Raw genomic sequence first — 71,270 nt, forward strand, 5'->3', positions numbered from 1 at the left:
TTTGTTTTTGACATATGGCCTCCCTAAGTTGCTGAGGATGGCCTCAGACTTGTGATCCTCCTGCCTCAGTCTCCCAAATTGCTGGGATGACAGGTGTATGCCACGGCCCTTGGCTATTAGGTTCCTTTTATGATTTCTATCTCTTTGCCAATGTTCTCCAGTTGGTGAGACATCTTGTCATCTTACCTTTCCTTAAATTTCATAAACATGATTTCCTTAAGATCTTTGAACATGTTTCTTTATTTTTAAAAATATTTTTAGTTGTCAATAGATATTTTATTTATTTATTTATTGATATGCTGTGCTGAGCCTCAAACCCAGGGCCTCACACAGAGCCAGGGAAGCGCTCTACCACTGAGGCATAACCCCAGCCCTTGAACATATTTATAATAGATACTTTGAAGTCTTTGTCGATTAAGTCTACTTTCTAGTCCTTCAAATGTAGTTTTCCTCCTGTTGGTGGGGGGTCATATTTTCCTATATTGAACAGTATTTTATTGAAAATGGGATTTGTGTGTGTGTGTATGTGTGTGTGCATGTGAGCACGCATGTGCATGTGGTGCTGGGGATTGAGCCCAGGGCTTCATGCATGCTAAGCAAGTGCTTTTCCACTGAGGTACATCCTCAGCCCCATTGAAAACTGGATATTTTCAACAATACACATGGAAACTCGGCAAATTATATTCCTCTCTGTGGCCCAGGTTTTGATGTTGTTTCTTGTTATTGGTTTATGCATTTAGGGAATTTTCTGGACTACTTCTGTAAAGTCTGTATTTTTGGTTGCATGCAACCACTGAAGTCTTTATTTGGTTATCACACAGTCAGTTAATAATTGGAGAGAGATTTCTTTAAATCCTTTGAACCGTTATGTCTCCCAGTTTTTGCTGGGGGCCTCTGTGTATGTCGGGGCATGCCTTCATCACTCCAGCAAGCAGTTTTCAACTCTGCCTTAGTCTTCACTTCCTGGTTTTACAGAGCCTCAACTTTAACCAAAGATGAGACTATAAGACCTTGAAGTATTCCTTGGGCACATGCATAGCCCAGGACATGCGTATGGCCCTCTAGATTCTCAGGAATCTGCCAGGGACTTTTCAAAGCCTTCTGTGGACATCTGACTCCTCAGCTATTCCTTTTAAGTTTCTGGTTTTTTATATATATATATATATCTCATTAGCCCAACTGGCACTGCTGCTTCAGGTGGCTATACTGTTAAATGGTCACTGATTGTTTTGGACAGATGTCTTGGGGACAGGGCTGTTTGCACAGATACCAGTAAACTCCTGGACAAGATAAAGACAACTCTGAGAATGGAGTTTTCCAGCAAATTACCAAACAAATCAAATGGTGACAGTTCTCTGGGGATAGAGCTTCTGGGGAACTCCAAGTCCCTTGTGCCTCTTCCAGACTGGGAGGATGCTCACTGTCACAGCTACCATGTTTGCAAACCAGCTGTTTTTTAAGACTACCACAGGTCTGGGAGAGAAGGGTGGCCTTAGAGCAAATCAACATGCTACAAAGCTCAGTATTTTTCCTGTGATTCATCCATTTTATTTGAATAAATTCTTCTCAGTCTTTTTGGAGTACTAAAAAAGGCTAAAATGAGACAGTTTGGTCAGTTTTCTCTTTGCTTTTATGGAAAAGTAGGTTTTCAGAGATTCTTGCTTCAGTTATTCTGAAGTGATACATCCCATTCTTATCCTGTTTTTTTTTTTTTTTTAGGGGCGGGGGATACCTGGAATTGAACCCAGGGGCATTTCACCATTGAGCCACATCCTCAGCCTTTCTTATTTTTTATTTTGATATAGGATCTTGCTAAGTTGCTTAGAGCCTCGCTAAATTGCTGAGGCTGGCTTTAAACTTGCAATCCTCCTGCCTCAGCCTCCAGGGCTGATGGGATTACAGGTGTGGGCTACCACATCCAGATTCATCTTATACAATCTTTTCTCTTTTTAAATTTTTTTCAAAAAAAAACACACATTTTTTGGTTGTAGATGGACACAATGCCTTTATTTTACTATTCATTTTTTATGTGATGCTAAGGATCAAACCCAGCCTCACACGTGCAAGACAAGTACTTCACTGCTGAGCTACAACCCAAGCCCGATCTTATCCAATATTTTTTTCTTTTTTTTGGTACTGGGGATTGAACTCAGGGGCACTTGACCACTGAGCCCCATCCCCAGCCCTATTTTGTATTTCATTTAGAGACAGGGTCTCACTGAGTTGCTCAGCACCTCCCTTTTGCCGAGGCTGCCTTTGAACTCACCATCCTCCTGCCTCAGCCTCCCAAGCCCCTGGGATTACAGGCACTCGCCACTGTGCCCAGTTTATCCAATCTTAGTGTTCTCAGAAAGCAGGATACTCTTGCTGAAGAAACATACTCATCAAGGTTACGTGACTTACAAAAGGACACCAAAATCCTGAGAGCTGGAGCCAGGATTTCTCCAAGTGACTAGACCAATGCCATCCCCAGGGAGATGAGTCCCTGAAGCCTGTCTGATTTCAGTTTCCTCACCTCGGGCGCCCTCTATTCTTGCCTTAGTTCCCTCCTCCACGCCAGCTGTTTATCCCACAAGTTTATTTAGGAACTTGCCTGTAGGAGGATTGCTCAGCTCTGAGGGTTGCACACAAGACTCCCCAGGGAAGGTTCCAGGCACTTCCAGATGATGGTTCTGCTGGGAGACTGAAAGCGGGAAGGGAGGCTCCTCTCCCTGGGGATGGCATTAGTGGAGTCACTTGGAGAAATTGTGAATTAATGTTAGAAGCTCCTGAGCATTCTTCCTGCTCTTCATGCCATCAGGAATGTCCTCTCGTGCTGTCCCCAGGTGAGCAGGAACACAGGGTGCACCACTGGCAGAAACCCAGCCTACTCTCCAACAACGCCTGTCCTGGGTCTCCCATAGCACCTAAATAATAAAGCAGCAAAACAAATACTGGGTGAGTGACGACTCTCAGCTCCAGCCTGTTCTGACCCCCAGGGAAGGAAGCCCAGACCCCAGTTCATTCTGGGAACACAGAATGACAAGGACAAAACCCTGCTTCTGTTTATTTGGGAGAGGACATTATGGGCATATTGGAAAATAATAAGTTCAATACAGAAACATAAAGCAAATGCTGGGCACGGGAGGCTGAGGCAGGAGGATCGTGAGTTCAAAGCTTCGTTGTTGCTGAGGTGCTAAGCAACTCAGTGAGACCTTCTCTCTAAACAAAATACAAAATAGGGCTGGGGATGGGGCTCAATGGTTGAGTGCCCTTGAGTTTAATCTCCAGTATGAAAGAAAGAATTTAGAAAGAGTGAGATGCCGCAGTCTGGCTGGGCACAATTCACAAGCCACTTATCAAGCAGAAATGAACTTTATTTTTAGAACACACACCAGACCACAGGAGCTCTTCAGGAATTCCCTCAGAGCCCAGCTGCCACCACCTGCTTCCCACAAGCCTCTCAACCCCCCCACTCCTCCTGCTCTTGAGGCCAATTGGCTGGGTCACATGGGAGGAGCCAAAAAAAGTCCCCCAATGAGCAGCTCCGTGGTCTGAAAGGGCGGGAAACAGCCCAATGAGCATCACCGCAGAGGAGCCAATCAGCTGGCAGCTGGAAGTTTGCTGGCAGCTGGAAGTTTGACGGGCCCCTTCGGCTGTGGCTCTCAACAGCGAGCAAAGAAAGGGACCAGGAACTGAAGCACATTACACCTAATAGCCCTCTTTGGGGATATTTGTTTCCACCCACACAACCCTGGGCTCACTGGATTCTGAGGTGCTAATCCCTGAGGGGCTCCCTATTACCGTGGGGAACCACGATCATGATTCTGGTAAATTGGACACTTAATCTACTTCTGAAAGATTTCAGGGTTTCATTCACTGAAGCAGTAGAGAGAGGAGTTGTTATCCCTACTGGAGCAACAGATTCTGGAGAACTGTGATTAGAAGGCAGGGATCGCTCAGCCACCTTTTAAGGTGCCTTTGGTCAATAATGGGACTGGTGAAGAATCACCAAAGACATGGTGCCTGCCCTAGGTCTTGACTTCAGTGGTGGTTACATGGACATGGACATGTCAATCCTTGATATCAAGACAAAGGGTGCAGCCAGGCATGGTGATGCATGTCTGTAGTTCCAGCTACTTGGGAGGCTGAGGCAGGAGGATCTCTTGAGCCCAGGAGTTCAAGGCTAGCCTGGGCAACATAGTGAGATATCAGCTCAGGAAAAAGGATATAGGACAACTCCAGCACTCCAGCTGAACTCCTGGTGCCCCTGGTGAACCAATCCCCCACCAGAGTCATATAATATATACTCTTATGTCTGGTTTCTTTCACTCAATATCAAACCTTGAACTCATCCACATTGTGGTCTGTGTATTTCTTTTATTTTTCTTTTTTGTATGGGGAATCGAATGCAGGAGTGCTTTACTACTGAGCCATATCCCCAGTCCTTTTTATTTTTTTTATTTATAGAGAGGGTTTTTTAGCTAAATTGCTTAGGGCCTCACTAAATTGCTGAAGCTGGCCTCAAACTTATGATCCTCCTGCCTCAGCCTCCTGAGTTGCTGGGATTACAGGTGTGCACCACCAAGTCCAGCTTGTCGTCCATTTCTGTTCAGTACAGTTTTGAATGAACATACCACAATTTATTTGTTTTTCCCATTGTAGATAGATGATTGGGTTACTTCCAGTTTGTGATTATTATGAATAAAAGAGTTATGAACATTTTCGTATAGGTCTTTTGGTTAAAAAAAAATGCACTTATTTCTTCAGAATACATGTCACTCCTCAATATCTGTGGGGGACTGGTTCCAGGAACTGCCCTCCCCTCCTGCCCAAGGTACCAAAATCCACAGAAGCTCAAGTCTCTTATATAAAATGGTGGGATATTTGCATATAATCTGAGCATCCTTCTATTTTGATCTTTTTCCGATTACTTATTATACCTAATACAATGTAAGCAGTTGTTGCACTGCATTATTTAGAGATAATGATAAGATACAGATGCAATTTCTCTCAAAATATTTTCAACCTGCAGTTGGTTGAATCTGAGGATTCAGAGAGCAGAATGTACCTAGACTCCATAAGGCTGAGTCACAGGGAATGAGTTCAGCAACTTCAGCAGATACTGCCAAATAGTTTTCCAAAGTAGTTGTAAATTCCTGCACCTTCATCCACAGCGTATGAGAGTTCCAACTGTTTTACAGTGTTGCCCACAAGTGGTGTTTGTTACAGTTTGGATGGGAGATGCCCCCAAAAGCTCACGTGTGAGACAATGCAAGGTTTGTAGGAAAAATGGTTAGGTTCTAGCCTTAACCCAATCAGTGAATTAATCCCTGATGGGATTCACTGAGTGTTGGGTGGGATGTGGCTGGAGGAAGTGATTCATTGGGGGTGTGGCCATAGGTTTTATATCTGGAGGGTGGAACTTCTCTCTGTCTCTGCTTCCTGTTCACCTTGTGAGCGCTTCCTTCTACCATACCCTTCCACCATGATATTCAGCTTCAGATTGATCCCCAAGGAATGGACCTGGTTGCCTGGAGTGAGCCCTCTGAAACCGTAAGTCTCCAACTAAACTTTTCCTCCTCTAGAGTTGTGCTGGAAAAAAAAAAAAAAAGCTGACTGAAACGGTATTGTCAGTTGTTTTAATATTAAAAATTTTGGAGGTGCTCAAGGGTGTCTTATTCACTCTTTTTTTTAATTTTTTTTTTTTTTTTGGAGGGAATACTGGGGATTGAACTCAGGAGCACTCGACCACTGAGCCACATCCCAGGTCTATTTTATTTAGAGATAGGGTCTCACTGAGTTGCTGAGGCCGACTTTGAACTCTCATCCTCCAGCTTCAGCCTCCTGAGCCACTGGGATTACAGGCATGCGCCCCCAGACTCGGCGTTTTATTCACTTTTAAATTGCATTCCCTTGATGAATATTAACAATGACCACATGTTTGGGTGCTCGTTTGCCCTTCTGAGGCCCTATTCGGGGAAGCGCATGTGTTGAAGTATTTTGCCCAGTTAAAAAGTACTTCAACTTTTTGAAGTATTTTGCCCAGTTAAAAAGAATTGCCACTGGTGGCGTACACCTATAATCTTAGCAGCTCCAAAGGCTGAGGCAGGAGGGTCTCAAGTTCAAAGTCAGCCTTAGCAACTTAGTGAGACCCTGACTCTAAATAAAATATTAAAAAAGGACTGGGGATGTGGCTAAGTGGAGGCACCTCAGGGTTTAATCGCTGTATCCAAAAAAAAAAAAAAGAATTGCCATCCCATTCATCCATTTGTCCTGCCAGTTAATAAGTACAAAACTGTGATAAAAGTCCAGTGGAATGTGTCATGTATTTCTCATCAAAGAAAATTCTGTGAACTGGGGTCAGCTCAAAAAAATATTCTTATTTTTCCATACCAGTGAGACACTGGTGTACCTACATTTGTTGTATGCTCTAGTTTAACCAATTTAAAGTTTCTTGATCCGCTCATGTGAGAAGATGTAGGAACCCCATCTAAGAAATACGTTTTAAAGCTTAAAATACCAAAATATAATCCAAAGGGCAAAGTAAAATGCCTCAGGATTATCTAATATCAATAACCTCTTATATTTCAAAAATCATTTTAATATATACTAAAGAAACATTTTGGTGTTCAAGGAGTAAACTCAGTAAAATCTTCTATTAAAAAAAAATAATTGGGCTGGGGTTGTGGTTCTGTGGTACAGCGCTTGCCTGGCATGTGTTTGATTGGGTTCGATTGTCAGCACCACATATAAATAAATGAATAAAATAAAGGTCCATCAACAACTAAATATATAAATATATATATATATATATATATATATGTGTGTGTGATTTTTTAAATTGCCTTTATTTTCCTTGTAGAACGTCTTTAACTATTCTGTATAAGTCCTCTGTCAAAAGTGTGTTTTGCAAATGTTTTTATTCTATCTTGAGGCTTCCTTTTCAACCTATGGATGCTTGCTTTCTTCTTTTTTTCTTTTCGTGGTACTGAGGATTGAATCCAGTGCAGTGGTGCTCCACTACTAAACTACATTCCCAATTCCTTAATTTATTTTAGAGACAGAGTCTTGCTAAGTTGCCCAGCCAGGCTTCCAACTTGCCACCCTTACGCCTCTCTGTCACCTGCAATTACAGACATGTTCTTAATTTTGATGAAGCTCTCTTACTTTGTGGTTGGTACTTTTTTTTTAAGTTCTTGTTTAGAAGACTTGATGTACCTCAAATCATGAAGGCATTCTTTTATGTTTGCTTCTAGAAACTTATTTGTTTTTACCTTTTAAATTTAAGTCGGTGATCCATCTAAAATAAATTTCTTGACCCTTTTGGGGGGTAGGGAAGGAGGTGCAGGGGATCCAGCAGAGGGCCTTGTGCAGGCTAACATGCTCAAATTCATTTGAGTGTGCTGTGAGGTGGGGACATTTATTTCTTTTTTCAACCATCTTCTTTTTCTCAGTAATTTGTTCCTGACCCTATGACTAAGATTAATTTTCTTAAGCACAAATTTGATCCTATTTCCTGCCTAACTATCGGTGGCAGCCCATTGCTCTTGGGAAAAAGATCAATTTCTTGTTTAGTGGATCTTAACAATACCCACCCTGATCTGGTCATCTTCTGTTCCTCCAGCCAAATCTTGTCTCCTGTCTATCTTCCCACCCAAACCTGAGCGTGGGGTTCCTTAAACAGGTCACACTCCCATCCAGGACCTTTGCTATTTAAGTGCGTCCCTCACCTCTGGCTGGTACTCAGACTTCAGCTTTTTCTCCTCTGGAAGCTTTCTATGATGGCACAGCCTCTGGCCCTTAAGAATGGTTTAGGTGAGCCAGGATGGGGGGTGTACACCTGTAATCCCAGTGACATGGGATGCCGAGACAGGAAGTTCAAGGTCAGCCTCAGCAATTTAGCAGGACCCTCTCAAAATAAAAAAGAGTGGGGATGTGGCTCAGTGGTAAAGCGCCCCTGGACTCAATCCCAAGCGTGTGCCCCCCCAAAAACAAAAACAACAAAAAACAGTACCCCAGTTTTGTTATTGTAACTTAAATATGTTCCCCCCTAGAACTTCTCAGGGAAAGGAGGAGCTTTTTAGTTCTCATGGAAGGCGCTTCCTAAACATTGCTTTTGTTTGTTTGTTGTTTTGCTTTTGTTTGGGGTTCTGGGGATTACTGAATTTAGGGGCACCTAATCACTGACAGATATGGACCATAGGCCCCAGGGACTGGTAAGGGATAAGGTTACAACTGTTCCCCTACAAGCCCTCCATGGGCCCACAAACAAAACTCCTCCCATGACCTGGCCCTGCTAAAACCCTGTAAAACCCAGATCCTTGTTGCAGCCCGCCCCCATCTTCCCTTCAAAAATGTGCCCCTCCACTGAATAATGAAAGATCACTGGTCCGTTGAGGTCTCTCATTTCTTTTTCTTTTTGTAATACCTTTCATTTGCTTTCCATCACTGAGTCAAATCCCCCTTTAAAATTTTTTTGAGACTGGATCTAAGTTGCTTAACGCCTTGTTGAATTGCTGAGGCTGGCTTTGAATTTGCGATCCTCCTGCCTCGGCCTCCCCAGTGGCTGGAATTACAGGTGTGTGCCACCACGCCGGGCTCTTCCTAAATACTGTTGAATGACTAGGTCGACTCCTGTCCCAGGAACCCAGAGTGGTTTCCCAAAGTCTGATCTAACACTTGGCAAATGATTTTGTAGATCTGAAATCTACAAAGTGAGGATATGACATTCTCTACGCCAGGCTGCAGCGAGCATCAAATACCACGGGATGCACGAGCCCTGTGTACCACCAGAGGCCTCCGGTGGCTCCCTCAGCATTAATAAGGTGACGGCAGCACGCACGAGAAAGCGTTCACCCTCTCCTCCCCAGGCGCATGCGCTCCCGCAGCACGCCACGGCGCGTCCCACGCGTGCGTGTTTGACCCGAACCCTGGCCCGGCCGGAGGTGAGGGGGCGTGGCCTCGGCCGTGCGCCTGCGCCGAGAGGACGTGCGTTGCGGGGGTGGAGCCGCGCAAGCGCGCAGGACGCCCCGGCTCCGGAGCATAAACAAGAGCGGGGCCGGGATGAGGCGGCGGTTGATCCCGCAGCAGCGAGTGGCGGCGAGCGGGGCCGGACGCCGACCCTGAGCGCAGCCAGACCCGCCCCCGCGCGCGCCCGCACGGGCCGCCCCGCCGCGCGCAGCCATGAACCTGGCGAGCCAGAGTGGCGAGGCCGGCGCTGGCCAGCTGCTTTTCGCCAACTTCAACCAGGACAATACGTAAGGCCGGATCGGGGTCTGGGTTGGGTCGGACCGAACCGGGCCGGGGTCGCGGCCGGCTCGGCTGGGTCGGGGTGAGGGCGGGACCGAGGCTGCCTTGCGGGGGGGCCTCCACGCGCACCCTCTGGCGGTGCACCTCGGGCGACTAGGGGATGGAGCAGGGCTGTTTCCACCTGCTGGCTGGAGGCTGACGTCGGACCTCGCTTCTCACAAAGTTGGGGCCGAACTTCTCGACTCGATTAGCCGTGGCGGCCGCCTGCGGAGTGGTGGGCATGAGTGGCCTCCGCGTCCCCGCCCCCTCCTCCTGGCTCAGCCCTCTTTGCCCACTCTCGCCTTCCGGCCTCTCTCCTGGTCTCCTCCTCCTCCGAGAGCCCCTTCTCTCGCTTTGATTTCTTTTCCTTCCTCTCCCGTTGTTCTTTTTTGGCAGGTGACTTTGACGTCTTCTCCAGGCAAGAGACAAGCTTAGCAATGATCCCAGCCTCCGACCTAGGGAAAAAGAGAGCCCAGAGAAGTGTTAGAAAGACGTACCCGGGGACTCCAGTGCTTCCAGGGGTGGTTCTTCCTTGGGGCAATTTGAAACCCGTGGATTCCGAATGCTTTTGTCCAGATCTGACATGGGTCGGAAACGGATTCTTCAGAGGCTGCCTGGGATGCCCTGTGAGCATAGTTAATAGATGAGGTTACTGGAGAAGGAAGGATGAGTTATGGGCCTGGAAGGGAGGCGAGCCATCTTGGGAAGTGAGTAAGAGGAAGTGATGTAAAAGAGGAGGCCAGTGGGTCACTTGGCCTCAGACTAAATAGTGGGTTGCTCCTGGCAGAATGAAATTAGCAAAGTAAAAAGAGATTTTTTCCCCCTAATTAAAAGTTAATTGTAGATTGGGAAACATCAGGTCGGAGGTGTGCCACAGGTGCCCAATAGCGTCTTCCCAAAGTTGTGAGATGTTGGAAGACAGTCACACATTGGGGCTGTGTTGGGAGTTGGAAAGGGGCAGATCACCTGCTTCAGCTACAGATCAGGGAACTGAAATGCAGAAAGGTTCAGAGCTTGCCTGAGTCTCACGATTGGTTAACAGTGATGAGGGCAGGAGTAGAATCCTGTCTCCTGAGCGCTCTTCCAGCATTCTTTCCACTCTGCTTTTCTCTACCTTCAGAGCAGAATTCTGAAGGTGTTGAATTTAGAAATAATGATGTAGTAATCTATAAAGATTAAAAGTAACAAATATGTAGTGTTGTGTGTATGACTGAAATCCAGTGCAGCAAAAACTGTGTAGACAACCTGTTGCAGTTTGTTATAATTGGGATAGACTGTGTAGTAATCTAGGTAAGGAAGAGGACCTTTCAGACCAATTCTGATCTTGGTTTCTAAGCCTTTATATTTTGAAACCAGTAAGAAGTAGTATCATGGAGTTTTATGCCTTGTCTAAATGAGAGAATTTCCAAAACATTTTCTACCACTTTATCAGCTTTTCACTAGTTACTTATAAGTACCTGAGGAAAGTCAAATATAAGAACGTGTTTTGTCTTGTGTTATTTTAAACGCGCTGCCAGATTCCCTACATAATAAGAGATGTCACTCTGGCCTGAAGTAGAACCTTTGCAGACTTGGAAATCATATGTTGCCCACTCCTCAGTCTCGAAGTTACTATTTCAAGTGAAGATTTTGGTGTCAGAATTTTGAGTTGCCAAAGAGTCCTTGATGTATTTTATATACATAAATTGGAGGGAATAGTAAGTTAGAATTATACTAAAAGTTTGTTAGGTTATCATGACTATAATTTTGTTTTAAAGCTACACTTGAAAGAAATAGAAAAAGAAATAGAAAAGTTCTTGTGGAAAGGCTTTGTGGTTCGTGCCTTTCCCTCCCTTCCTGACACCAGTGTTTATTTTAACTGAAGAATGCAGTTTTTAGCAAGGCAAAGGGTGCCTGTTGAGAATCCACATCTACTGTATTCAAAGACGACATTTGGAGGCCATTTCACTTAATAGCATATATGTATGTCATACAGTAATTTCACTTGGTCTTCTATCTTTTAAATGCTTACCACAATATTCATTCCACACAAACTATAACTTTTCCTTTCTTCTTATATTGGTCATATTTCAAATATTATGGGTTTTTTCCCCATGATTCTTATCCTAAAAGTGAATACGTTTTATTTGCTTTTTACCATCTGGTTTTTGTTTTTGTTTTTGTTTTTTAATTAGAGCAGTGAAAGAGACAGCAAGAGCAGCTGTTCGTGGTCGCCTCTCTTTTGCTTGGTAGGTTTTCATCTTGGTTTCTGAAAGTGACGCTACAGAGGGCTTATATTGAAGCACTTCTTGGCTTTTAGAATGGAGTGAACCAGTGAATAAGAGTCAGAGGGTCACTTGCCTCTTAAGTGGAAATATCAGGGACTAAATTTTTCCAGTGGATACAACAGCTTGTGGGAAGTTAGTGACGTGGCCAAATCAGTTTTAAACATTTCTGAAAGACATAGAATAAAGGGACTTGACTTCCCAAACCTGGTATTTGTAGACTGATGTTTTGAAGTGTCTGGAGGTAGTGATTGTTTCCTTCCACTGTGTTTCTTATGTTTCCAGTTGACAGTTAACTGTTCATTGAGGTACTGCTCTCCACTGTGTCCTCATCTGGAACTTGAAGATGGTTTGTAAGGCTCCTTCCACCCTAAAGTTGGAGGTCATTCTGCCTGCTGTGCAGAGGATATAGTTGAAAATGACACTGCCAACAGTGACCAGTGGGGAGGAGACAGATTAGACATCAGGACTTGTGTGACCCATGGGTCATGCTTGGTGCAGTCAAGGGAGAAGCTGGATGACTTCCAGTTTCTGGTGTGGATTCTGGGTGAACAGTGATAAGTTCATGGGAAGAAAATTTAGTGAAGGAAAGAATTTTGTGTGTCTCCCAATGAGTGTGAAAGACATTAGGGCTATCCAGGTGCACATCTGGGGTGAGACATGTGCATTGGGGAAGGGGTACTGTCTTTGCCATGAACTCTGAGCAGCCATGGTCCTAAGTGAGGGTGCCAAGACTACCAAGTCACTTGGCAGCAGGGACAAGCTGCTTTCTGTTTACAGTGTTGACCTGGTCCACATAATCTCATAATCAAGTATGGCCTTTTCTTGAAGATAATGAAAGGGAAAGGCCTTTATGGACTGATGAGTAAGAACAGGTTCGAGAAGAGATAAGGCAGTTAAAGAAAAAAACATTGATTTCCTTTTTTGTGTGTGTGTGTGTGTGTGTGTGTGTGGAAGTTGCTACCTTTTAGATGTTGAATGCTCAAGTTTAAATTTAGTGACAGAGACTTTTAGTTAAACGTGGTGGCTCAAACACAAGCATTTATTTTGGCTCCCTCCCAAAATCCTCATAAATGTCATAAAAGATATTTTAAAGGGCTCAACTCATAGGGTGGGAAGAATGAGAAAGGAGGTGCTAGCAACAAAATTGGGAAACTAGCAAGTGTTAAAGGAAACTATATCCTAAATGGCTATTAGAGAAAGCTAAGAATCACTGCAGAATCCCTGAAAGGCTCAGGAATGTCTGTCTAGGGCAGCTCCAGAAGTGAAGGAAGAAGGAGAGGGATGATGAAGGTAAAGAGGATTGGTTCAGAGTGTTCAAGATGCAGTCACTTGCTTCTCCTCTCTAACAAAGACAGGCCTAGTCTCTGCAAAGGACCAAGTCAGGGTCTCTGGATTTGGTTACCAGGCACAGTTGAAGGCATGCAGTGGGAGGGGGTGGGGAGCACTAAACAAACAGGTCTGTATGTGTGTTTGCTTTTATTTACCCATTGTCAATAAGATCCTAAAGATACCACTCTGTTAACTCTTAGAAAAACACAAACATTTATTGCTAATAAAATTATTCATTAGAGTAAATCTCATACTTTCCTATTCTACCTTTCTCATTATTATATCTGCCATTTTGTGGTCAGGCAAATGGAGAGAAATTATTAAAAGCAAAATCAGTGAGGGGTGTGTGAACCTGATTACTGGTGTTGGCAATATTTTGTTTTGTTTGTGCTGGGCAGTGAACCCAGGGTCTTGCTCATTCTCAGCTGGTGCTCTGCCTGTGAGCTAGACTCCCAGCCAACTTACAGTTAACATCATTTTTAGCTGCCTACCTTTACTGATAAAAGTTTATGTTCCAACAATACTATATCTACACCTCAGAAAAGTACTTGGGATTTTTTTACTTCAATTTCTTACTGATTGGAGTTCACAATAAATTTTATAGGCTTTGGGATTAAGATTCTAGCTGAGGCATTTAGTATTCAAAATCAGTTTCTGAATATCTGTAAGAACATCAAGCTTGATTGGCAAAGCCTGGTTTTAACTGTCTGTGGGGAGCACACTTGAGAGTCAGGGTAACTCACACTCAAGGATCAGATTCTAAGGCTCATTAATCTTGTTCATGGGAAAGGCCTTTTCTAAGCTTATTTTATACGTAATGCTAATAACTGATGATTTGGTTTCCAAATCAGCAAATTAGAAAAGGAAAGAGCTGCTAATGATGATATAGTCATGAGGAAAAGTGACAGCTGTCAGCAAAACTAAAGTTAGGAATTATGTGTGCGCGCGCGCGTGTGTGCGCGCCGCTGAGGAGTGAATCCAGGGCTTCATGCATGCTAAGCACATGTACCATAGAACTGCACCCTCAGCCATGGAAAATATTTTTATCAAAGCCCTACAGTCTGTCCATTTGATACTGGGTAGATGAAACCATCAGTTCAAAAGAATTTGCCTTTTCCTTGCTTTAAGAACACAGGAGAGAGAGCTGGAGTTGTGACTCAGTGGTAGAGCATTTGCCTAGCATGTGTGAGGCACTGGGTTCAATTCTCAACACCACATATAAATAAATGAACAAAATAAAGGCTCATCAACATCTAAAAAAATATTTAAAAAAAATGAACACAGGAAAGTATATAATTTGAGAATTAGTTATTTTTGGTACTGGTGATTGAACCCAGGGTGCTTAACATTAGCCAAATCCCTAGCACTTTTTGTATTTTATTTTGAAACAGGGTTGTTTAAAGTTGCTGAGGCTGGCTTTGAATTTGAGATCCTCCTGCCTCAGCCTCCCAAGCTGCTGGAAACACAGGCATGGGCCACTGTACCCAGCTGAGAATTATTTTTTTAAAAAATCAAATAGTGGAGGGGCAAGGGATTGGTGCTTAACATAGCAAACCATAGTTATCTGGAATATATTAAACACCAATTTGCTGAAAGTCTGGGGTTGCTGAGATTTTAATTTTAACCTTGAAAGTGCTTATATTTTTTTCTACTACTTTTCAAAATGCTTACCAGGTATGAATACCTGATTATTTCACTGAAATAAATAATTCAGTATAGGGCTGTGGTTGTGGCTCAGTGGTAGAGCTCTTGCCTAGCATGTGTGAGGCACTGGGTTCAATTCTCAGCACCACATACAAATAAATGACATCTAAAAATATTTTTTAAAAAATAATTCAATATAGAAAAGTGTTTTGCAAAGAAAAATCATATAAGCTGGTAGAAATTTTTTGTTCCCACTGTCCACCAGTGTGACTGAACCAGTGTGACTTATTAATAGTTGCTTCCTTCTTACATTTTATATATCTTCCACATGTGCATGTAAGACTTGGAAATCTAAAAGATTTTTAATAGATGACATGATCATTAAAATACCTCTCATTTTTATTGTGGGGTACAGATGCTAGTAGTATGAAATGTCCATTTTCATTCTTTCTGGTCTTCTGGTTTATCCACTTGTTTTCACATTCTTCCAGACATTACAAATAAAAGTGATCTTAGTATCTGATTCTTCCTATATCCCACCACTTCCTGCTTTATTTGCTCATTCTTTCTGTTTCTGAAGGCTGCGCTTTCTTCTCTTTTCTGTTTTCTTTGGTCGGTTGCATTTGGGAGAGAGGGATTTTTTGATCAGGAAATCCTTCATTTGGTGTCACTGGTCCCCTGCACTGGGGAGGGTTGGGCGAGCTCCTGAGGTTCTTCCAAGCCTCTGTGCTAAAGCAGGACTGTTGGGTGGTTAACATGGCATCTTAAATGTGAAGCTGTCAGAAGGGATCCTTCTCTTTCTAAGCCAACAGCGTTCTAAGTTAGCTTTTTGGTTTGTTTTGCTTCCACCCTGTTGCTCAGCCATAATACAACCTAGGTGATTGAGACATGATTGTGAAAGGGCTTACTGAAATGCAGAAAGATGCCAAGTCCACAGAGGTTGTAAACATCTTTAAAATTTAGAATGCAGTGCCAGCTTGCTTTATTTCTCAGACCCTAGTGGACTCCCTATATGTATCCCTTGAGAATCCCCAGTTTGTTGTGAGGGAATCAGTAATTTAGGGCTGATCATTTTTTCATTCATATCTCAAACTTGAGAGTTTTGTAAGTTGTTTTTTTTTTTTAGTATTTTTATTTTAATCTTTTCCCCAGTTTTGTGTTTAATGGATAAATTGTATATATTTAAATTGTATAATATGATTCTTTAATACATGTATACATTATAAAGTGATGTAATCAAGCTAATTAAGGTGTATCCATCACCTCATATAGTTACTTTCTTTGTAGTGAGAAGTGTTTTGAGTATGTGGTATATTTTTATTATTATAGCCATTGTCCTGTACAGTAGATATCCAGAAAAAGTATGTAAGAGTATTGTCTATATTTTATTGATTTTATAGCAACTTCCTCTGCCACACACCTGGTATAAACTGGATGAAATTACTTGGACTATGCTAATTTCTGGTAGGAATGCTGGTTACTAACTGACATGGGAGTTAGTTTGTGCATTATCACTGTCTACATGTATCAGCTCTTATTTCTGAATTTGGCTTTTTTGCAGGTCCCTAGCTGTTGGTAGTAAGTCCGGTTATAAATTTTTCTCCCTTTCTTCTGTGGATAAGCTGGAACAGATCTATGAATGCAGTAAGTGTTTGTTTTCTTTTTTCCCTTCGTAAAAAAAAAAAAAAGTAGACCAGTTGTACCTGAATTTGAATGAAGACTTAAACTCAAGCACTGTGGGTGGTTAAAGTTCAGATGCCCCTTGACCAATCCTCTTCTTTCACATTGGTCTCCCGGGAGGGACAACTAGTGACAATCTCTAGATATTCTTTTAGCTCTTTTTCTGTGCATTTACGTACATGTAAATTGTACATTTAGAATTTTGTTTTATGGGAATCTTACCATATATATTATTCCATAATTTCTTCCCTTTTTAATACCATTTTAAAACAGTTAGCTTACTCTTATAAAGGTCTTCCAGAAAATTGAAAATTTTTTATAGCTCCTGCAGGAACAATTTGTTTTCTCAAGTTGTCATTTTATAGCACTTGAGTAGCCTACGAATCAAAGAGGTAGTGTGGAGTAGCAGAAGGGTCATGTGCTTTGCTTGTTTGGCCACTTACTATCTAGCTTTAGGGGATTACTTCATTTCTAGGCCTCGGTTTCTTTTTATTTTTTTCCAAAACAAATAAGGCCTGTCTCTAAGATTGTTTTCAGTCTTGGAAAACAATGACTATATGTAAAACAATACTTGGTGAAGAAATAGTTGAAGGTATAGACCCAGGGAGACTACAATGGAAAGGTTTGAATCTTTCCCCATAAATAATTTTTTAATTAAGATAATTGGAGATGCTTGTATATTTACAAAAAATAATGTGGATCCCTTGTACCCCTTGTCCAGTTTCCCCCAATGATAACATCTTGCAAAGCCTTAGTATAATGTCATAGTCAGAATATTGATGTCCTTCTTTCCTGTTCCTGTTTCTCCAGTTTTACCTGTGCTTATTTGTTTGCATTCAAGTTCTGTATACTCCTAATACCTGTGGAGATTGCTGTATTACCACAGTGAAGATACTGCACAGTTCTAAAACCAAAAGATCTTCCAGTTGCCCTCTAACCACATTAGCCTCTCTTCCACAACCCCATCCCCCATCACTAATCCCTGGCAGTTACTGATCTTAGTTTCTTAAGTTTGAAAATGATATTAGTCAGTTTTTTATTACTATAACAAAATACCTGAGATAAGCTATCTTTTCTTCATAACAAAATACCTGAGATAAGCTAACTTATGAAGAAAAGGACTTCACTGCATTGGCTCAGTTGTAGTGAAGGCTCTCCTGGCTACACAATGATGTGTGCACATGAGGGAGCAGGCAATCACATCTAGAAACCTGGAAGCCAAAAAGACTTGGTAGGGCCAGGCTTGCACTGTTTATAACAACTCTCTCTTGAGAGAACTATTTTAATGCCTTTTGAGGGTAGGACCCCCAGTGACCTAAGGACCTCTCACTAGGCACCATCTCTTAGAGGATTCATCACCTAACAAAAGCATCACCTTGAAACCAAGCCCCCAACAAACTAACCTATGAGGGACACTCAAACCATATCCAACCATAGCAGAAGAATATAATCTTTTGATTGATGTTTTTGGTCAGCACATTTCTTAGGAATTCATCCAAGCTGTTTTATGTATATGTCAACAGTTCTTCCTTTTGCAGCCCAGTAGTATTCCACAGTATGATTGTATCACAGTTTAACCATTCACCTGACGAAAGAACATGTAGGCTATTACAGTTTGGGGCTTCTACAAATAAAGCTGCTGTGAACATTCACGTATAGGTTTTTGTTTGGACGTGAGTTTTCATTTCTTGAAATGCCCAAGAGAACAATTGCTGGGTCATATGATATTGCACGTGTACTTTTTTTTAAAACTGTCAAACTGTTTTCTAGGGTGGCTGTACCATTTTACATTCCTACCGGTAGTAAGTGGTCTGATTTCTCTACATCCTTACCAGCATCTGGTGTTACCCCTTTATTTTTTTTCAGCCATTCTGATAGATAAGTACAGTACTATCTCATTGTGTGGCTTTGTGTTTGCTAAGAATTGTAAGTTCTCTATATATCCTAGGTACTAGTCCTTTGTTGGATATGTGGTTTATAAATATTTTCTCCCTCTCTGTATTTTACATTTTAGGCAGACCTTAATCTGCCGTGGCCCTGACCTAAGCTAAGGATCCTTGCTTGGGGGAAGTAAGGAGTGTAGTATTCACACTATGCCACTTCTAACTTATCACACTGGGATATGGGTTCAGGGGAGACTTGACTATCATTTTGTTTCTCTGCAATGAACATTAAGATTTTGGGTAACTGGGTTCCCCAAAATGCCGGACCCCGCCAGAATTTCCTTCTGAGTGTTCCAATATTGTCAGCTTTGTTTTCTCTGTGGTTTATGTTCCATTATGGAATTCCACTTTTATTATTACTATCTCAAGAATGGGAGGTTCGCCAAGCTTGTGTGAATAGATGTCTCATGTTCACACATGTGCACTCATTCAGTGAATGTTCTAGTCTTGAGGACCTGCATGAGCCAGCCTGTTCTGGTGGTTGGAGACAGGAATGACAGCATTTCCACCTCCATGACACTTGCATCTAAATGGAAGAGGACCAGAAGTGTTTGTTTCAAGTCTTGGGTGGGGGGACGCAATCAACAGCAAACAGACATAAACAACACCCCTTCACCTATAAAATAAGGTGAAGACACTAGGATTGCTTTGTGCCGCTTACTTGAAAGTACAGTGTTCTCATGGCCCACTAGGAGGTGAGGGGCCCTGGTTCCTCTCTGTAGGTGAACCTTTTTGTGTCCTCCCCTCCACAGTGTAGTGTCCAACTCCTTGCAGTTCCTCTTGCTACCCCAAGGTAAGGCCCTCTTAGGGAGAGCAGTAAACCAAGCCTCAGACTCATCCCTGCCTGGCTCCTGTTGACTGTCTCACTACTTTACTCCCTTTTGTCCTCAGACTTGCCTCCTGGTGCTTATTAAATCTTCCCCAGAAGCCTTTCTTCTAGGTAGAGCTGAAGGTGTGATCTGGGTGATAAGATAGGTGTGAATCAGTGATTGCTGATGTGAGCATTCCTGAACCTCTCCAAATGTGATCTTCCCTCCTGAAGACTAGTCCTATCTCTGGAAGTGGATCCCTGGCTTTTATGAATGGCTGGGACATTTATTAAGTCTGTATCCAAATGAAATGCCCTATTAAACTGTTGCCATAGTCACTGTAGTCATCTGTTTTGAAATTCTCAATTTGACTTTGTTTAGAGGCCCAATTCTTAGAAAGGGTATAAGAGTATAAAAACCTTTATTTTTTATTTTTTCTCAACATAAAGTTTGCTGGCTTTTGGTGGAATCTAATCTAAAGTCTTAGTAGTGTCTTTTTAAGGAGGAATATTAGTTTCTGTATTCCACCTAGTGAACTTTGGTACTTTAAAATAGATGGAATGTATTTTTTGGAGTTAATACTTTAAACTAAAGCTGTTTTATTGTTCTTTCCCTAGAACATTATCTACCTTTCCTCTCTCACTTTGAGTAGAGAAAAGAATGTCTGTCAGGAAACAGGTTAGTTTTCTACTGAACATCAAGGTTGTTTTCTAGCATTCTTCTATAAGTAAACTGAAAGGATCTTGCTTCATATATCCGTACTTTAGTTCGGGCTCAGTGTTGGCTTGTACTCTCAACTCTTTGTGATGCATCATAAAGTCAAATCTTTCCTCTCAGTCTGTTGCTATTACAGAAAGAATGAGCCAGAACCAGTTTGGGGGAAAAGCAAGGTCGACAACTGCTTTTGTTCTTTATTTCTTGAAAACAAACAAAAACTAAAATCTTTACTCAGAAGCATGGTAAGATTTTTTTGCTGCCTGTGTTATCGTAATTTTAAACTTAGGGGAAAGTTGCAGACTCTCAGATAAACTTGTCCATTGTTGATGTATGCTCCATATGTTTTCTCATTCTTTCTCTGTAGATGCATTTCTTGTTTAAAGAAACAGTACACAGATATGTGGTCCCTTTTCTCTAAAATATTACTGCAACAATATCCTCCATTATTAGGCAAATTAGATAAAAGATATGGGTGTATTACTTATAAAAGTTTAGAAGTTAGCTTTTTCAGATTCTACATTGTATGTTCTTTGCATTTTATACATTTCTGAACTAGGAAAGCAGACCTCATGAAGCATTCAGTTCCAAAACACAAGCAGAATGTTACTTAGCTCAGCAGAAGTGAATGGAGCCTATGAAAATTATAGAAATGCATCCATCAACATATAACCCCTTTTATCAGCCTTCTTGCTTGGCCGAGAAACTAATCATCATTTACTTTACAGCCATCATCTGCATCTTAAGGGTTGAGAAATGGTGCTTTCTGAAATCATTTCTATTTGACAGGCCATGTGCTGTTTGGAATATTAATTTCAGTGAGATTTATAGTAATGGAGAAACTCTAGTAGCCCCTCATTGCCTGAATCTGTTGTAATGGAATATCGGGCTCTTAACTTGCATCCCCATAGAGCTCCAGGCATCCAACAGGCTTGTGCGGAAGTGTGTTCTATCAATTATTTAATGGCTTTGTTCCTCCCACTTTAGGAGCTTTATCATTGCCAGCTAGAAACTCTGCCAGCAGAAGCAAAGCAACGTTCTTGCTTTAATCAAGTAATTAATTTTCTAAGTTAGATTTTCAGGTAGGCAATCTCTAAGAAGAACATTGGCAAAAATTGTGACAGAAGCCACCTAGAATGAGTCCTAAAAGCTAGGCCTTATCCACTTGAGGTCATGGAGTTCATGTTCATACTTTCTCTTTGTCAGTCTGAGTACATTCTGGCACTGGTGTGCTGGCACCATGCCATCCTGAGCAGTGACACAGCCTTGTATCTTTTTCTTCCTGTTTGACTGTCATATCTTTCATAATTAACCCAATTCATTGTTTACCATTTTATTTCCAGGAAGGGCCAAGCTGTCTGTAGTTTAGTGGAAAGTGGTCTGTGTATGTGGGTTCCATGTATGCTTGTGCATTAGAAAGTTCTCTTGAGTGTGAAATTTAATATAATAATTAAATTATGCTCTGTGTTCATTCTGGAGACACTGGTGTTCCTCCGCCATTTGACTTCATCCATTTCCTGGTAAAAACTCCTTTGGAAATCTGATGGTAGTTGCAGATGTTTCCCCCCAGAAAACTCTAGTATTGTATGATTTCAGTGGTTTCACAGACCCTGGATACCCATCTGGATATTTCCCAGGATATTCACTTGAGGTCATGGACTGTGGTCTCTGGGAGGGTCTGCTCTGACACTTAATTTCTGTCCTGTGTGGCCCATTTTCTCATGAGCAGCAGGACTTGACAGAGTCCCTTGTTACTTGCTTGCATCAGATCTTAATATATCAGCCAAAGTTCAGATTTCTGCAATAGGTTGCCTAATTTTTTTTTTATTGTGTTTTTTAACAGCCCTTTTGGAATGTAATTTATATATCTCTTATGGTATATAAATCTGTTTAAAATGTACAATCCAGTGGGTTTTAGTATATTTACTAAGTTGTGCAGCCCACCATAATCTAATTTTAAAATGTTTTATCATCCCCCAAAGTAACCCTAAGTCCATTAGCAGTCACTCCCTGTTTCCTCCCACCAGCCCTGCATCACCACTAATCTACTTTCTGCTTCTATAGATTTGCTGTCTGGACATTTGAGATAAATGGAATCCTGTGTCTGGCTTCTTTCATTTAGAATGTTTTCATGGTTCATCCCTGCTGTAGCATGTATCAGTACTTCACTTATTTTTATTACTGAAGTGTTGTATGGATATATGATTTTGTTTATCTGTTGCTGGACATTTGGGTTGTTTCCATCTAGGGGCTATTGTAAATAGTGCTGCCTTGAACATTTGTGCACAAGTTCCTGTGTGAATGTATGTTTTCATTTCTCTTGAGTAGACCTGCAGAAGTGGACTTCTTTGTTTTGCCCACTTGTGAGCATAACTGTACTGTAGCTTCCTGGAGTGGGAAGTATGCATTTTAAAATGGAAGGACACTGCCTCACTGCCCTTAGCAAAGGTAGTGTTTATGTGCGTGTTGCCAGAGTGTGAACTGGCCTGCTTCCTCACACCCCTCCCAGGTTAGGCATCACCATGCGATTTCCTACTCACACTCTGAAGTTTGTAAAGTCCATTTGCCTTCATTATTTACAATTCTCCAGTCGATGGAAGTGGAACTCTTTTTTTCATGTACTCATTTGCTGTCTTTTCCTTTTTTTAGGTAACTGCCTGTTTGTTTTCTTTGCCTGCTTTTTTGTTGGGTTATTTGTCTTTTATAGATTTAAAGCAATAAGCCATTTGTTGTGGTTGGCAAATACTTTTTTCTGGGATGTCATTTGCTTTTTCACCTTGTTTACTTATGTCTGTCTTCACCATTCCAAGGCATGACTCAGTCTGGTCCTGTAAGGCTCCACCACCAGAACATCCTCCCACTCCTGTTAAGACTTTTCTCAGCATTGTCCTCCAGTACCTTGGTGCCATGTTTTACAGTGAATTCTCTATCCACCTGCAGGTTTTTTGATTTACAAAGTCTTCCACTTTCATTTCATGCCTGGAAAAAACATTTTTCCTGTGTCCTTCTTTGTTTAGAGGGTTTTAGTAAAGCACTGAGGGATCAAGATGAGCTTTTATTTGAAACTCAGGTAGGAAAAAAAAATAGTTAATGTGTTCATCTAGGTGGTAGGCAGATGGAGGTTTATTTCATTTTACTCTTATGAATGTTTATCGCTAAAGAGTTTTCCTGCCTTCATTCCTCATTTTAAAAATTCTGTAAGAAATATCCTCTACTTTATTTCATAAAAATTTCAGAAAAATCATTTCAAAATCATAGTTGGATGAGAAGATGAGCAGACACCCCGACCCAGAGATCCTCTCCATCTGTGTTTCTTTGAGATAACTGAATACATTACTTCCTCTTCTTTTTCCAAGATTTTATTAATGGAAATTTCCATAGAAAAGTTGAAAGTACTTTCCAGCAAACACCCATCTATCCTCAGTTTAGACTGCGTTGGTGACAGTTTGTCACTAGTCCTATCAGCACAGGCCATTATCCAACTCATTCAGTGTGTGTGCGCTTCAGAGTGCATCACAGACACCATCACAGTACCCAAGCACTGCCTCGCTCCTTGTACCAAGTGGAGTTCAGTGTTTTCTTGGGTGTTTTTTTTTTTTTTTTCCCTTAAAAAAGTAAAGTTTGCACACAATAGTATGCTCAAATCTTAAGCAAACATTCTGAGTTTTGACACACACCCACACCTTGGTAAGCCCTCTTGAGGTTTACCATCTCCAAAAGGCACCATTCAGACTCCCTCCCGGTAGAGTTCTGCTCCTTTCTGCCCCCAGAAGCTACCAGTGTTTTTTCTACCACTTCAGCTTTATCTATCCTTGAACCTCATACAGAATGTACCATCTACTCTTTCATTGACATTTCTTTTGCTCAGCATAAGTTTTTTTGAGATCTGTTGATATTTTTGCATGTCTCAGGTGCTTGGTATATGAATATATATTCTCTGATGGACATCTGGGCTCTTCCCAGTTCAACTTACTATGAATAAAGCTGTTAGGAACATTCTTGTACAAGTTTTTTGGGGCATATGTTTTCATTTATCTCGGGTGAATGTCTTACTGGAATTGTTGAGTAGATAAAGTATTCAGTTTTATAGAACTACCAGACCTTTCACCCAAGTGGGTATCATCATCTGTATTCCTATCTATGCTGAGAGACCGGTTTCTGTGCCCACTAACATTTGGTGTTGTATCACTGTTTGATTTTAGTCTTTCTTATGCGTGTGCATACGTGCCAGGGTTGGAACCCAGGGCCTGCTGTGTGCTAAGCATGCACTCTATCAGTGAGTGCACCCCACTCCTCATTGTGATTTTACTTTGAATTTCCCTGGTGACTAATGATGTTGAACACTTGGTGTGTTTGTTGTCCATTTGCATATGTTTTTTGAAACCCCCTATTTAGATTTGGTTGTTGCTTTATTGAGTTGGGGGATAAAGATCCTTCATTCAAAATGATTTGTGACTCTTTTTTCTAGCTTAGTTTGCCTGTTTTCTTAATTTTATTGGCTTTGTAATAGATCTTTTACATTTTGATTTTTCTTTCTTTTTTTTTTTTTTAAGGTTTTGGCTTTCTGTGTCCTATCTAGGAAACCTTTGCCTACCCTCAAGTTATGAAGCTCTTTTTTTATTTGCACTTTGAAAGTTCTATAGTTGGAATTGTGCATGGAGAGTTTTCTTTTATGTTTAGGTCAGTGATCCATCTGAAATTAATTTCTGTGTGTGTCATGAGGTATAAATCAAGGTCAAATTCCTTATGGATTCCTATTGCGTCATTTGTGGAAAAGATTTTTCTTTTCTTGTGGGATCACTTGGGACCTATATTACAGTCCTGTAAGTGTGGTACTATTTGGGGGCGTTTTATTTTCTTCCATTGGTTTATTTGTTAATCTTTGTTCTTTTTCAACTTAGTCTTATGTGTTCTAGATCTAGATTATTTTGCCTTTCCATACAGAATTTTAAAGTAGCTTTCAATGTCTACAGAATGCTAAGGATGGCATTAAACACAGAAATCATTTTGAGGAGAATTGACATCTTAACAATATTGAGTTTCCAGTCCATGAGCCTGTTATATTTTCTCATCATTTAGCTCTTCGTCTTAGTAATGTATTGTACGTTTTGGTATGGAAGTATTGCATCATTTATTAAATTTATTTGTAATAATTTACAGTTAGGTAGTATTGCAGAAGCAATTTTTATTTCATTTCCAGTTGTTTAATGCTAGCTCATAAAAATATACTCTATTTTTGTAAAAAAAAAAAAAAAATTCTTTCTCTGTGGTGCTGGGGATTAACCCAGGATCTTGTGCATGCTAAGTAAGCCCTCCCACTAAGTTACACCCCCAGATTCATTTTGTTTTTTAATTTTGCATCCTGTGATTTTGTTTATTTGATTTATTAATTGTAATGGTTGCTTTGTAGTTTCCTTTTTTCTTATTTTTTTTATTGGTTATTCAAAACATTACAAAGCTCTTGACATATCATATTTCATACATTCGATTGAAGTGGGTTATGAACTCCCATTTTTACCCCAAATACAGATTGCAGAATCACATCGATTACACATCCACATTGTAGTTTCCTTAAGGTTGTACCCCTACCCCCGACCACACATACCCCCATCCCCTTTCTCTACTATCTCCCTTGGATTTTCATGAGATTCCTCCACTTTTCTTTTCCTTTTTCCTCTCTAGCTCCATATAAGGGTCTTAACTTAATTCACTTAACATAATATTCTCAAATTCCATCCATTTTCCTGCAAATGACATAATTTTATTCTTTTTTATGACTGAATAAAACTCCATTGTGTTTATGTACCATGTTTTCTTTATTCATTCATCCACTGATGGACACCTATACTAGTTCCATAATTTGGCTATTGAGAATTGTGCTGCTATAAACATGGTATAGCATGTATCACTATAGTATGATGACTTAATTCTTCAGGATAAATGCTGTAAAGGTGTTCAGCTGGGCCATAGAGTGGTTCCTAGCCTTTTTTGAGGAAAGGAACCTCCATACTGATTTCCACAGTAGTTGTAATAATTTACAGTCACACAAACAGTTAAAAGAGTTCCTTTTTCTCCACATCCTCTCCAGCATTTATTATTTTTTATATTTTTGATGACTGTCATTCTGCTTGGAGTGAGACAAAATCTTAGTGTAGTTTTGATTTGCATTTCTCTAATGGCTAAAGATGTTGAACATTTTTTCATATAATTGTTGGCCATTAGTATTTCTTCTTTTGAGAAGAATGGTTGGTTCATTTGCCCATTTAGTTATCAGATTTTTGGGGGTTTTGGTGTTGTTTTTTTGTTTTCTGGTGCTAGGGATTAATCTCAGGGGCACTCAACCACTGAGCCACACCCCCAGCCCTGTTTTGTATTTTATTTAGAGACAAGGTCTCACTGAGTTGCTTAGTGCCTCACCATTGCTGACGCTGACTTTGAACTTGCCATCCTTGCACCATTGCGCCCAGCTAAGTTTTTTGAGTTCTGTATGTATTCTGGATATTATCCTGTCAGAAGATCAACAAAGATTTTTCTCCCATTCTGTAGGTTCTCTTTTCACTTTTGCATTGCTGGGGAATTGGACCCAGGGCCTCACAAATCTTAGGTGTACAAAAGCTTTTTAACTTAATGCCATTTCATTTATTAACTTCTGGTAATATTTCTTCGGCTTTAGGGGTCCTATTGAGAAAGTCTTTGCCTGTGCTTATGTTTTGGAGTATTGTGGTATCTTCCTTTTTTTTGGTAGTGGGGATTGAACTCAGGGGCACTTGACCACTGAGCCACATCCCCAACCCTGTTTTGTATTTTATTTAGAGACAGGGCATCACTGAGTTGCTTAGTGCCTCAGCCTCCTGAGCTTCTGGGATTACAGGTGTGCACCACACACCCAGTATCTTCCTTTTGATCCGTGTACCTTTTTATTCTTGTTGTCCTATTGCAATGTGCAAGACTCCCAGTAGAAAGCAAGGAGAGGGCATCCTGCCTTATACCCAGTCTCACAGAAAAGAATTCAGTGTTTTTACCATTAATCATAACATTACTGTTTCTTTCTATTCTTAGAGTTTTACTGTGAGTGAGCAATTGAATTTTGTCCCACTTCTGCTGCATCTGTTGAGTTGATATGATTTTTCTCTGAATGATTGGATTTTAATTTATTACTACAACCTCAAGTGGACACTTGCCCATGCCTGCTGGTGGCCCTGGGTTGTTCTGATAACTGTATCTGCTACTCCCCGCTGAGGTGATCATCTCAGGCCACCTTTACTTGGAAAACCTCCCACCTTTGTGTCCTCAGAGCCAGTAAAAATACATGATCCAGAGAGGAGCTAGTGCTTCCGCAGAGAGTCCCTTCTCCTTTCTTCTCCAGGTGACCACCCACCTATATCTGGTCCCATCTCCTCTCCTTCCCTCTGTTCAGCTGTGAAAAGGGGATTCCCATTGTATTAAAACCAATCCTTCTGCTAGATCCCTTCACCTTCCAGTTTATTCAGAGATTTGGTCCCTCCGTTACCTTGTTTTTACTGCAGCGTCTATCAGTGTGTTCAGTAGCTCCTCTAGACAAACTTCCCTTGACCATACCTGTCCCTCCATTCCCTCCCCACATTTCTGCTTCTGCACAGCATAACTTCTCCAGGGGCTGCCTGTGCTCTTTTTCCATTTTTGCACTGCTGTCATTTCAGCTTTCATGGGCACATGCCCATCAGAGGACTCGGGTTTTTCACCACTTTGTCTTTGAGAGTGACTGAAAAGCCCCATGAGTTTGGCTTACAAACAAACTTTAGCAAGAGGCAGGATCACAAATACAGAATCTGAATTGTGAGGATCATCTGAATTTGGAACTGAGCTCTTTCTCTCCTGATATAATTTAAGGGGCTAGTGAATTTAAATAAAATTTACTCTTAATTAAAAACCAGGGTTTGGGCTGGGGATTTGGCTTAAGCGGTAGCGCGCTCGCCTGGCATGCGCGCGGCCCAGGTTCGATCCTCAGCACCACATACAAACAAAGATGTTGTGTCTGCCGAAAACTAAAAAATAAATATTAAAAAATTCTCTCTCTCTCTGTCTCTCTCTCTCTTAAAAAAAAGGGGGGGGGGGAGAAAAGCTTTATTTAAAAAAAAAAACAGGGTTTATATAGAACAGGGTAGGGTTTCCTATAATCTGTCCTAGTCCTAGCATTCATAAAGCTGGAAGTCTGACTGTTAGTTCACCATTGAGGAAATTGATTCCTGGCCTCACAGCTGGTTACAGTGGAGCCAAAAGCAAGAATCTAATTTTTACACTGATTTTCCTGAGCCTCCTCCCCAGGTCACTGTTGAATCCCCAGTATCTACCAAGACATCCAGCAGTGGCACTTGGCCTCTAAAATTTTTTTTTTTTTTTAGTTTTAGTTTTAGGTTGGCACAATGTCTTTATTTTATATTTATGTGGTGCTGAGGATTGAACCCAGGGCCTCACAATGTTAGGCAAGCGCTCCGCCATGGAGCCCCAGTCCAGCCACGTGGCCAGTACAAATACTAGAGTGAAAGCAGCTAACATCACCAAAAGCAGTTTTGCTAATTAAATGCCACAGATTAGCCCATTTTTAGAGGTGATGCAGTTTAGGGATTTTTTTTAAATGTTTATTTTTTTAGTTGTAGTAGGACACAATACCTTTATTTATTTTTATGTGGTGCTGAGGATCAAACCCAGGGTCCTGCATGTGCTAGGCGAGCTCTCTACCACTGAGCCCCAGCCCCAAGCCCCTAAGAGATTGTTTTTCAAAATGCTTTGAAGAGTTTGAAAATAGCCACAGTCAGTCCCAAGGTCCACTTTCTGCCATTCACCCAGTATCTAAGGAGCTGCTTCACTGCATTGGACAATGTTAGACCTGCACTCAGCCAGTCCTCTGGTCCTTACCTGTCGGCCCAGCCGGGAGCTCTGTTCCTTAATGCTCTTAGGACTGGTAAACACTGGAAGCAAGGTCATGGACATAGTTGAGTGTAGCCAACCTGTGAAACTCCAAAGAGAGTAAGCTGTAAGAAGGGGGATTCCAAAAGGGATGGCTGGTAGCAATGGAGGCCCTCAGCCCAGCCCATGCCGCTGCTGCCTTAGAGCAAATGCAAAGGTTGTGGCCTGCTGGGGCCGCCCCTGGAGACCTGTCTTCCTGACCCTCCTAATACCTTACCTTCCCAGCAACTTATTGTCATGACTAGCATCCCTGCTGGTTTCCTGAGGGAGAGAAGAGGCCAGTCACCAAACCTGAGCCTCTGGTCCTCAGAGATTCTTTGTGCTGCAGATAATTGGCATCTGCATCTGTCTCTTCTGAGTTTGTCTGGTCTAGTGGCTGGATGCTGCTGTACATCAGGCCCTTGGGAAGATCCAGCCTCCAGGAGCCAGCAGGGTCGCGTCTGCTCTGCCCTTCCTTGCAAGTCAGATCCTGGCAGAGTTGGCACCTTCTGTGGCTGCAGCCAGGCAGAGACGTCATAGGCTGTACCTCTGCACCCCAGATTCATAGCTCTGGGCTCTCCCCAGTGGTGGCAGTCCTTTGGGTTTGATCTTAGGAAGAAAGGTTTTCTTACTGCTGTAGGAAAGAAGTAAATATGTTCTGTATGTCAGCTGGCTAGGTAAAAGCAACCATGAATCAACTATTAAAGAGCTCAGAATTGTGTACTTGAATTTACTGCCCATTTATTCTGAGTAATGGCAAACCCTTACTTTTTGTTGTTGTTGTTTTTACAAATATGTGCTATGCCACTTTGGATATGTCTGGCTCTTTAGCTAACATCCAGTATGTTAGTGCCTAAGCTAGTGCTCAGCACATTTGACTGTTAAATTCATGTTGAAATGATTGATATTATGTGCTTTCTTAGAAATATTAATGTTCGGGCTGGGGATGTGGCTCAAGCGGTAGTGCACTCGCCTGGCATGCGCGGGGTGCTGAGTTCGATCCCCAACACCACATAAAAAAATAAAAAATAAAGATATTGTATCCACCTAAAAAAAAAAAAAAAAAACTAAAACATTTAAAAAAAGAGAGAGCGATACTAATGTTCCTTGACTTAACAACGGGATTACCTCTCCACAAAGCCAGCCTAAGTTGAAAATACCAGCCATTGAGACCACATGACTATATCTGACATACTGAACATTGAACTAAGCAACATAGCATCCTATAGGGGTGGGTTCTTTCCTCTCATGATCATAGAACTGACTAGAAGCTGCAGCTTGCTGTTGATGCTCAACATCACAACAAAATATATTACATGTCACTAATCCAGGGAAAGATCCAAACTCAAGATTTAGAAGTGTAGGTTCTCCCAACTGCTGGTCACTTTTGCACCATTGTAAAGTTGAAAAACATAAGATAAACCGTTTTAAGTTAACAGCCATCCCTAATCCAGGCACATTGGCACATGCCTCTATTCACAGCAACTCAGGAGGCTGATTTCAGGAAGATTGCAATTTTGAGGCCAACTAATGAGACCTTGTCTCAAAATAAAAAGGGTTAGGGAGGCTGGGGTTGTGGCTCAGTGGTAGAGCGCTCGCCTAGCACGGGTGAGGCACTGGGTTTGACCCTCAGCACCACATAAAAATAAAGACTTGTGTCCACCTAAAACTAAAACAAAATATTTAAAAGAATTTTAAAAGTGCTAGAAATGTAGCTCTGTGGTAGCTGTACCACACCCCTGAGTTCAGTCCTCCATATGAAAAAAAGAAAAGAAAAATCCTCTATCGTTTGTGTCTTAATGAGGTGGGCCCTCTTTCAGTTGATCTTATAGTTTGGTTTTCTAAACTAACTAGTGTGTTTTTAAGTCACACCATTGACATCCAGCAACAGAATGCTTTTAAATAATTCTGTAATTTGCCTTTTGTGTGAATTTTCACATAGGGGCATGGTCCTCACATATAGTGACAGCATTTCCCCGGCTCCAGATGATCAGAACGCCACTCCACCCACCCCCACTGTCTTGTGCAGCTCTACCTCATGGGCCACTTCGCTGTGCATTTGTTTAAGAGCAGGTTTTGCCTGTTTACTTGGAGAAATATACATCTATGTGTTTGTTTCTTTCCTGATGGCAGCTGACACTGAAGATGTGTGCATCGTAGAGAGATTGTTCTCAAGCAGCCTAGTGGCCATCGTCAGTCTCAAGGCTCCCAGGAAGCTAAAGGTTTGCCACTTTAAGAAGGGGACCGAGATCTGCAACTACAGCTACTCTAACACCATCCTGGCTGTGAAGCTCAACAGGCAGGTGAGAGAGTCAGAACCGCAAGAGTGCTTCCAGCATGGCCTGGCCCGTGGCCCTCCTCCCATGTTGTATGGACGCATCTTCACTCTACCAGACGCATTGCTGTGTGCGCTCATTTCACCAGCTTTGCTCAGACTGTCCCATTTATGACATACACCCTTGTTTAGCCAGAGATGTCATAGTCTTTATTTACCTATTACCTTCTTTTGCTTTTTAAATGTTAGTTCTTTTTTTTTTTTTTTTTTTTTTTAAATATTTATTTCTTAGTTTTTGGTGGACACAACATCTTTATTTTATTTTTATGTGGTGCTGAGGATCGAACCCAGGGCCTCGTGCATACTAGGCGAATGCGCTACCACTTGAGCCACATCCCCAGCCCAAATGTTAGTTCTTAATAAAGCAGCATAGGCCATAAAATGCTTAGCATTTTTCGTTTACAGCAGCCTGTGTGCTCTGCAGGGAAAGCTGACTCAGCAGCCAGTTACAGAGTACGCTTCATAACTAGTAGCTAGATTTTGACATGTGACTGGATAAAATAATTAACTGACAAAAATTGGTTAAACTAGGAAATTATATATTATATATATAGATGTTAGATATTATATCAATATCTTGAACATTTTTTAACTGAAGACATAAAAATGTTACCTTCACCTTGAATGAAATTTATATTTTTTAAAAGTCTTTAGGCTTTTATTTTTGTCTTTCCCATGCCTCATTCAGAATTGTTTTTTTAAAGCAATGCCTTTGCCAAATCTCTCTAAAGCTCGCTTCACTTAGCTGTAGTTCATCAGTTTGTGATCCTAAACCAAATCACCTTCATTAGGATTCCCAGAAAGTTGCCTCTGGGCACCACCTGACTGGTGGTAGAAAGCCAGCTGTATTCTCTGAGCTTCAGGCCTCAGTCTACATAGGGTTCTAGAAGGAATTGAGAGCATCTTAGTTGAAGAGTCAGTTAAATGGGTTCTGGGTGTTTCTTCACATTTGGTTTTCTCTGGTTTTTCTAGAGGCTCATTGTGTGCCTGGAAGAGTCTCTCTATATACACAACATTCGGGACATGAAGGTTCTGCACACTATCAGGGAGACCCCCCCAAACCCTGCAGGTAAATTGCTTTGTGAGGAGAGAATCCTATTTTTCTCATTTTGCCTTTAAAAGATAGTTTAATGTTCATGAGGCAGATTTTTTTTTTTTTTTTCTCTTTATAGGTTGCACAGATGGGACAGGTTTAAAAAGTATCCATCTTAAACCAGGCTACATTATACAGTCTTGTGACTGTATAAGCTCATTGGTTTGATTAACTTTCAATTCTGAGGTTACTGATCATTTTCAACCAATGTCCTTTAATCTGTATATAATACTGGTATCAAGATGGTGGCGTGGGGGTATAGAACTTTTAAAAGATCCATTAGGTTTATCAGAACTAATTTTTATTTCTAAAATGCCAAGTCTAATGTTAAGTAAATGCTAAATTATATCTGACAACCAAGAAGGAACTCTCAGGTTTGACCTGCATTTGTTATCTGCATCACTCACAGGCTTGTGTGCACTGTCAATAAACAACGACAATTGCTACTTGGCATATCCAGGGAGTGCAACCATCGGAGAGGTTCAGGTCTTCGACACCATTAACTTGGTGAGGTTCCTTTTGTGCTTGGATAACCCTTTAAAATGTGTCTTTTCCCTAAACGTGCGTGCCCTGGCATGTGCGGCCTCCGGACCCCATCAGCACAGCAGCAGTCTTCACTTTCTACCCTCGTGTTAAAGCAGGATTTATTAAACCTGCCCCTGTGCTCTCACAGGTGCTGAGCTCTTCAGTGTGCGTGTCTGAAGGAATGTAGGGAACTTGTGGATGAATTATTCTGTTTCGTGAAAGTCTGAGCAGTGTTTCTGTAGGTCCCATCCCCAGATAGTCAAGGGGACTTGGTATTTGTGTTGACCATAATGGTGGTTTGGTGATAGCCATTGGCATTCTGCCTGATGGCTAAGTGATAGCACAGGGGCAGGGGCTCTTGGCACATGGCAGTCAAGTTTAATTGGTTTCCCCTTTTCAGAGAGCTGCAAATATGATCCCAGCTCATGACAGCCCTTTAGCAGCACTGGCTTTTGACGCAAGTGGAACCAAACTTGCCACGGCTTCTGAGAAGGTATGTCTGCTGCAGCAGGTAGAAAACCAGCTTGAAGGCTCAGTAGGCCTTCAGTTATTTTCACACAGCCAGTTTTCAAACATTTCTTCATATCAACCAACTCACAGAGAAACAAGGTACTAACAACCCCATAGTCAGCTGTCAGTGTGCTTCTGCGAAGTAAGTGACACACACAGTGTTAGGCAACTTTCTATCACTGTGACAAAATATCTGAGATAAATAACTTACGAAGAGGAAAGGAATTTCAGAGGTTTCAGTCTGTTCTTGGCTGAGGTGTTGGCAGAACATCATGGCAGGAAGCCTGTAACAGAACCTGTGGCAGAGAATAACTGCTCCCTTCCTGGAGGCCAGGAAGCAGAGAGAAGATGGGGCCAGGGTCACTGTGTCCCCTTTAAGATCCCCAGTGTTCTAACTTCCTCACACTAGGCCCCACCTTCTAAGGTTTCACCATCTCCCACCACCACCATTAGCTGGTGACCAAGCCTTCAACACATGGCCTTTGGAACACATTTAAGATTCAAACCTTAACCCTCTGCCACTGTCTGACAAGAGTGTTAACACATTTGTGGTAGAAAATAATGTGCCATGAAGATGCTTATCCCAGGGTCTTCAAATTAAGCAACTAATATATCCTATGATAGTGAACTTGGAAAATAATGAAAAGTATAAAAAATCAGACACAATTTTGTTATCTGGTTGATCTGAATGCATTTCAAACACTTTTAGTGGCTGTACAGTATTTGATTGTGATTTACTTAAACATCACCCTTTGGGGGACATTGTTTCTAATATGTTGCTATTATAAGTAGTAGTATATTTAAATCATGTATTTTGTATGTATATATTATATATTTACTTGTCAATGGATCTTTATGTGTTTATATGTGGTGTTGAGATCGAACCCTGTGCATCTCACATGCTAGGCAAGTGGTCTATCACTGAGCCACGACCTTAGCCTCAAGTCATGTATAATCTTTTATGCGTATTTTTGTAATATAATCCATTAGCATCTCTCTCTCTCTTTTTTTTTAAGTTGTTGATGGACTTTTAATTTATTTATTTATATGTGGTGCTGAGAATCAAACCCAGTGCCTCACACATGCTAGGCAAGTGCTCTACCACTGAGCTACAGCCCCAGCCCCTTTTATGTGTATTTTTAATATTAAAAGATTCCAGTAATAATCAGGTGCAGGGTGCACGCCTATAATACAGCAGTTTGCGAGGCTGAGGCAGGAAGATCAAAGAGTTCAAAGCCAGCCTCAGCAACGGCAAAGCGCTAAGTAACTCAGCAAGATCCTGTTTCTAATAAAATACAAAATAGGGCTGGGGTTATGGCTCAGTGGTCAAGTGCCCCTGAGTTCAATCCCCTGTACCCCCAAAAAATGATTCCAGTAATATTGCTGGGTTATAAGGATATAGACTTTTGGAGTTTGGTGGGGGGTTTGTTACTGTTTTGGGTTAACTGGGTCACGAGGCACTGGGATTGTTTAATTTTGTTTTTTCTTTCTTTTGAGATGAATTCTCACTTTGTGGGCCAGACTGGCCTCCATCTCCTAGATTCAAGTGATTCTCCTGCCTCAGCATCTCCAGTAGCTGGGACTGTGGGATATGCCACCATTCCTGGCTGCCTTTTTTTTTTTTTTTTTTAAGTGAGCATGTAATTTATTTGACTTTCAAAGTTCATTTAAGACATGTTCAATATGGATTTTTACTGGGGCTTAACCCTGTTGCCTGCTGGGACTTTGCAACAGGGTCTAGTACACTTAGCACTGAATAAATACTTTATTGAATGAATACAATTCCAACCAAAATGCATTCACAGATGCTTTGTAATCAGATTCAAAGACCTGTCTCATCAGACTAATGACAAACACAGTAAAGGTAGGTAGGTTAGTTTAATAGGAATGACTGGTTCTATACAGCACTTATGTTTTTTAGTCCACAGTTCATTACTAGATGATAGAGTGTATCTAATACATCTCTATGGAGCTGGGAAATAAATTTCTAGAAAGGATTTTACCCCATCATTTATACCCTCCCCAGTTCTACTCTAAAGAGATAAAGCCAGTGATTGCCTCACAAGAGCTCATGACTAATGTTGCTTTGTGATCAAAATCTGTATTTCCAATCCATTATGAGCTCTAAGACAAGATTCAGACATTCCTGAAGAGTGCACTTGTGAGCACATGTGCTGCCTTCAAAACCATCTTGTCTCATGTCAGGCACAGTGGTGCACTCCTTTAATCACAGTGACTTGGGAGTCTGAGACAGGAGGTTCATAAGTTTGAGGCTAGCCTCAGCAACTTAGCAAGGCCTTAAGCAACTTAGGGATACCCTTTCTCAAAATAAAAAGGGCTGGGAATGTAGCTCAGTGGTAAAGCACCCCTGGGCTCAATCCCCAGTCCCCCCTCCCAAAACAAAACTGTCCTTCTCACAAGAATCAGATCAGAGACCTTCTATATTCATGTAGAAAATGTCATGAGAATTCCCTTGTCTTCAGCAGCAAAGTTTATAGCCACACCATTCCTCCAAAGCCTTTGCACAGCTGGTAGGTAGGTTAGAGTCTGTAACCAAAGATGCTTGTTGCACATCAGTCCCATGAGCCAGCAAGTCAGTAGTGATCAGAACACAGCCTGACCCAAGTAAGACTCCCCATGGTGGATCTCTTCCTGGTCCACATCACCATGCTGCAAATTAACAAACCTTAATTCAAGAGCCACCAGTCGAGTCCATTTTTGTTAATTTTATCAACATGTATGAGACCCAGTAGCCCTGGCTGCTGCAGGGGGGACAGACAAGTATGGTTAAGAAATAGCTTTATTTTGAGCAGGACTAACGACAACAGGTGTGGCCTTTCTAAAGCCCATCTGTGCATAGGTCATAGTGGCCAGCTGGGGCCTTCAGCCCCTCTAATTCCACCTCCTCATTCTCTTTCTGGTTTACCCTGCTGCCTCTTGTCCCTTTGTTGTTCCTCTTTGCCTCAATGCTTGTCCTCCTGTCTGCCTCGTAGAGATGAATTTGCTCTCCTGTCTCTCTGAGCAGCAGTTCAGAAACAAGACATTTTCTCTTCTGAATTCTTTCTCCTCAAACTTCTCATGGATTTTTTTTTTTTTTTAATTCATTTCCTGTTTGATCCCCTCACTTCAGCAAGGTAAATATTTCTCATTTTATACCAAGGGCTCACAGAAGTTAAGTAATGTGTCCAGGGGTTGACCAGCTGAGCAGAGGAGAGGTTGAGCTTTTACTCCTGATTTTGCTTCTAAAATTTTGCAAGGCTGTCCCAACATCACTGTCTCTTTCTTCTCCCTTGGGAGTGTAAAAATGAAATTGTTATCCATTGATCAGCCGGAATCTTATCATAGTTTAGAATTTCAAGACTAGTGAAAATAGAATAACACCACACACATACACACACACACACACACACATAAATATAAAACAAAGGCTTTGTTTGTGATTAGACAGATTCCTCTTGTCTGTGGGCCAAGAACAACTAGGCCTTCCCAACCCTCCTATGTTCCAGAGACATGTGACTTAATCTTGCTTTCAAGGAACTTTCTATTTCATGGTCTCAACACCTTGGCACTATTATAACAGCCAGATATGCCATCAAAAATTAAGTGTGACCAGTGGTGTGTGCCTCCAATCCCATCCACAAAGGAGACTGAGGCAGGAGGATGATAAGTTAAAGACCAGCTCAGCAACTTAGTGAGACCCTGTCTCAAAAAAAAAGTAAAAAGGGTTCATGGGGCTGGGGTTGTAGCTCAGTGGTTCAGTGCTTGCCTCACATGTGTGAGGCACCGGGTTCAATCCTCAGCACCACATAGAAAAAAAAACGAGATATTGTGTCCATCTACAAATAAAATAAATAAATAAATGAAAGGTTTTGTGAAGTAGCTCAGTTAGTTCCTAGTACAAACATATATACACACACACCTCAAAAGTTTAGGGTGTGATGGACAAAAGGACAAAGGCTTTGCCTTTATTATTTTTGTATATGTGTGCATAAACCATTTTATCCCTCTAATTTTCAAGAATTACAAACCCAGCTGGTATCCTTGCATCTAGAGTGAATGCATATGTTAAGTAACCTTTTCTCAAATGAACCTGTTACCTGAGTGCTGATGGTGGCATGGCATCCCCTTGAGTAGATGGACCAGAAGTTATGTAAACACCTGCAGATTTTTTTTTAAACTGTTCATGAGCATGTGAGATATCCTTAACAATTATCATATTGAACAATCTGAACCTTCTAAAATTTGTCTGATATGAGATGGGAGGGTGAATAATTCTTCCTACCCCACAAATTTGAAGTGCCACCTGTGTGAAGGCTTCTGTTCTGTCCCAGCAGTGTTTCTCTTTACACCATTTCATGCCATCACTCTATAGCATTGGTTCAGTAGCCACCTGCTTTTTCCTCTTTCCTTGGCTCTCTTTCCACTGTTCTCACAACTATTTACATATTTCATTTTGAAGCAGAGAAATGCTGTAGCTCACCAATATTTGGGTTTTTTGTTTTGTTTTGTTTTTTTGTATTCTTGGGAAGAGTTTTAATGTAAGTCTTACCATTTTCTAAATCTGGGCTTTTCCTTTTAAGGAAATTAAATAAGGTTTCCAGCTAATGAGTTGTTTTGATCTGTAATTCAGAGTGGCAGGAAAGTTGCTCATTGGGTGCTGGACCCTCATCAGCCCTTGGATTTAAGCAGTGCTTCCCCACGTGCAAGCCCTGGCTCTAGGGTTTTATTTCTAATAGTTCAAACTTTAAATGAGTATTAATACTCCATGTTTGGCTTCAGGGTTATTAGTGTATATAATAGTAATAAAGTAGGAAATGTGTGATGAGAAATAAAACAGGAGAATTTCTGATATGCTTATAGCAGAAAATGTGACAGTGGTGTGTATAGGCCCCCTGGGAACTTGGGTGCAGTGGAGAGGGCATCAAGGCTCCCTCCTGGCCCACACAGAGCTGTTGCTGAAAATGGACCACAAGGTTCACTTGTAGTCTGGTGTGTAAGAAATAGAAAAAGACTATTTTTAACCCAGCTAAAATTCTTTTTTCTGTTTTTCTTTCCCTATCCCAGGGGACCGTGATTAGGGTGTTTTCCATTCCAGAGGGACAAAAACTCTTTGAGTTCCGGAGAGGAGTTAAAAGGTAAAATATATAAATCCTCCAAGTCAACTCTGGAGGTTTCATTGGATTTCAGTTTCTATCATCATTGACCAAACAGGTGTAAACTTAAACATCAGAGAAATTCCAGTTAAATATGGAAGAATTTTCTACCCACCTGGATCAGCAGTTCAGATATGGAGGTCAGTCTCCTCGTGGACCGTAAAGAACATTATTGTGGAAGCAGACTAGGTTTCCGTGTGTCTATGATCCCACCTAATGGAGAATGAGAACCAGAGAGCCTGAGGGCTTGGAAAAACTTGCATGACCAGGAAGGGCCTGGGGCCTGTGGCCACCCATCCTGTTCCAAAGTGCCGGACAGCAGCCTCACCTACTGAGCACGTGTTCTCAGCCTTCAGAGCCCTCATGCCCAGCTCGTCTTCCCCACAGCAGGTGGCCTTGGCTCTTCTAAAACCCCTGAGTCACTGTGTTTGGAGTCCCTTGGCTGTCTCACCAGGCCATGCACTTGGTGCTCCCTCCCTGTAGCTGCTTTAGAAGCAGATGCGCCTCTCCACCTGTGGGAGCCTAGCATCCTACTCAGGTCATTTGGCCATTGCCGCAACTGGTTTGGGCAGCATTACTTGGCCCCTGGGTCCCCACTTCTCCCTCTCTGGTGGGAATGTGGTAAATGGTATCAGCCTCCCCAGGGCTTCCCAGTAACCAGGAGCCATGTTTTCGAAGAGAGTGTTCAGTAGTTCCTGACTGCACTCCAGGCCGCATGTCTCTGGGGACCTGGGTAGTCTGCAGTCACTTCCCTCTCCTCAGAATGCCCCCACCCATGGAACAGACTCACTGTTCCCCTTTTGAAAGGCAAAGCCCAAATTCCAGTGCTAGGAACTACTTCCTTGGTTGTCTACTCCTCATTTCCCTTAGTCTTCCTCACATCACACCTTTCTAGGTGTTTCTCTGTGTGATCCTGCCTCATTTCCCTATGTCTAGTTTCTGGTGGAGCTTTTTCCCACCCATGCTATAAACCCCACCCCCTCCCTAAGCTTTGCCATCGTGTGCTGCTGAGCCCAAGTCTGGACATGGAGCCCAGCCTCTCCTGAAATGGACCTGTTTCCCCTGCACCTCAGGCAGCAGGCCAGAATGTGCCTGTCTGCTCACATTCCTCAAATTCCTTGTCATGGTAAATGGTCCAGATGATCCCCAGGGCCCAGCCAGAGACTCTTGACTTTCCTCCTCCCTCCCATCTCACGCTTCCAGACAGCTCCTGCCTATCACTCCTCCCCCTGAGTCTTTCCTTCCCCCAAATGATCCCACCCCTGGTTCACATCACCTAGACCCCATTCACTCCGGGTTTCGCTGCTGATGTGAATATAATACAGCCACCATTCACCTAAAACCTTCACTGCCCTCGTGCTCCTGGAGCATTCAGCACACTCATGGAGCCCACGGGCCTTCCAGGATCTCGCCTGCCATCCTCCCTTACCTTTCTCTCACTGTCCCTCACATTCCCCTTTTCCAGCCTTGCTGCATGTTTAGGTTCTCAGTGGAGCAAATCTCTCTCTTCCAGGGGTTGGGGGTCTTGCATGTGCTGCTCCCTGTAACGGCTGACTTGTGTGAACTCTTGGATCTGAGCTGGGGTCCCCCTCCCTCAAGGTGGCCTTTCTTTGCCCCTTACATGAGCAGCTGCACTGCTGTACCTTGCCAGCCCTGTAGGTAGAGACCATTTCTGCTTTGTTCACCCCCCAGAGCTTAAGTATGATGCCAGTTACTTGTAAGCACTCCATGAATGTGAAGAATTGTAGAAAATCCACCCCTTAAAATTATTCAGGGGTAACAGAAACTTTATTTCTAATGTTATGAGAAAATTCCTATTTTTTATTTAATGTTTTGAGATTTTATTTTATTTTATTTTTGCTGGAGTGTTAAAAATCTTAATTTTAAATTGCGTTTTCTTTTACTAACTTCAGTGTTACGGATTTATCCTAATTCAGCTAAAAATGTTTAATACAATCCTGATTCCCTTCATTGTTTGTATTCACAAAGAAGATGGACTGTTGAAGGATGTATTAAAGAATGTTTTCTTGCTGGCTACATTTTTCCTTCAAAGTTTTGAAAAATTGCTGGAGAGAAATAAAAAGGCATCAGTGACCTCAGTGTGCCCATGATGGGGGCTTTGCTCCATCCCTCAGTTAGGAACGCCTGGAGACACAGGCTTGCCCCCGTGTTGCCACCTCTCACGTGCTTGCTGTCTCCCCAGGTGTGTGAGCATCTGCTCGTTGGCCTTCAGCATGGACGGCATGTTCCTCTCTGCATCCAGCAACACTGAGACAGTGCACATCTTCAAACTCGAGACTGTGAAAGAAAAGTGAGTCGCATAGATAACATTTGTTTTTCTCTTTCGAGTGTTTTTTTGGGAGGGCAGTGCTGAGGATGAAACCCTGGCTCGTGCCCGCTGAGCACACGCTCTGCCACGGACTTACACCCCCAGATCCCTCATTTGTTTTTTAAAAAATATAAAACACTCTGTCCCCACTTGTTGACTGGATGAGAGTAGCACAGAACCATCCTGCTTTTGGCAGCATCTGCCAGTCCACACCACAGCCAGCCTAAGTCCAGGCCCAGCAGTACAAAAAGTTGTCCCTGTCCCACTGATATTATTATGTGGAAAACACACAGGAGAGTGAGGTCAGACCGAGGATCCAGATGGGTGTCTCCTGATAAGTACCTGTGTCCCCTCTCTACACCCTTGTAGACAAAAGCAGCTAGAATTAGACTGCCTCTGGGATGACCACCATGTCTCTAACATACCCAGAGGTCAGGAGGAGAGGAGGTGGTTTCCATCTTTATAGCAGTTGGCTTAAATTCTGTTGATGTGGTGAATGTGCATGAAGGGGTTTTTGTTTGTTTAGTCTACACGCCTGTAATCTGGTGACTGGGGAAGCTGAGGCAAGAGGATCACAAGTCCGAGGCCAACCTTGGCAACTTAGCAAGACCCTGTCTTAATTCCCAGCGTTGCTGGTCAATTCCAGCACTGGGGGGGATAAACCCCACTCGTGGCAGTGTTTACTGGACTATGACTGAGTCACAGGAGTACTTAAGACACCGTGAAAACACACAAGATGAACAGCCACCAAATGGGCTACAAGAAAGTGACTTGAGGTTCACACTGAAGGTTTCTGTATACTCCTGCTACAAGGATCCAGAATGGGGTCCTGATTAGATAACGTGGCTGCTCCAGCTTGACCGAGCAGCCCCTGACCCCCACTGAGGACACTCCTCAGGGTCCCCAGGCCTGGGCCGTAGTTTGTTGTCCACAGCCCTTTTGTGAAGAGTGGAGGATTTCTCATTCTGGTTTCAGGCTGTGTGTGTGAGTGGGACATGGCCAACTCAGAACCAGCCTCACGTGTCTAGTGCTGTTTCCTTCCAGGCCTCCAGAGGAGCCCACCACCTGGACTGGCTACTTTGGGAAGGTGCTCATGGCATCCACCAGCTACCTGCCCTCTCAAGTGACAGAAATGTTCAACCAGGGCAGAGCCTTTGCCACCGTCCGCCTGCCATTCTGTGGCCATAAGAACATCTGCTCATTAGCCACGTGAGTGGGGATGGGCACTGCCTCCCTAGCCCTCTGCCTGTGTGTGCATCCCAACAGAGTGCTGTGTCCCAGTGCTCATTACTAGCTGCAGAGGTGGCGTGTGGCCCTTTGTTTGGTTTGGTTTCATCAGGAGCTGCACAGAGGGAAGAGCCACAGACTACTCTGATGCAGACACACAACTTGAATGGCTTTCTCTGAGGTTCCTGTTCCAAAAACATTTCTTCTTTTCCATCTTCGTTGAGTGTTTAGTGTTGATTACGTCATGCTGAAGGGATTTGCTGGTGCTCAGCCCTTTGGGATCATAAAAACAGCAGCGTCACGGTGGGAGGTGTCATGTGGCTTCAGAGCACAGCTTCAAGCACACTCTCCTGAGTTATGTTGGGACTGTCCGCAGCATGGCTTCATGGGAAGGCTTGTTTAGAAAATTCAGCAGGAGCAGACTACAGCTCTGTGAATCTTTTAAACATTATTTTCCATCCTTGTTATCAGACTAGCATAGTCTCTAAAGCTCTCAGAAAACATCACCCTTAACAATCAGAAACCAGGGCCTGATCCTGTTCTGCTGTTTCGTGGATTCTTTACACATTCACCCTCAGGCCATGCTTGACCCTGCCATGCTGAGTCCCAGGAAGACAGCATGGTCTTGGTCCTCTTCTGCGTAGGCGCCAACTCAAGTGCAGGAGGCTTGGTCTGTGCTATGTGGTGGGCAGGCAGCTAATTGGAGATGTGTTTTGTGAGAATCATGCTCCTAGAATTGGACTGATTTTTATTCTCACTAGAATTCAGAAGATTCCTCGGTTGTTGGTGGGAGCTTCTGACGGCTACTTGTATATGTACAACCTGGACCCCCAGGAAGGTGGCGAGTGCGCCCTGATGCGACAGCACAGGTGAGGCTGCTCCAACCTGCCACTGCCTACCTCTCCCTAGTGGCAAGTAGGTTTGTACGTTTCCTCCAGTCCAGTGGCGTGAAGCACAGATTCCAGCATGTTGGGTTGTGCTGCCCGCTGAGGTGCTCCTGTTCCCGGGTTAAACTGATTTTGCTCCAGGGTAGGGAGTCATGGCTGCTGGTTGGGGCACCTCCTGCTGGGGTGCGGCTGCATTTGCTTGCAAACCAGACATCTAGGCCTCTCCTAAGGGTGTGGGGACTTTGTGTCTGAAAAGCAAGAAAGGCCACAACATGGGGTCCCAAATGCCTAGCATCTGCTATGGGATGCCTACGTGCCCTGTCTCCATTAACTGGGAGAGAGTGCAGTTTGATTTCCTGTTTTCCTTTGGGGGAGTGTCCTAATAATGTTATTGTAACACATTTACAGACAGGTAGAAGTGGGATGTGGAGGCAGGGGGAGGTATTTAGGATTGAACCAGGGGCACTCCACTTCTGAGCTACATCCCCATCCCCCCCCCTTTTTTTTTTTTTTTGTTTTGTTTTGTTTTGTTTGTTTTGTTTATTTATTTTGAGACACGGTCTTGCTAAATTGCCCTGGCTGGCTTCAAATTTGAAATCCTCCTTCCTCAGCCTGGGATGACAGGCGTGTCCCACCGTGCCTAGCAGAAATTATTTTTTTTAACGTGAATTCTGTTGATGATCATCTGGCTTAAAAGTTAAATATGCTCGCCCCATATAAAAATCCAGTAAAACATCCACCAGCGTGGGGCGGGGGTATTCAAAATCGCCATGGCATCAGGAATGCGTGGTGCTCCATCTAGGGAGTGGCCTGCTGCCCCCTCGCTACAGGTCTGGCGCCTCAGGCCCAGCTGTGCCGTGACCGCACTCGTCCATCTTGGAAGCGTTGAGTTTGTCCTGGTCGTTCCCTTTTCTCCAGGCTGGATGGCAGCATGGAGACGACCAGCGAAATTGTAGACTCTGCCTCCCACGACTGCCCCTTAGTAACTCAGACGTATGGCGCAGCAGCCGCAAAAGGTGCCTACGTGCCCTCGTCTCCAACAAGACTTGGTAAGGGGCAGGACGCAAACCTAGAAGGTAATTTGTGCGGTGGTTCCTTGGGGGCAGGGGTTGGTTCTTGCACACTGTGCTTTCACCAGAGTTGCCCGCTTCCTGCTTGCCACCTGGAAAAGGAAGGCTTGTTTCTTGCTAGGCGAGTTTTTGTGTACTGGTGTTCCCAGGTCCTGGCAAGATTGAATTTATTTTCTTCATTTTTGCAAAGAAAATAACTAGCAGAGCCCAGGTGACTCTGGGTGCACATGTGTCGTGCCCCAGTTTGCAGCCCCTCAGGAGAGCACTGCCAGGTGTTTGTCCTGGATCCTTGTCCCACCTAAGTGATCACTTGGCAGATTTCACATGGACTCCTTTGCATCAGTGGCCTGTAAGGGCAGAGATGGGAAGGACACTGTCAGGCCATATTTAAGGCTCCCCCTGGCTGCAGCAGCTGGTCAGTCAGCACACAGACAGCTGAGGTCACTGGCAAGACCCTTTCTCTCGGTATGAGCTGACTTCCTCAAAGTCCAAGGGGACTCAAGTGGGAGACCTGGGGCTTCGTTCACACATGAGGTCGTACGTGCTCACCGTAACCCCTTGGAATGTCCTTTCAGTTACATAAAACGCTGAATGTCTCTCGGTGTTGTTTTTGAACATCTTGTGTAACCAGTGTGAGAATCATTTTTGCTCTCCATTCAGTAGAGAAAATCTGCAGCTGTTCTGGAAGCTCTCACTTTGCAGGCCTTATTTGGACATTGATGAATTTTGGAAAATAAGCAGCTTTATCTTTGAGCTGCCTAAAGCTTCAAAAAAGCAGTTAAGATTCAGAAGTTCTCGGAGTGGGCTGTACTTCAGATACATGGCAAAGTATCCAAAGCTCAGTCTCTGGTTGGTTTCAGTGGGGTCTGTAGTTTGTCCCTACCCACTGAGTTGGACCTCCTTGTCTCTTTGCAGCCTACTCAGACGACCTAGGTGCCGTGGGTGGAGCATGTCTTGAGGACGAAGCCAGTGCTCTGCGCCTGGATGAAGACAGTGAGCATCCTCCCATGATTCTTCGGACTGACTGAACTTGACCTGTGAATTCTGACCCTAGGAGCAGAGAACACAGGCTTTACAGAGGACTTTATGTATTGCTGCTATGAACTTTGACCTGAATTGAGGGAGGATGGCAGAGACTTTTTAAAAAAACAAAGGGCGGGGTGGTTGTAGTGATAGTCTAACTCCAAACTGTTGGGAAAATACACTGTTTTCACTTCAGTGGCTTTTAATCCTGCTTATGAATTTTAGCTTTTTGGTTTCTTTTTTTTTTTTTTTTTTTTCTTTTTTTCTTTTCTTTTTTTTTTTTTGCCAAAATTAACTGTTTGGTGAAGCCCTCGAAGTCTCCTTGCTTTGCATGCATGATGTGCCAAGCCCGGCGTAGGAGAGCTAGAAGCCACTTTATAACAAACTGCAGTTGTCTGGTGTTTACTGTCTGTGCATAGCGATGGGCGTGGTAAGCGAGGAAGGCGTGACGTCTGCAGAATGGTTCTGGTTGTCAAGGCTGCTCCTGCCAAGACAGGTCCTAGTGCTGCCCACCTGGGGTCCACTGGGGTGCTGGCCAACATCAGCCTTGGACAGGAATCCTCTAGCCCTGCAGCCCCACCTAGACCATTTCCCTCCACTTTATTTTATTAATTAAATTTTTTCCAAATTGGATCATTCTGGGATTTCCTCCATGGTGGACTTTGTTTCCGACCTTGTTCTCTCTGTGAATACTGGAGGAGAGAGAGGTTCTCTCTGATGTTAAAACCTTCCTTCCTGACAGCAGGTGGACCTGACAGCATGCCTGGGCTGCCTGGAGCCACGGGAAGTGAGTTCAGATGTGTCATTAAATTCTCTCTTCTCCTCCTTTACTCCTGTCAAATAACTGTGACTTTTTTTTTTTTCCTAAGGAGAGTTTGTAGCTGCTCATGCCCAAGAAAGCACAAACATAAAATGCAGTGGGTATTTGGTTGTCCTTGTATTTGGGCTTCATTGTCAGAGGGGTCTTCCCCTCAAAGAAGTGCGTTAGAGGCAGGAGGCAGTGGCTGTGGACACTCCTTGCCCAGGATGATGTGTGCCTTTTCTGTTTCAGTCCTTCACAGCAGTCGTTCAGCAGAGTGGTAAGAGGCTGTGGTCACGAGCTGCAGCATTTGCCTAGCCTCCCTTTTCATTTTTACAGAATTAAAACAACCTCAGATACCTCAAACTCTGCATTCCAAACAGAGGCCCAGAGCAGTTAAAATTTTGAGGGCACTTAAGTGGAGTCGGCGGCACGGAATATGGTTTTAGGGCCTGTGGAGTGAGGAGCATTAAGGATGTAGGTAAAAGCACAGAAATACTGCATCACCAGCCTGTGGAGCTGCCCAGGTCTTAGGACAGCAGGGACCAGAGGCACCATCTTGAGGCGGTCGAGCCATGGTGGTGCTAGGTGACCAACGTGGCAGGAACTGCCAGCCACGTTGACCCACTCAAGGCAAGCACCCCTGGTGTTCCTGGAGTTGTTTACAGAGTGGGTAGCTCTGAGGAAATCCTAAATGCCAGTGTCCCGGAGCCAGTTCTGGCTGCAGCAGAAATCTCTGGGGGAGCTGGTTGGTCAGCCACACAGAGTGTGATTTTATTAAGAGGTGAGAGTTGGGCATGTGGTGAACTTTTCCTTAAAATCCTTGCCTGTCTATCCTGGACCCTTGACAAAATGGGACTCCCAACTGTGCAGCCTGGTGTCATGAGTGCGTGGAAGGGCCTTAGCAGGACAGGCTTTCCCTGCACCCAGTCTCGTGGTCACCTGGAGGGTTTCTCAAGGTCTCTCCAGGACAAGCCATTGGTTCTGTCCCTTAGAGGCAGGCACACAGGCCAGGGTGAGTGCTCATGGGAAGAGATTGTCAGAGGTATGTAGGATTGATTTGGAAACCTAAGCTGGGTTTCCTGGAACCAAAAAGAACTGCCTTTTGGGCTCTATGTCACCATTATTTGGTGCCTGCTATTGACTTTTATGCTCGTAGGGATTGGGAACCTGCAGTCTGTTTTACCTGGTTTCTTTCACCTTTCTTTGGGATTGGTAGTCCTAGGAGGGGCTGGGAATGGACTTCCGTCTTGGCCTCAGTTGGCTCCACTGTTCTGGGACCCCCGACCCCCACCAGGGCTGGCAGGTGCTTTTCCTCCCAGAGCACAGAACACTTTGCCTGCCTGGGTTGGATCTGGCCTGTGCACCCCAGAGAGGGAGGACTGGGGTTCTCCAGAACAAAAAGGATTCACGTCTTCTGCTGACTGCTGGGAGAGACTTGTCCGCCCTCCGATTTTCCTTTGCCTTATTTCCATGAGCCCCTTTTTCTCCATCATGAAACGAAGTCCCCAAGTCTCTGTAGGCCTTGGGCCTGATAGAAGGGGTGGGGAGAGGAGGAAATGGGAGTGAGGAGGTCATCGGTGGAGCTCTCACGACCACACCAGGAGCCAAGCTGTGAGGGGCTCTGACCCTCAGAACACTCAGACTCAACTGGACTCCGAACCACACACAAGTGTTAATTTTTAAATATCTTCCCAAACTTCAGAAAAGATTACAGGGGTGGGTACTGGAAACAAAACCCAGAAACTTACTTCATGGATTCGCATAGATTGGGACCAAATATTTTGTATTTTCTAAAATAATGGAACCAAGAGTCGGATTGAACCTGGAGTCAGGAAGAACTGGGTTCAGTCGCAATCCTGCCACCTTCCTAGCAATGCCAGAGGCAGAGAGCGCTGAGCCCTGGGGCTGGACTGTATGTAGGAACGACCCCTACCTCACAGGGTTGTTGTGAGGTATCATGTGACTGCGTGTCCTGCAGGCGCCCAGCATGGTGCCTGGCCGGTGCCTGGCGCCCAATAAATGCTCAAACTGAAACGTCTTTGGAAGTGAAACGCATGTTTTTTGTTCAGCTCCACTTTCTGGCTTTTCGAGCTTCATGGGAGGAGGTGGGAAGGAGACAGTTCTTGTTGGTGACTTTGTGGGCAGCCTGGGTGCCTGCCTTCCCTGCTCCTTCAGACCAAGAATAAAGAGCAGACAGCATGGGTGGTCTGGGGGACAGTGACTTGGGAGACACCACTGAGTCTTGCAAAGCACAATTTGGGCTGGAGCTACCACCTAGAGCAGACCGGCCCTGCCCCTAGGGCCCAGGAACTGCATGGCTGCCACTGCCTGCCAGGGAGGGGTGTTGGGGACCTCCACATCCTCATCTCCTCCCCACAGCCAGCAGTGGCCCACGTGGAAGAAGCTGAAATGCTTTTGGTCATGGCCCAACACAAGAAAATGGGACTATTGGGGATGGGAAATGTGTTCCTTACCGGTTCCCATTGCCACTCATGGTTTTCATAATGGTGTTGGCATAAAGATACGTGTTTGTTTTGTCTAGCCCCTGCCTTAACTCTTAGATCCTGCCTTCTGCATGCAGGAAAGACCAAATCACTTGCTTCAAATTTGTCCTGACACTGGCCAGATAATCAGATGGTTATTTTACAAGTGTGCTGTCCTCACACTCAAGGAGGCCACGTAGGGCGGAAGTAGAGAACGTGTTTGAGCCATTGGTGTTCTGCCTGGGAAGGGCACTTCATGCAGTATTCTCTCATTTTGTAAATGATTTTTTCTCATTGAAAATATATAATGACAGCCACTTGCTGAGCAGCAGAGTTTTCTAGTGTCCATTTTAGTTCCTGCCCCAGGGGTAATCTTGGCCTATGCTGTACATTTCCATTCCGTGGATTTCGTGAAGCACAAAAACTCTGGATTTTGAGGCGCAACCAGCTCTTATCCTTCCCTGGTATCGAGCTAGGAAAATCTTTTGGTTTGGAAAAATTAAATATTTATAAACAAATGGACTGTTTTGATTCCTTGCCCCTCAACTTTTCATTCTTAGTACTGAGTCATAATTTAAACATGTTCCTGTTTTACATTTCCTTTGTAGGTGAAGCTATTGCAGGTGTTTCCAGATGTGTGGGGAGGAGGGGGACAGAGAGGCATCAAGACCTCAGGTGGATGTGCTTGCTGGTTTGCCTTCTGTGGGCACTTCATAGCTACATTAAGAAATTAAAGCCTGTATTCTGATTTTTTTTTTTCACCGATCATTGTCTACTTGCAGGCTAAACATCTGTTTTATGCCGTATTGCACCATAATTCCAAAAGTTTTACAGGAAGAAATCAGAATCCTGAAACCTGAAATCTAGAGCTTTTCATCCAGAATTAATGTTTATCCTTTGTGAAGTGGGTGACACTGGCCTTACCTGGGAGGTCAAAAGCTCTGACAGGATGGGCAGGATTAGGCAGGTGAATCCTCTTGGTGGCCCTGAGGCTGTGTGGTTTTGCTGGTCAGGAAGGCTGGCCCGCCTGTGTTGGGCCGCCCAGCAGCCTCATCTGTCTGTGTACCAGGTTTGATTAAAGTGCTTCTTTAATGCAGTGTTGGTCTGGCAGCTTCTTCTGAAAGCACACCCTCCATCCACTGAATTGCTTCATCCACAATTTTGCTCTGGCTTGGAGGGTTTGTACATCAAAGGCCTCATGGCGTCTGTCTTGTGTCCTGTCTACTAACAACCCGCCATGTGTTAGCAGGCACCCAGCTCCTAGGCTGAGATCCGCAGAGCAGCTGTCAGGTCAGTCCGCCAGCTCTGTGGCCACCACCAGAGGAGTCGCCAAGGCACTGTACACAGGAGTCTGTAGTTACAAAGTGCACAGATTTCAGTTGCTGCTTTTCAAAACGTTTTTTTCTACTACATTAAATTATTTTGTGGTGGATCAACAAAGAGATACTTGTTGGATCAGCCAGGCTTTTCCATAAGGGAATTTGAAGATGTGGTGACTTGGAGAGCAGGACAAGGTGGGGTGCTCAGCTGCCTTTGTCTCCCTTGAGGAGCCCCCATTCCCTGCTACTGATTTTCCTGGTCTGCTTGGTGCCAAGTACCTGAGCCCAAGACATGAGAGCTCAGAGCAGAGGCCAGCAGAAGCACCGTGGTCCTGTTCAGAATGTCTGCAAGGAGCTGAGCCTGCGAGGCTGCAGGAATGTGCCAGAACAAGGCAAGGGCATGTTCAGTAGCGGATGTCCTCAGCTCCAGCCACTGGTTTTTGAAATGAGGCCTTTGAGAAGTTCACTTCATGCCAGCCCTAAACTAATCCCATAATTGATATAGAATTGAAAGGCGCCCGGGGGGGGGGGGTCCTCCTGCCCTTGTATTGGTTGCGGAACCCACAGTACCGCAGTGACATGGTGGCGGCAGAAACTGTCTTCTGCATACAGCCCATCTCTGGCTGCCCTGCAGAAGTTTTGGCAACCCGTCTTTCTGTGGGCTGTCCTCATCCCGTGGCCTGGCACATTGAGTAGAAATGCCAGGGCACATTGGCCCCATCGCTACATACACTCCTGAGGGATGAGTATCTTGGAGGCCATGGCCTCTAAAAGGGCCAACTAAAGTAAAAATGCTACCATGAGAAAATACATAACCCCTGTGCTAGGTCACAATCAAGCCACAGCCTGTGCCTTGGAATTCTGCAGGGGAGCTTTTCCCTGTGGGGAGGCCAGATGCTTGGGCTGCGGGAAGTGTAGCGCCCTCTGCAGCTCGGTGAGGAGGCAGGCCAGGCTGGTGGCACTCTCCAGGGCCATCTGGAGGAACACTGCCAGGGGCACTCAGAGGACCCAGGAGATCCCCTAGTCTTAGGACTGAAGTGGAGGGACAGTGTTCCCAGCCACTGGGTGGTGGGAGTCTTACAAGGTGCACACGCCAGGAGCTGTCCAGGTTGGCATGGCGGGGGTCCCCAGCCAGTCTGGACCATCCTCACAGGGCGGCAGTCAAGCCCCAGCAACTTGGCCAGCTCTGAAAGAGCTCCCAATCACAAAGTGCCAGAAAGCAACAGGGAGAATGCTGCCCTGTGACAGGGAACCTGTCACTTCCTGTGCCCTTTGGGGCTTGTATCTGAGATGCCTTGCCCTCAGGAGAGGAGCATTGAGACAATTGTACCGCACCCCGTTTTGTCTCTGCTACCTCTCGGCTGTCAGATACAAGGTGACCTTCCCCTCGGCCACCCCTCCTCACCTCCACTTTCCCCTCCCAGGAGGGAGATGGGATTCATTCATCACCAATCAAAATTGCCAATGGGCCAGTTGCCTGGCGCACGCCTGTAATCCCAGCAGCTTGGAAGACCGAGGCAGGAGGATCACAAGTTCAAGGCCAGTCTCAGCAACTTAGTGAGACCCTGTCAGCCCCACTAGCAAGTGCTGTCCAGTCTGAAGCCAGAACTCCACGGTTGTGGTGTCCCCATGGGAGGAATATGGCCAGGCAGTCCTCTGTGCAGAGCCCACCCACAAGTGTCTGAGGAAAAGAAGAAAATGCTTCCCAAACAAGAAGGCAGGGAGCAAACACAAATCTTCCCAGCGGGAGACGTGACCTGCTGTTCTTCCAGTGGGGGCCAGGGAGTGTGGCACACGGGGCGTAGGCTGAAGGGGCAACTGAACTGCAAGGCTCCAGCCCCGGCCAGAGGTGGCTCTTTAAAGACCATGTCTTCCCGTCCTGATGTGTGTGGAATGAGCATGTCTCACTGCCCATGCACAGTCACATCTGCTGCTGGTCCCTGGCAAGTCCAGAACTAAGTGACAGAATGAAGGACACGTGGTGGAAGTGGACAGCAAGCCCCTGGCTTTGGGGAAGTTTGCTCACAGTACATTCCTACCCGTCTGGTCCCCACAGAGACCAGGTCCAAGTGCCCTGAGAAGGGTGCTGATGACCAGAAGCAGGGCCTGTAGACTCCTGGCACAAGGGGGTCCCTGCTGCTGTCGGGTGTGGACCACAGTGGCTAGAGAGGACGACCAGTGCTTCATTCCTGCCCCCGCCCTTTCCTCCCTCCGGCTTCTGTGATCCCCTTCCCAGTGCTGTGACTGTCACCCCACCATCCACCCAGACATCTCATAGTCCCTTGCCCAGGCAGCCTGCCACACTTTCTCCAGGGTGAGGCCGGCTGGTGGGGACAGAGCAGCTTTCTCAGTTCTAATGGCTCCCAGGAGGGACGTGGCCACTACACCAACCCTGGCCTGCGTCGGTCCCTCCAGCTGCTGCTCAGCCCGCCGTTATTTACGGCCTCGTTCACAGCAGCGACGCCCCCTGGGACCCTCCATTTCATCCTGAAAACCATAGAGATCCTCAGTATACTGTGGCTGGCGGAGTTATTCATTTGCTTAAAGTGGGCCCTGCAGCAGGGCTGGGGGTGACCGCTACAGTGTCACCATAGTCCCTTCAATCCCCTGTGCTTAAGGCATGGATCAGTTTTTCTGGTAGTTTTGGCTTCCTGCCCCTGTTCCCGTGGGAAGATCAGCCTCCTCCCTCCCAGCTCCAGGGTCAGGCGGAGCTTCCAGGGCTCGAGGTCCCACACATGGGAGGGCGTTTGTCAGTGAGCAGGTGACAGGCTTCCAAATCCCGACAAGCCACTGGGCTCCTGGGGGAGACCAGGACATGCAGGGCTTTCCGTGATAGTCGGGAAGATTCTACAGCAAGGGGCTTGCGAATCAAGGTTGAGTGTCGGCTTTAGGGGTCCCAGGTCCAGGCCTTGTGAAGAGCGCCTCCTGCAGGGAGGAACCCAAGGGGGTGGGGCCCTGGACTGTCCTATGGCAGCAGCTGTCCTGTCCACAGCCCAGTCCTGTGCCTGCGGGTGCACACAAGAGACACTGCCCCAGACAGAATGCTGGGAGGGTGCTTGCGGGAGGAATGGGGCTCTGCACCATGCTATGCCCATGTGGCCTCTGCTCATCACCCAGCCAGGCTGCCCCTTACTTGATGACCTGGCCTCCTGCCTGCCTCACGGCCCCAGCCACCCGCCACCCACAGCCAACATGGACAACTGGAATAAGAAGCAGTGGTTGGGGACCCGATAACACCTGCCTGTTTATTGAGCACAGTGCTACAGGCTGACCACTGTCACAGGAGTGAACCCCAAGTCATAAATTTCTTTTTGGTACAAGGGATTGGATCCAGGGGTGCTTAACCACTGAGCCACATCCACAGTCTTTTTATATTTTATTTTTTGAGACAGGATCTCGCTAAGTTGCTTAGAGTCTCACTAAATGGCTGAGGCTGACTTTTTTTTTAATATTTATTTTTCAGTTGTAGTTCGACACAATACCTTTATTTTATTTATTTATTTATTTTTATGTGGTGCTGAGGATCGAACCCAGGGCCTCCCACATGCTAGGGGAGAGCTCTACCGCTGAGCCACAACCCCAGCCGCTCAGGCCTGGCTTTGAACTTACTATCCTCCTTCCTCAGCCTCCAGAGTCGCCAGGATTGCAGGCATGCGCCACCACGCCCAGCTGAAACATAAATTTTCATAACATTTTTTCTCGCTATAAATACAAGATTCAATGTAGAAAATTCTGAAAAAAAAATTTAAAAACAGGGATAGGAGAATGCTCATGGGTGACCACCCCTGCCAGAGCCATCGCAGGGTTAATACTGTGGCATGTGTCCTTCCAGCTAGGCTCCTAGCAGAGAGCCAGACTTGAGTTGATTTCTTCAATTAGCATGCAGCTCCACAATGACTCTGTTCTGCTTGCATTATTAATGAGAATCTTATTTTTCCAATGCCAAAATTGAAATATGCTCCCTGACAAAGGATTTGTGTGTTGGGGGAGCGGGGCCGCCTAGAAAGGGTGGGTGCTGAGTGGTAGGAATGCAGGGCTGGAGGCTTGAAACAGCACTGAACCCGCCAGCTGGCAAGTTGGGGGCGGCGGCATCACGGAGGGGAACATGCCTGTGTGTGCGTGTGTGCATGATGTGTGATTTGCGTGTGCACTGCGTGTGCATCCATGTACAGTGTATGATGTGTGTGCCTATGCAATCCACATAGGCGCTCACATGTGTGGTTTACGTGTCTACACGTGTGCATGTGTGTGCGTGCCATGCTGGAGAAATCACTGGCCTTTGTCCCAACCAGGGTCTGGACTGGACTCTGTAAGTGTCCACGCAGCCGTCGGTGGTTGGAGGTAGCAGCTATGCAGGCCACCTCTTCCTGCATTAATGTGGACGCTGTGTGGATGTCCCAGGAGTCCTGACATGTCCTCGGCTCTCGTGGGCTGATGTTTAAGGGTGCTGCTGGGCTTTCATTCAGGTCCTCGTTCAGCCTTTGGGCTCTTCCCTCCTAGGACTGCCCCGCAGTTGGTCCACGGCTTTCCTCTGTGTGGATGAGGGAGGCAAGGAGGCAAGGGAAGGGCCACTCTGATGTCCTGCAGGTGGGGACTTTATCCGTGATCTGCAGATACTTGACCGCACTCTGAGTGGATGAGGGAATTCGAAGACTTTGGTCAAGTTTTGCAGACGGGGTCGTGGTGGCCCAGAGGACACATTTAGAATATGACACCCACGTACATTTTCCTCCTGGGTTTTTCAGAGAATTCCTCTAATCAGCCCTGGATGACTGCAGAGCTCAGTTTGCCCATGGCCTTGAACTCCATCTGCTCGAGCAGCTGCTGAGCTTGGCTTTAAACCCTCTCAGCCTGACCCCGTCCGATGCCCTCTCTTCCTTTTGATTAGTGTGGTTTGTTTTATTTTGAACGCAGTCATTTCCCAAGGAACTTTCAATTTTCTTTCTCTTCCGTTTGAGCTGACACCTTCCTTAACTGCAGAAATAGGCTTGTGGGCATCTGACCCCGTGGGTGTCCCTGTCACAATTTTTCTGTCACTCTGCTTAAATAGCTAAGATGAGCCAGGTGTGGGGGCTGGGCATCTGCAGTCCCAGCTACTAGAGAGGCTGGGGTAGGAGGACCACTTGAGCCCAGGAGTTCAGGGCCAGCTTGGGCATTGTGAGACCCTGTCTCTAAATAGATATATCTATAAATAGAAAACTAGATATAAATAGATGATGGCAGACAGATGATGGATGATTGGATGGATGGATAGATACAGGGAAGCTGGGTGGGTGGGTGGATGGGTCGATAAATGATGGTGGATAGGAGATGGAAGGATCAATGGCTGGTTGGTGGATAAATTGATAGATGATAGATGATGGATAGACAGCTGAGCCATGAGAAGCCCCCTGGATGCTCTGCTCTCCACCTCATTTCCAAATCCTCTCTTCTCAGCTAGCAATTCCAAGTACACAGCCTTGCCCACCCACAAGGAGGGCACGTGGTTCAGGAAGAAGGTGCCATTTGGGAATCTGACCCGTCCTTTCTGGACACCAAGTAGTAAACTTTTCAAAAGTTCCAAGTGCAGCTCCTGAGCCAGTTAGCAAAGGATTCTGGGAGCTCTTGGTGAGAAAGGCTCTGAGCTGGCCAGGGGACAGGCCGAGGTCCTGGGGCCTGCTCCTCTGATTGGGAGTGGGGTGATCCCTGCCACCACCAAGGAGACATCTGATGATGTCTACAAATGGCAGTTGTCACAGCCAAGGGGAGAGTGGGCTACTGGCAGGTGGGGGGCAGAAGCCAGGGATGCTGCTTGATCCCCCACAATAGAATGCTCTGGCCCCCAGTGTACAGTGTGGAGGCCAAGGAACGCTGTCCCAGAGAAAGCAGGGGCCAGCCTCGGAACTCAAGGATTCTGCCTTGGGAATTAACACACTCACCAATTTTTCTTCACCCTAACCCAGTCCTCCCCAGCATGTTCACGTCACCTGCAGACACACAGTGTTGAAAACTTGAGTGTCCTAACAGGCATGTTCCCGCTGAGGTCACACAGAGGGCCACTCTGCCTTCCTGGCTCGGCTCTTGTGCTATGAACAAGCGTCCTTTTCATGGTCTCTTGAGAGCCACATGTTCCCCCTGGGAACTTCAGGACAGGCCTAGGTGTGGAGGTGCATCTGTGAGTGACCATGTGGCACCATCACCTAAGCCCAGGGAAACAGGGCTCAATCCCCTCCCCCAGCCCCAGCCACCTCCCTGTGCTGCCCACGGCCTGAGCCTCAGTGTCCTGTTCAGTGGGGACCACAAGCGGGAGGGGACTGTGGAAAGTACCTTCACAGCACTAGTTAAAGAAATGACAATGACAATGGTGGCTTTGTCTTAGATGGGACCAGCCTACACCAGGAGCACCTCGGAATACAAAGACGAAGAGGCCTTCCAGGGAGCCTCCAGAAAATTCTCACCAACTGCTCCCTTCTCCCTCCCATTTCCTCCCTCTACTCAATGTCGAGAGGGTTAGAAAAGCCACAAGGGGCCACTTCGCTCATGAGGACACGCCCCTGGGTGTGCCTGGCCAGCTGCAGGCAGATTGTGGACAGTGGGAAGTGCCCCCCACAGATGAAGGATGGACAGTGGGGGGCCATCTGTGCAGTGAGACATCAGCCCCACAGAGGACGACCTTCCAGCGCAAGTGACAGGGCGGGGCTGACCCTTGAGAATGTCATGCTGGGGAAAGACACTGGCTGCAAAGGACCAGGGACTGCACTGTTCCTTGATATGAAGTGTCCAGAATGACCAATCCCCTGAGGCAGAAAGCAGGCCTGTGGGTGCCGGGGAGGGGAAGGGACCAGCTGTTGGGTCTCTGTTTGGGGTGGTGGAAATGTTCTAGAAACTACTGTAGTGATGGACATATGGATGTGTGGTATAGGGTTTTTTTTTTTTTTGGTTTTTTTTTTTTTTTGTACCAGGGATTGAACTCAGGGGCACTGGACCACTGAGGCATATCCTAGCCCTATTTTGTATTTTATTAGAGACAAGGTCTCACTGAGCAGCTTAGTGCCTTGATCAATGGCTGAGGCTGGCTTTGAACTTGTGATCCTCTTGCCTCCACCCCCTGAGCCACTGGGATTACAGGTGTGTGCCCCCGTGCCCGGCTTAGTGTGTGTGTGTGTGTGTGTGTGTGTGTGTATATATATATATATATTTTTTTTTNTTAGTTGGAGAGATTGTGTATGAGTTAGTGTGTGTGTGTGTGTGTGTGTGTGTGTGTATATATATATATATATATTTTTTTTTTTTAAGAGAGAGAAGTGTGAAGGCCACACCTCGGGGACATGGGTCCTACTGGTGAAGTTTTTCTAGAGCAGGGTCAAGCAGGGGCCCTGAGTCCCACTCCGGGTCTATGCATGATGCTCATGGCCAGAGTCCCCACGTGGAGGAGGAGGAGGGGTTGCACCAGTGGCTGTCACATGACTCCTGGTGGCCTAAGCCCTTGAGCATATTGAGGCCTGGGTGCTGCCCTGTTGTGGCAGTGACCGGTGACCGTGGCAGGCCTGGGGTGGAGGGGCTGAGGCAGCGGCTATGATAATGACAACTGCTCCCCAGAGGCAAAGCCTCCCCCCAAGGCAGGCAACAGAGCCAGACAGTTCCCGCTCTGCAAGGCCACAGGCAGGATCGATAAAAGCTGTCCTCTCTAATTTATCATTTGCTTAAGCACCCTCTAACAGGGCCCTCCTGGGAGCCTGCTGGCCGCGTCCACCTGCATGTTGCCAAAAATACTGCTCCCTGCAGCCCCACCAAGAAGCCAGGCGGGGCCCTGAGTGCAAGGGAAACCCAAATGCATCCTGCACCCCTGCCTGCCCTCTACCCACACTGGGTCCCCCGTTTCTGCCAAGGGACATGAGCCTAAACTAGGAGCAGGCTTTCCTCAGCCTCCCCTCCGGGCAGCCCCACCCTGGGCAACAGTGCTCTGGTCTTGCTATGTAGGTCCCAGATGGCCCAGGGGACAGGGTATTTGATGGCTGAGGGCCCCGGGTATTTGAAAAAGGAGGAGAATTTTGTATAAGGCTCTCCAGAGGGAGGCAGTGTGATTCTCAGGGTTTGCAGCATTGAGGAGCAGGGGACTTGTGTCTACTCTGATGTGACAGACCAGGGTTCAACCCCCAACTCCACCAACCACGTATCAGCTCAATTGGTGTCCTGAGGCCAACGCAGCCAAGTGCCACAGACCGGGCAGTTGAAGCAGCGGAGACTTATTCTTCCACAGTTCTGGAGAAAGCAAGTTCAAAATCGAGTTGTAGCAGGGTTGTGCGCCCTCTGGAGGCTGGTGAGGGTCGGGGGCCTCCATCCTGCTTCTTCCCCTTCTGGGGGCTTCAGGCATTCCATGGAGTGTAGCTAGGTCCCTTTGATCACTGCCCCTGCTCCCATGTGGCCTCCTCCCTCCGGTTCTCTTCTTATGAGGACACCAGTTATGGAATTGAGGGCTTGTCCCAATCAAATAGGACCTCACCTCAGGATCCCAGGGACCACTCTGCTTGCATCCAGACCCAGTTCACTATGACCCTAAACCCAGAGCTATCCCTGGAGAACTGAACCCAGGCAAGTGTGCTACCCCTGAGCCCCAGCCCCGGCCCTCGGGGCTGCTTTATTGAAATTTGAGGTGCCTGGGGTGCAGCTCAATGATATGACACTTGTCTAGCATGCATGAAGCCCAGGTTCTGTCTGCAACACTGCACAAAACAAATTTCTTAAAAGTCCATGTTAGGTACAGAGGGAGCAACAGAGTAGGAGATGATTCCCCTGAAACTGCTCCTCACAGATCCCAAGAGGATGTGTCACACCACAGGGCCCCACGGAAGCTCTAGGTTGGTCCAAGGGTCACAGTGCTCAAAGGCCCTGGATGTGGTCCCAGGGGAAGGGCAGGTGAGGTGGGGTCACCAGGGTCAGGTTTGTCCAGTGTGAGTCATTTCAACATTCTGAGGGGCTGTCCTTGGGTCCTGGGGGACTAGGGCAGATGTCCAGGAGTGTGACAGCCCACTGGGCTCTGGGTTGACTGATTTGTATTTGAGAAGCACATTCCCCTGAGGAGGACACCTTCTTGTGGAGGGTAGAGTATGATAAGGGGACAGAGGCCAAGGCCAGGTGACTCAGGTATATCATGGGACATTGCAGAAGAAAGTGTCCGGGCATGGAACATGCAGGAACTAGAAGCAAAATTGATGCTTTCTGCTTCTGGCCCTTCTCCAGAGAGCCCAAGATGCTGACTCCTGGGGATGCCCAGTGGCCCCAAGACTTGGGTAGAATGAGGATATGAGTCTTTGCAGTCCTGCCTTATGTAGAATATATAGAGATATATAATCCTTTTTTTTTTCTTGGTACTCAAGATTGAACACAGGGGTGCTCAACCACTGAGCCACATCCCCAGCCCTATTTATTTTTTTATTTTGAAACAGGGTCTCACTAAGTTGCTTGGTGCCTCAGTAAGTTCATGAGGCTGGCCTCAAACTTGTGATCCTCCTGCCTCAGCCTCCCAAGTTGCCAGGATTACAGGTGTGCACTACCATGCCTGGCAATATATTCCACATTTTTTAAAGAAAACTTTTCAGGATGGGGTTGTGGCTCAGTAATTAAGCAGTCCTGAGTTCAATTCCCAGTACCAAAAGAAAAAAAAAAAAAACATTTCACTGAAGCCTAACACTCAAACCAGAAAAGAATCTGAAACATAAGCTCAGAGCTTGCTGTGTGTTCAGAGTGGAAACCCTGTGTTGCCAGCTCCCAGGGCTGAAAAGAGGGAGACAGAGCACCTGGCTTCTGAGAAGCCCTGTAGGCCCCTGCCGGATCCCTAACCCCCACAGATAACCTTGATCCTGCCACCTCCCACCTGGGGTTCTCTTTTGTGTCCAGCTTTCACCCAACATTCATGTCTATGAAATTCACCCTCGTGCATGTGGGTAGCTTGTGTGTTCTCATTGCTGTGTATTTTTTCTGTTGTGAAGGTGACATTGTTCGTTCATGCATGCTCTTTGTTCACAGGCATGTGGTTTTGCAGAGTTTGCAGCACGGGGTTAATACAAATAGTGTAACTATGCACATTCTTGAATGTGTTTGGTGACAATACCTCTCAGTTGAGTTGCCGGGACCCAGGCATGCACAAATTTAGCTTTACAAGATGGCAGTGAAGTGGTTTCGAAGGGGTGGTTTGAAAGGTCTGCTGCAGCATAGCAAATCACCCTACAGCTTGGCTCAAAACAACATTTTATTGCTCCTTATGCACATACAATCTGGCTGGACCCAGCACTCTCTGTTGGCTATAACATTAAAAAAAAAAATGTTCTTTATTCAGTCGATTGGAATAGCTACAAGGTGCCTGGGCCCCTCCACCTGGCTGCTTGGGCTTCCTCACAACATGGTGGCATCCCAGCAGTTGCTCTTACTTGGTGGGTGACTTTCAAGGAGAAAAAGCAGACACTGCCAGGTTTCCTAAAGCCTTGGCCCAGAATGGGCACAGTGCCACAGTGACTTCATACTTTTGGCCAAAACAAGTCAGAAGGTTGATGAGATAGGTTCAAGGGAAGGGGAGACAGACCAACTTCTTGATGCGGAGCAACTTGTGCAGGAAGGGACAGTGGACGAGAGCCATCTCTGGAGGCCCCCAGGAGTATACCCTCTCTGCCTCCACCTACCATGTGTGAGAGTTCGGGGGTGTTTGCATCCTCCCCCGTCCTGTAGAACATCCTCCACACAATCAGAATTTTGGCAAGCAAGCCCAGAAGCACACACAGCAGTACTCTGTCCCAAGGAAAGCACCAGTTCTGCTGCAGAAGGGCTCTAGGGCAACCCAAGGGGGAGACTGGTTGTCTCCCACCCAGCCCTACCTCCAGGCTTCCTCCCTCCAGAGGATCGGGGAAGCCATGGCTGGCAGTCGGTGTGGGGGCTTCACATTTGCATAAGCTGGGGGAGAGCTGGCTGCAAAAGAGCTGTAAGCAAGGTTGGCACGGCAGCCCAAATGCTCCAAAGCACTCAAAATAGACCCTGGAAAAGAAAGAAGCCAGAGAGGAGGCGTGACGACCCGGCAGCCATCAGAACTTTGTGTCCAGACTCCAGTCCTCTCCAGTGGTCACCTGACTTCATGTTCAAACTGGTCACCGATGTGCACAGCACGCACTTGTTAAAAGCAACAGGCCCAGCCTAGAGCCTGTGGTGTTGAGTGGGGGAGGTAGGCTCCATTCTTTCTGCTCCATAAATGGAGACCCAGTCGTCAGAAGCTACGTGGGATGGTGAGGGAGAAAGTGTGGGTTTTGGCAATAGGAATGAACTTGGTGGACACAGACTCCCTGGCTATAAACACAAATACATGTGCTATGGTTTGGATGAGTGTCCCACAGAGGCCCAGGTGTTGAAGGCTTGGCCCCAGCTTGGTGGGAGGTGGTGGAGTCTTCAAGAGGGCAGTGTCTATTGAGAAGATTTAGGTCACTGGGGACACTCCGTAGAAGGGAACTGTGGGACCCCAGCTCCTCCCTGTTTTCTCTTTTGGAGGCAAACAGTGTTGTCACATGCTGCTGCCACAATGTGCTGCCTCACCATTGGCCCAAAACAGCAAGACCAACTGACCATGGACTGAAACCCCCAAAACTGTGAGCCAAAATAAACATTTTCTCTTTATAAACAGATTATCTCAGCTTATTTGTTACAGTAACAAGAAGCTAACTAACAAAGCATGGCTGAGCTCAGAAGAAAGAAAAAAAATCTTTCTTTTTTTTTTTTTTTTTTGGTACCCAGACTGAACCCAGTGGTGAGCCACATCCCACGTCCTTTTTATCTTTTATTTAGAATCAGGGCCTCACTAAGTTGCTTATGGCCTCACTAAATTGCTGAGGCTGGCCTTGAATTTGTGATCCTCCTCAGTCTCTCAAGTTTTCTCACCTGGTGAAAAAGACAAATTCTTTCTTTCTTTTTATAATTTTTAGCTGTAGTTGGACACAATATCTATGTTTTATTTTTTACTTTTATGTGGTGCTGAGGATTGAACCCAGTGCCTCACATGTGCTAAGCGAGTGCTCTACCACTGAGCCACAGCCCCAGCCCAAGAAGGACAAATTCTTAAATGCAAAGAACTCTCAGACAGAGCAGGAAGGTTGGGCTAGAGCACCCTGGCCTGGGGGTGCAGCCCCCCAGTTGCAACTGGAGAGGTAACCTTCAAACCGGGCAATACTTGACCTTGAATCTGAGAAGTTGAGCAAAACCAGACATGGCTCAGAATGCAAATCACTGAAGAGCTGCCCAGTGAAGGGGACAGCACAACCCTGGATTCCAGACCCAAAAAAGGCTCAGAATATGTGTTCTTTTCAGGGTCTTTGGGTGCTCACCAGGGACTGGGGGTGCCTAGAGGGAGACTCTTATGGAATGGGTATTAGGGTGTTATGGATTTCTGTCTGGAATGATGGAAAAGTTCTGTAACCAGATGGTGGCACCACATGGCAAAGGTACTTAATGCTACTGAATTGCACACTTCAACATGGTTAAAACCGTGCATTTTATGTTGTGTACATTTTGTCACAATTAAAAAAACAACAACAACAACACATATTGGAAACAAGGAGGCAGAATTATCGTTACTTGCAAATAATGTAACTGTCTACCTGGAAAACCCACAGGAAACCATTAGGACCAATAAAAGCATTATTCCCAAATCAATGGTTTCAACATGCCAGCAATAATTAGTGAGGAAATACAGCAGCGAAGGATAACTGCAATGATGGAAACAGATGGTCAGTCACAATAGTAGTAAGACATACAACACAGAGTAATTAATTGAATGAAATGAGCAGAGTTTATATACAAGGGGGCTACATGTCTGGAGCTGCTCAAGATATATTTGTAAAAAAAAAGTTACCCTGCATAAGGAATTAAAAGGAAAAAAATAATAGTTAGCAAAGACAATGCTAAACCTGTTGGTACATATAAAGACTAACTGTTTAAAAAATTAAAACAGTAATAGTGACTTGTTTAGAATGGTTTAAAACAACATATGCCTAATTATGAAACTCTAGACATCAATAATGAAATTATTGATGCTTTTGGAGGGAAAAGGGGTACTGGGGATTGAATTCAGGGGCACTCGACCACTGAGCCACATCCCCAGCCCTATTTTATATTTTATTTAAAGACAGGGTCTCATTGAATTGCCTAGGGCCTTGATAAATTGTTGAGGTTGGCTTTGAACTTGCGATCCTCCTGCCTCAGCCTCCCGACCCACTATTAGTGAATCCTGGTAAGAAGTCCATAGGTATTCATTATACTGCTCTTTAAGTCATTTTTTAAGACTGATTTGTTTTTCAAAATAAAAAAAAAAAGTTTAAGAAATAATTGGGCTGGTGTGGTGGCACACACCTGTAATCCCAGCAGCTCAGGAGGCTGAAGCAGGAGGATCACAAGTTTAAAGCCAGTCTTAGAAACTTAGTGAGGCTCTAGGTAACTTAGAGAGACCCTGTTTCAAAATAAAACATTAAAAAAAGAGCTGGGGATGTGGCTCAATGGTTAAGCATCCCTGCTTTCAATTCAAGTCACAAACAAATAAAAAATAAAAACAGTACCCTACTGTTCTAAAGGTATGTCCTAAAATATATTCAGATGATATGATATCTTGGATTTTCAAATCTGGAATGGAATAGGGGGAGAGGTATAGGTGTAGATGAAACAAGACTGGCTATGAGTTGAAAATTGCTGAAGCCCTTGAAGTTTGTTACCTTATTCTATTGATTGTTGTATAATAAAAAGATTTTTAAAGTCAATGACTTCATTTTTGTCTGCAGATGACAGGGTTGCCTATGAGAAAAATACTAAAGCAAAAAGTTCCAGAATAACAATTATAGGGAGGTTTCCAGATCCAAGGTTAATGTACAACCTTGAAATAGGAATTTCTTTCCTCTGTTCCATCAATGAACAACTGGAATTCGAGACTAAAAATACAATACCCTTTATATTATCACCCCAAAATTAAATGTGTATAACACTAACAAAACGTATGCGGGATCTATATGAGGAAAACTACAAAACTCTAATGATAAAATCAAAGAAGATTGAAATAAATGGAGAGGTATTCCATGTTCATGGATAGAAAGACTCAGGATTGTCGAGAGGTCAACTCTTCCCTACTTACCTGTAGATTCAACAAAATCTATTCAAAATCTCAGCAAATAATTTTGTGGATAATGAAAAACTAATTTTAAAATTTACAGAGAGAGGCAAAAAAAATCCAGCCGACACCATATTGAAGAAGAGCCAAGATGGAGGACTGACACTGCCTGACTTCAAGACTAACTGTAAGGTTATGGTCACCAAGATGGTATGATATGGCTGAAAGAAGAGACAAATAAATCAATGGGACAGAATAGAAAGCCCAGAAATAAACACACACACACACACACACAAAAAAAAAAGCATGTTTTTCAGAAAATCATAGAGCAGATCTGAGCTCCTTAGTAGGTTTTCACTACAAGAAAAAAGGAGAAATTCATTTCATTAAAAATATTTCTGGGCTGGGGATGTGGCTCAAGCGGTAGCGCGCTCGCGTGGCATGAGTGCGGCCCGGGTTCGATCCTCAGCACCACATACCAACAAAGATGTTGTGTCCGCCGAAAACTAAAATAAATGTTAAAATTCTCTCTCTCTCTCTCTCTCTCTCTCTCTCTCTTTTCTAAAAAAAAAAAAAATATTTCTTTTGGGGCTGGGGTTGTGGCTCAGTGGTAGAGCACTTGCCTGGCATGTGTGAGGCACTGGGTTCGATTCTCAACACTGCATATAAATAAATAAAATAAATTCCATTGACAACCAAGAAAATATTTTGAAAATATTTCTTTCTACCTGATTGCCCTTTCCCACCACCCACTGGGGATGGTTTCTCTGAGAACCTGGTCAACTCCTGATCAGTCTGGCTCTGTGGCAGCGACCTCCTGTTCAGGTTCACCATGCCTAGCCCTCTGCTGGGCAGGCCCACTCTCCACGGCCTTCCCTGGGGTCCCAGCTCCCTGCCTTCTGGATGCTCTCTGCTCCTAAAACTGACGACTTACGGTGATTTGGAACTGACCACATGCCAGGCACCATTTCTGTTGCTTTACATGAACGGACTCATTTACGCCTCCCTACATCCCTCAAGGTGGGTGGTATTATTTCCTCAGTTCAGATGAGGAAACTGAGGCACAGGGAGAGAAGCTAACTTGCAAAATATTGGAAGAACTCAACGCAGCCACAGGTGACCTGCCCCCAGACTCTTCCCAATCTAGGCCTGCTGACTCCTCCCCCTACCCCATCACCTGGAGCTCCTGGAGGACAGTGAGTGTCCATGTGTGTTGAATGAAAGGAGTCCTGACTGTGGGGTGACAGGTCACCCGGGGACTCCACCTCTGCTCTTGCTGCAGCATCTTTGACACAAACATACCTAATCATGCTCCAATGCTTACTGTGACCCTAGGGTGTGCAATCAGTGTGCTCCATGGTGACAGACATCAGTCACGTCCAGCAGGTACCAGTTCCCAGGAACTTCTTCCGGTCTGTGTCCCCCACCCCCTGGCCTCGGTGTTTGGCTTGCTGCACTACCAGGAGCATCCATGGCAAGTCTGTGAGTCTTAGGTGACACCAGGTCAACTCTCCCAACACATCCCTAGCCTCAGTGGCTGAGCACTGGGCAGGGGACTATATCTCCTGCGATTCCACACTGCACAATCTAGGCCTTTCCCCGCTTCTGTTTTCTCTTCTGTGGGGTAGAAGCAAGAGTAGAACCATTCAGTAGTCGCAGGGGCCTGCCCATCGACTGGGCATGCACAGCAACCCCTAACACAGCCCTGGCCTGGGCCTGGGGCTCACCCGAGAGGTGGCAGAGGCCACTGTCCTTAGAGTTGTTATCACTGCATGATGTTCTGTCCTAAGCAGAGCACTTTAGGACTGAGATGCTTCACTCTGAGGCACTTTCTCGAAGGAACCATCCAGGAGCAAGAGCCCTGGCAAGGAGACGCTCCAGTAGCCAGGCGTGGTAGCCTATAACCTGTGATCCCAATGACTCAGGAGGCTGAGGCAGGAGGATCTCAAGTTCAAAGCCAGCCTCAACAACTTAACAAGACTCTGTCTGAAAATAAAAAATAGAAAGGGCTGGGGATGTGGTGAGTGGATAAGCACCCCTGGGTTCAATCCCCAGTACCAAAAAAAATTTTAAAAAGAAGAAGAGAGATGCCCCAGAAGCAGCTCCTGAAACAAGACAAATCTGAGAATGTCTGTGGGAACCCAGAAAAGCCCACTCAGTGGGCAGCTGGAGTTCCACCCTATTAGGGCCTCTGGTGCTGCAGGACATGACTCAGAGCTGTCCCTCCCTGGGGACAAGGAAGCCTGAGAGTTTATCCACCATCATGGACTAGGGCCACTCCCCACCATTAGCTGCCTGGCAGGGCCAGCCCCACTTGTGTGCCCAGGCTGAGTGCCCTGAGGTGGACGAAACACCTACGATAGGATGCTGTCCCAAAATTCAGTGGCCAGGAAGGAGGGGAGAAGAGGGAGACAGAGATAGAGTGGGGGCTGCGGATGGAGAGAGGAGAGGGACAGGGAGGGAGGGGGACAGGGCAGACGCTGTAGCAACGGTGCGGGGCAGGTGAGGCCTGAAGGCCCCCACGTCGCCCACTCTCCTTCCAGTCACTGCAACCTGCTCCAGGTCACTCCCTGGTCACCTGGACACCATGGCAGTTCCCAGGCTTATTTGCTGGCCTAGGTATGGAAGTCACCTGGCCAGTAAGACCCTGACACCTGGCCCTTGCCCTCTCATACCTGTCTGTGCTGGGACAACACTGATTCCTCCCTCCCGGGATGTTGCGGCCCTATTGTCTAGAAGAAGCAACGAACACCTGCTTTGGGGTCTTCACCTGTCTGTCCCAAGATGGACACTTCCCCTGGTTGATGGGTGCACCACAGTCCAGGTTTGCTCAATGGGCCGGCAGAGAGCGGGTATGGAGCCCAGGCCTGCACCTTCAGCCTCAGAGGCTGCACGGGCAGAAGCTGTTTTTGTGCAGACAGTAAAGGTTTGTTGTGTTCCAAGGCAGGGCTGTGGAACCTTAAATGTCAGGGGTCCCTTAGAGCTGGTAAGAGCCGCTTGCCAGAAAATTCACACTTACTATAAGGGGCCCTGCGTTCTGATTCTGGGATTTCACAAAGTGCCCAGCGTTTGGAAGTGGCTTAGCCTCAGTCCCTCCAGGGGCGAGTGGAAAGTAGAATGTCCAGGAAGGGAGTGGCGAGCCCACCTGCCCATCCAGGGCTGAATCTGGTCCCACAGCCTGAGACTCCAACCTCCACCCTTCCCCTAATCCCTGACTGTGCCTCACCCCCCAGAGGACCTGGGTACATTTCATGATGGTCCCTAGAGAGGTCTCCCAGACTCTGAAATGTCCTCCACCCCAGCCTCCAGGATCTCAGGAAGGTGAGACTCCTAGAAGTCACCTATCTGGAGTCAACTGGACACCGTGTGCAAGAAGAGAAGGCCACCACATGGAGCCACCTGGCTGGTCCCCAGGACCTCACCCCAATTTCCCCAGGCCCAAGAGAGGGAACAGGATGAGGTCCCCACACAGCAGGCCTACAAAACAACAGATGGTGGGTCGTGACCTGTGAAGGGCACCTGACCCGTGAAGGGCTCCTCAGGGCCAGGGTGGATGACTGTTTGCAAAAGACCGAGGCTCAGGCAGGGGGCCAGAGGGTGGTCCCAGCCAGCCCACCCTCCACATGGACCACAACACTTAAGGCTTTAACTCTGGGGCCGGAAGCCCTGTGCCTGCCCCAGGGCGGGTTAGGTGGGTTGCTGTGGGACTGTAGGAAAGGCCAGAAGCTCACCCCTCGCTCCTCACCAGCCTCCTTCCCCGTCTATGGCTGCCTGAGGCAGGCGGGGGCCTCCATACTCAGAAGCAATTTGTGGAATCTTTCTGGAAACTTCTCAGGCACTTCTTATTGGGAAGGCAGGATGGTGCTTCTGCCATCCCTCCTTCCACCCTGCCCCAAGAGGGGGGCCAGTGTGGTGGAATGTGGGGTAAGGATGGCAGCTGAACCCTGGGCATGAGGCCAGCACTCACAGCTCTGCCGATGGACACCGTGAGCTCATGCACCACTGGACACACCCCACCCAGACTCTGCCTGCCCCTCTTCAGCCTCTTCATGATTAAAATGGCTCTTGTGGGGCTAGGGTTGTGGCTCAGAGGTAGAGCGCTTGCCTGGCATGCATGAGACTCTGGGTTCGATCCTCAGCACCACATAAAAATAAAATAAAAAGATTGTGTCCACCCATAACTAAAAAAAATATTTAAAAAATATTTATGCTTAAAAAAATGGCTCTTATTCTGGGCACCACTGCCCACAGAGTAGGCAAGCAGGCTCTGGAGGGCATCGTGGAGTGGTAGAAAAGCTGGGCAGGAGCAAGAGTCCTGGCGGGAGACAACCCACAGCCAGGCGCTCTCCCTGGTGACCAGAGATGGCTGTACCCATCAGTTTGTCCCCACTGTGACCCCTGCCCCTAGGGGATCACCAACCACAAGAGGCTGTGACAGCCCAACCCACCAGAGCAGTCATGACCTGAAGGCTCAGACATGACAACAGGGAAATGAGCAGAGAGTGCCTGAGAAATGAGCTGGAGATGCTGGGCACGGTGGTGCATGCCTGTAAACCCAGCGGCTCGGGAGGCTGAGGCAGAAGGATCACAGGTTCAAAGCCAGCCTCAGCAATTTAGGGAGACTGCACACAACCTAGTGAGACCCTGTCTCAAGAAAATAAATAAATAAAGCTGGGAATGTGGCTCAGTGTTAAGCAGCCTGGATTCAATCCCTGGTATCCTGCACCCCTCCCCCCCCCAAAAAAAAAAAGAAAAAGAAATGAGCTAGACAAGGGGTATTGACACTTTCTAGGTTGGGGGTTACTTGGAGGGTGGGAGACTGAGGACAGCCTCCTTGCCCAGTACCCACACTGCTCCTCTGTAGCCCCTCAAAGCCATCCATGGCATTTTCTGTGACCGTGGTCACAGTTGAGGGCTGTGCTGTCCTGTGTAAGAGGCCTTGGCCACACACAGCTACTGAGCACTGGAAATATGTGTGGGGGAGGAGCTAAGTTCTAGTTCACCTCTCATTCATTTAAATTTAAACAGCCAGGTGTGGCGAATGACTACAGTTCTGGGGAGCACAGGACAGACCCCTCAATAACTCAGCCACCCCTGGCCACGGCACATGGCCCCACCCCCATCAGAGTAAATTGGGAGGGCCTTCCTCCTCAGGGGACCACAGCTGCCCAGCAGGTGGGGAACTGCAAGGCGCCCATCATGTTCTGCCCAGGGGGTGTTGGAATGCAGGCCACTCTGGCTGATCCACCTGATCCCTGGGGGCTGCAGCCCCTTTGGGACCTCACATGCTACTTCTCTGGGCCTCTGCATGCTGCCTGGCCACCACCCAACCAGCGTAGTCTCCAACCAGCCTGCCAGCAGCTCGCAGGTCACTGGGTCTTGGATTCCATTTGTCCCAGCCTAACAATATTGTCCTCCAGCACAGCGCCAGGCTCTGTCCCCTGCATGCAGCTGGTGGATTCATGGGGACACAGAAAAGAGACAACTCTGGTCATGAGCACATTCCCAGCCCCTGAGCTGAGGCCAACAGGTGGTTTCTGGGATGGCTCCCCAGAGGGAGGCAGACGGCTAGCCTGGGTAGTTGAGTCGGGGAGTGACTGGACCCTCCAGGTAGAGGGACCAACTGTGCAAAGGGCCAGGGCATAAACCTGAGGAGTGGGGAGTGGTGGGCTGCACAGGCTGGGGGTTCCCAACTGGCACCAGGGTTTGTATCCTGAGTCCTGCTGAGACCACATCCAAGAGCAGCTGAGATCCATGGCCAAGGTCACTGGGTGGCTGGTGGACCCACATTAGAGGTGACCCTGGATGCTTACGTGTCTGCAGCAGCCCAGTACCTGGACCCTAGGAGCAGGCCATCCCCAGGGCCCTCTCTCTTTCCTTGAAAGACCAAGCCCTGTTTTTACCCAGCAGCTACCACACACCAGACTCCTCCATGTCCACTGTCCTTCCATCAGCATGGACGGGCTTCTGTGGTTTTGCAAGAAATCTAAGGATCAGAGAGATTCAGCAAAGCGATCAAAGACACAGTAGAGACGAACTTTGAGTCAGGAGAGCCAGGACACCAGTGTGGAGACACCTGTCAGCAGAGCGTGTGTGTGTATCACTAAGTGCATGTGTGAATCAGGGTGTCTGTGTGTGAATTCATGTGTACCACTGTGTGTGTAAATTACTATGAATCAGTGTGTGTCTCTGTGTGTTTCTGGTGTTGTCTGTGTGAATTAGCATATGTCACTGTGTTACTATGATTGTCCCTGTCACTGCATGTGGCCTCCCAAGCCTATGATTTCAGTTTCAAGTGCAATCAAAGCTGAGCATGTGGGTGACACTCTGCTTCAAAGCTCTGATTTGCTTGCAAATGTCCTTCAAGAAGCAAAGGAGACAGGAGACAGGAAAGGAGGGGTGGGGACGGGAGAAGAGAGGAGAGGTGGGGACAGAGCCAGTAGAGGCATTGCTCAGCATCAGGAGCGCTGGGAAGGAAACCAAGGCAGCTATGCCGGCACCTGACAGGGGCCCAAGACCTCTGGGACTGTCACGCCCTGTGGGCAAAGGGGCCTTACAGAAATCCTTCCAGACCCTGACCACAGCCCTCAGAAAGCAATTGTCTGGAAGGATTGCACAGAGATAAAAATATTAACTTTTGTTGCTTACAAAACCACTCAGGGCTTCAAAGCACTCTTTTCCCGTTGTCATGGAATTGACAATACTGATAAGGATCAAAGGGACCAGAATAGACTCCGGAGTCGTTTCTTGCTAAACTCCCGGAATCTCTTTTGCCTGATCCTCAGGCTCTGTCCTCTCTCTAAAGAACATTCCAGGGGCTGCACTGTGGCCCTCCATCACTTCAAATGCCAGGCGCCCCAATCCCCCTAGACAAGCACTCCCACCATATGGCCACTTGTCCAGCTGCCCTGCCCTCCCAGCCAAGACAGCCAGGTGACCCAAGCTGGGCCAATCAGAATTATGCCCTGGGTTTTTGCACATTGGAACCAAGAGACAAAGGTCAGGCCCTCCTAGGAGAAGGGCGTTTTTGTGAACCAGGAGATGAGAGACATGGAAGGCTCTCTGACATTCTTGTTCCTGGTTCTAGCCCCTCCTGAGGTCCAGCCTCACCCTGGCTGTATCCCTGATTTGGTTTTCAAGCTATTAAACTGCCTTTTGTGTCTACAATTTGCTTTTCAGTGCTGGGAATGGAATCTAGGGCTTCACCATGCTAGGCAAGTGCTCTGCCCCTGAGATACACCTCAGTCCCACCCTTTGGGTCTAAACTCCTCTGATTGGGTTGGTGTCTCTAGAAGCTCCCCAAGTCTTGGTCTAGGCCCCAGCTCAACCATTCCCATGCTGCAGGAGGAGCGGATGGCCTGTCCCCATCTACAGGTTCTCTGGCCTTTCTAGCTGCCTCTGTCTCACCAAGATCTGAACATCACCTCTTCCAAAGCCCTCTGTGGCGGCCCCACCTAAATGAACCCCATCACTCCCCAGCTGGCTTCCTCATCTGTCTCTGTGTTCACATTTGTCACTAGTTATAATTATATATGGTGGGCCGACTCCTCCATTACTGCAAATACTGCGGGGGCAAGGACCTAGTCTGTCTGGATGAATCAAGACTCTCTCCGCTGCAGGCTTCAGAAGTCCCACTCAGACACTCAGACTGCCTTAGGCAAGAAAGGGGATTGCTGGGCGGATAGCTGGGGAGGTCCAGAGGAGAGCTGGCTTCCTGGCCTCAGTGGCTCTGATGGGCTCCTCTGCACAGCTGAGAGCCAGCCCTCTTTCCCCGCGTTTGCAGAGCAAAGTTCAGGGAAGCTTTTGATTGGCTCTGCTGGGGGTCA

At 45.8% G+C, this 71,270-nt stretch overlaps 1 protein-coding gene across 6 annotated transcripts; it reads left to right on the top strand.

Annotated features, from left to right (window-relative positions):
• Window positions 1-8,975: 8,975 nt before the first annotated feature.
• Wipi2 (WD repeat domain, phosphoinositide interacting 2) lies at window positions 8,976-47,573 on the top strand. Of its 6 annotated transcripts, none has more exons than XM_048785294.1 (13): window positions 8,976-9,239; window positions 11,445-11,498; window positions 16,072-16,154; window positions 30,715-30,884; window positions 31,889-31,985; window positions 32,419-32,516; window positions 32,935-33,027; window positions 38,109-38,179; window positions 40,401-40,508; window positions 41,571-41,735; window positions 42,515-42,622; window positions 43,559-43,689; window positions 44,626-47,573. In XM_048785294.1, exons 1-13 carry the CDS (start codon window positions 9,166-9,168, stop codon window positions 44,736-44,738), a joined length of 1,365 nt encoding a protein of 454 aa, XP_048641251.1. In that variant the 5' UTR covers window positions 8,976-9,165; the 3' UTR covers window positions 44,739-47,573. The 6 variants fall into 6 exon arrangements, with proteins under 6 accessions (XP_048641251.1, XP_048641253.1, XP_048641250.1 ...); XM_048785293.1 differs by having other exon boundaries at window positions 8,989-9,239; window positions 43,559-43,716; XM_048785296.1 differs by lacking the exon at window positions 43,559-43,689 and having other exon boundaries at window positions 8,987-9,239.
• The last annotated feature ends 23,697 nt before the right edge of the window (window positions 47,574-71,270 follow it).

Source organism: Marmota marmota, unplaced genomic scaffold (assembly GCF_001458135.2).
Source record: "Marmota marmota marmota unplaced genomic scaffold, marMar, whole genome shotgun sequence".
NCBI classification, from domain to species: domain Eukaryota; kingdom Metazoa; phylum Chordata; class Mammalia; order Rodentia; family Sciuridae; genus Marmota; species Marmota marmota.

Coding starts and splice junctions, on each gene's coding strand:
- Wipi2 (XM_048785293.1), top strand. CDS start 9,166: ATGAACCTGGCGAGCCAGAGTGGCGAGGCCGGCGCTGGCCAGCTGCTT. Junction 16,155..30,714: donor GGAACAGATCTATGAATGCA/GTAAGTGTTTGT, acceptor TCCTGATGGCAG/CTGACACTGAAGATGTGTGC. Junction 41,736..42,514: donor AACATCTGCTCATTAGCCAC/GTGAGTGGGGAT, acceptor TATTCTCACTAG/AATTCAGAAGATTCCTCGGT.